We start from the raw sequence: 52376 nt of genomic DNA, 5'->3' as shown, positions 1-52376 counted from the left end.
TAGAAAACTCATTAGAATTACCAATCAAAGGGTAATTTTTTTGCAGTGCCCCCAAACGTACTAAAACATGGTCATTGGAGTTATTTTTCATCTTTAATGGGGTTTCGTGGCGTTGTTTTTATTGCTAGCACGAAATTTCTTTTTCAAATCGGGACACCACAATACAGTTTTTCCTATTGAATTATCAAATTTTGTAGATTATTATCTCATATCTCATAATGTCTTCGACACACTGACAATGATAAAACACGAAACATCAATTATTTGGTAATTACAAAATTAACCAAAATTATATAAATATTAAATCTGTAATTTTGATTTCAATTATCGTTTCCTTTTTTAGTTGAAAATTAATATTATATGAAAAAAATGTAAAAAAAAATGTAGGACAGTCAGATATTTTGCTTCTAATATTGACACAACTAATTTTTCAACTAGCGAATTAAGCAAGACTTCTTTTAATTACTATCTTAATTGCCCTTAAACCTTGTTATTTCCTCACATTGCATGTCTTCCGAAAATTAAATTAACCAAATTACACCTCACGGTTTTTGCCAATGAAAAACACAAGTACAAACAATCAGATTCAATGTAATCCTATACATGCGTTCGAATATCTCAATAAACGTGTTAATTTCTCGATATTCCGCAAACATTGCGCAAAACTCTGAAAACGTTTATTATTATTCCGCTATTGTTGACGCGCCGTAAGAGAGCAATAATTACATTAAATTTGTAAAAATGTTCGTTTTGGGTTAAGGTCGCCCAAACTGTTAATATTTTCCTCACTTTGAACAACACCGCTCGGAAATTTACTTGTTTTGTTTAACAGATTCTTGAATAGAATTTAATTAAGCTGGAAGTGTGTTTAGCGAGAAGAATAGACCGAAACGCACACGAAAATATGTTTTTTCGTCGTTTTATTTTATTACTTCCTCGAATTTACTTCCTTCCTGCCGTGGCTAGTCAGTGGAATCAAATTTCGTCGAATTTAATAAACTCGAACAATAATAATCAATAACTTTTGTCTAAGTGACTCGGAAGCACAATAGAGCTTAATATAAACGTACATCGAAAAGGCTTCTTCTTCTACGTCAAAAAAAACGCTTAACAATGTTATGAAACTATGAGAGCACTCTTTAAATTGTGTTATTAAAGTCACCATGTCTGTTGCAACTGGGTTACACAAGATCATCGATTAATTATTTTATTGTTCCGATTAGATGCTAATTGTTAATTTAATTTTTTGAAATTAACACAACGTAGTTATTGCAGACATAAGTCATGACTCCACAGCGGGTAATCTCAGTCATTTCCATTCGATGCATGTAATTACAATTGAAACAATGTCGTAAAACTTTTCTTATCTATTAAAATGTAGGTAAGTAAATACTTCACTTGTCGCGTACTCTATTGCAAACTTTAAGGTACAATAAAAGGCAGCGTTGCTTAAGAAATAATGCAATTACTTTGGTGGCCTAAAAATAAAAACTTGCATTTCTTTTGTAACGAAGTAATTATTTTTATACTTCAAATATCGTGACAATTGAGGTTTTCTACTTAATTATTCATTCAATTACCTGCTTAAGCTTTGCGATAGTTCGTGCTCGATTAGGAGGTTTTCAGTGCATGAAGAATTTAATTACGAATTGATTGATAGGTCGATTACCGTTAATAGAGTACAAAAATGCGGATTGTGTTTCTCATGCTAAATTCAACAATTGATTCCGCAGAATTATTGTGAATCGCATCGTGGGTAAGACTACATAACGCAAGTAACGTCAATGTTTGCACAAGACCTGTGTGTATTTTTATATCAAGGTCATAATAATCATCCCTCCAGTTTTTTAGACAAGACAGTGCAAGGCCTTCTTTTGGAACATCTCCCACACATATCAACGAAGATGTGAATACACTTTCACCCGGTGTAGTTGTGGGGATCTATAAATACCTGCGAGCATCTTCATCAACCATCAACTTCGCCGAAGACATCCTTCCGACGTTTACTATTTAGTGTGTGCAAGTGCGAGCAAGCATGAGTTCTTTTAAATTAGTGGTCAGTGATTATTTAAATTTTTCTCTTTAATTTTCGTAGTAATGTATCTGATAAAAAGATAGTGATCCACAGAAATTAATTAGCACGGATATTACGTCTAATTCATTCAAAGATATGCTTTCTTTGTTGTGTTTAGCACTTTTTACGTAATTCGGGATTAACATGTATTGTGCTTTACATAATTTTCGGCTGAATTTTGTTTCAAAATTTTATTGTTGTTATTAATTTAATTAGGGTTTTGTAATGATTATCTAATTTCCAGAGCTGCACACTTGCACTGTGTTGTTTGCTGAATGGATCTCTTGGGGGACAGCTCACTAAGCGTGACGGTAAGTAATCCACTTAATTTAATTTGTTGTTCTTTTGCTGTTTGCATAAATTAATTGTAATTCGGGATTTGTATTGCAAATTTCTACCTCTAAGTTCTGCCTAGGCAAATGTCACATTAACGTAAATTTTGTTAACGTTTTGTTTCACGAAGTAGGAAAAACGGTATGAAAGTTGACAACACGCTATTAAAGTATCGTTAAAGTCTATGGCTTACATATTTTTTGTTTTTGTTTTAAATTTCTTTGCGTTTCTGCACTTTTTTCCAGTTGTGCGTATGTTAGCTAATAAGAAATTTAAACAAACCGCAGTTCCGTTTGATTTACAGTGTGCCCCGAATAATATCGAGGTTACGAATTATTATAAGAATGTCAAACAACGTTCACAATTTTAAATATACCAAAAAGAACGACAACAAATGTAATTTTGGACTACAACTCTCATCTTTCGACAATTTTCCAGTTCATGCGTCATTCTCTTTTGTTTATTTTTTTTTCAAAAACTTCTATTATAGCCCTAGACAGAAAAATCAAATATTAGTTGTTCATAAATTTTCAAAGATTTAGCTGGAAAAAAGTTCCTAAGGACGATTTTCCAAATGAAAATTTAACATTATGTCAAACTCAAAGAAAGGTCATTGGTTGATCAAAGTCTTTATTAATACGAAAAAATAGTTCCCCCGTTCGGTCGACCTGTTCTTTATGGTCTACTGTTGTTTTTATTACTCTGAAACTACTGATTTAACAGTTGTGAAATTTTTGATATTACGTAGATATAAAAATTTGACGACGTCGTTTCATTTTTCGACCACCTTCAAAAATTAGTTAGAGAGTTTCGTATAGATCTCGATCCCTAGAAGCTGTTTTCGGATCCATTTTGTCGGAAAAGGCCTACCACTTTTCCAGAAATGAAGAATCGGAAATGTGGGAAACTTTGGAATTTTTAAAAAATTTTACATTCAGCCGATTATTTCGAAAATTTTGGTCAGGGAGCACGAATACACTAGAGCACGTCGAGATCTATATTCCAGAATTTTTATGGATTTTTAGGCCATTTTTTTTAAAAGCTCAATTTTCAGTACCTACTTTGTAAAATGTTTGATGATTTTTCGACCAAAACCAAGTTACATCAAGACATTTTTTTGAAAATCTTGTCCTAGAATAATAAAATCTTTATATTTTTCGAATTAGCACGTTGAGAATGTTTTCTAAATATTTTGTCAAATTTTCAAAAAGTTCAATTTTTCAATATTTTTAACATTTTTCGCCTTGGAAAATTAGCCTAAAGACATTTTTTGTAGTTTGACTCCTAGAAGTTATTTTCGGCCCCATCTTTTAAAATTATTACAATTTTTTCGAAATCATCAATAATTGAAATATGGCAAAATTGACTTTCAAACCGAATATAAAATTCTAGCAATTTCGTCCTTCTTCTCAAAGTGGCTAATGTTGACCTGGACGCTCTAGACACAAAATTTAATTTTGCTGTTGTTGTTATCCACTTTTGATTTTTCTTACAAGCATCTAAATATCTAGGGTAAAAACTCAACACGGATTCATAAACCACAAGTACAGGAGCATCTCATTTTTTCAAATTTAAATAATGTTTTTTTCGACAAAATTGTAAAATGACTAAAATTTAATTTACGATTGACCATGTTTCTGACTACCTTGAAATGCTTGCAAGATTCCAGAGCATTCGCTTTTGAAATTTCTAAATTAATTTGTAAAGTGTGGGTATAAAATTTTGTTTTTTCGAAAAATCTGGATGTCTCGAGAAAAAATTTAACACGTCATTGATTTTTTGAGCATTTGATTTCGCAGTTTCAATCTCAAACTGCAAAATGCTGTTGTATAATTTTTATTTTTTTTCCAAAAACCTGAATGTCTACGGTAAAAACGCAACACGTATTCATAAACTACAAGTGTGTGAGTATGTTATTCTATGTAAAAAAGATGACATTATCCCATGATTGGTGGGAGCGACAAATTTTGGTGACACAAACACAAAATTGAAAATTTTGCATAATATGCTTGCCATGATTATAAACGTTCAACTGCCAATTTCAAAATTAAGAAAAAAAGACTTTTTTAAGAAAAAAGTAATGAAATCACAATAAAACACTTAAAATGCGTTTTATCAATTAACGATTTATGAAAATTCGAGGTCTATAATATTCAAGTCCGTATTCATAATTATGAATACGTCGGTAAAATATTTTTAAAATAAAAAAAAATTATGAAAGTTATGACCGTCATAATAGTGTAATTTTCTTATAAAAATTCCGTTTTAGTGCGAAGCCAACACATTGACATAAAATACTGATTTCTACACCTTTACTTTACCTCGATTGCGAAGGTGTTTTACAAACTACCTTATTAAAAAAATCTAAATTCTATAACGCGTTTTAAATTACTCTTTAGTATTTATTGATTTCACATAAATGATAAAAACCCAAGTATAAATAGAACAATAAAAATAGTTATTACAATATTGTTTGTTTTCTTTTGTGATGTCATTCTATAATAAAAAATCTCATTCTTTGAGTCGTGCTTTGAGTGTCAAATATATCCGCGTAAACCTAACATTCTGTTTACTTCTAGCACCCATAGCTGGAGGATATCCTTCCGGCCGTCCTTCCGGAAGTTACTTGCCTCCAGGCGGTGGGTCACAACCTTCTGGTAACTACGGTGCTCCTCAACCATCCAACTCTTACGGAGCTCCCTCTGGAGGCTTCGGTGGTTCAGGAGGTTCCTTCCAATCCCACGGCGGCTCCGGTGGTTCAGGAGGTTCCTTCCAATCGCACGGCGGCTCCTCTTTCGGTCGTGGTAGTGGTGGTGGTGGTGCTCCCTCTCAGAGCTATGGAGCCCCATCCGGCGGCGGCGCTCCCTCCCAGAGCTACGGAGCCCCATCCTTCGGTAAATCTTCCGGTGGATTTGGAGGGTCTTCCGGTTCATTCGGCGGATCTTCGTCTGGATCCTACAACGGAGGTTCTTCTGGATCTTTCGGCAAATCATCTGCTCCTTCCCAAAACTATGGCGCTCCTTCACAATCCTACGGTGCTCCATCTGGTGGCAGATCGCAACCTCAAAGCAACTACTTGCCCCCTTCCACTAGCTACGGAACCCCTGTGACTTCTTCTTTCAAGAGCTCGGGATCATCCTTCGGTTCATCTTCCGGACAATACAGTGCTCCTTCTAGCTCGTACGGAGCACCTTCTCAAGGTCGTAACTCCTTCGGCTCTGCTCCCTCCCAAAGCTACGGTGCTCCTTCTCAAGGACACGGTTCCGCTCCTTCCCAAAGCTACGGTGCTCCTTCTCAAGGTCACGGTTCCGCTCCTTCCCAAAGCTACGGTGCTCCTTCTCAAGGTCACGGTTCCGCTCCTTCCCAGAGCTACGGTGCTCCTTCTCAAGGTCACGGTTCCGCTCCTTCCCAGAGCTACGGTGCTCCCTCTCAGGGTCGTACTCCTTCCCAGTCCTACGGTGCCCCCTCCCAAGGTCACGGATCTGCTCCTTCCCAGAGTTACGGCGCTCCCTCTGGTGGCCGTCCCTCTCAGAGCTACGGAGCTCCATCTGGTGGATTCTCTGGTTCCTCTTCGTATTCGAGACAGCAGCCCTCTCAGAGCTACGGCGCTCCCTCCGGCGGAAACGGTCACGCTAGCAGACCTTCTCAAAGTTATGGAGCCCCATCTGGTGGAAACGGGTTCAAGAGTCAGCCTTCGCAATCGTACGGTGCCCCGTCTCAGAGTTATGGAGCTCCGTCTGGCCGCAACAATGGAGGACATGGAGGTTTTGGAGGGTCTGGCGGATTCGGGGGATCTAGCGGCGGACATGGTAGCTTCGGCGGCGGCAGAAGCCAGCCTTCTCAGAGCTATGGTGCTCCTTCTGCTCCATCTCAGAGCTACGGGGCTCCTTCTGCTCCTTCTCAGAGCTACGGGGCTCCATCTTCCGGAGGACAATCGTACGCTAGCAACGGCGGATACACCTACTAAGCAATCGGACCACTTGTACATAAATAGAGTAATTAATTTATTAAGGAATGTGCAGTATTAGTGCTAACCAGAATTTTGTATAAATAAAATGCTTTTTTTATTACTTCGGGTTTTATTGTATATTTTACAACAATCTTCTATTGCTAACGCTCTAGGAGCTTTATGTTATATATACACTGAACATTCTGACTTACGACAAAGGCTGTTATACAGTTTTAACAGTCTATACTTAATGAGTATACACAACATACCAAATATAATTTTCTATTTTTTTTTTATTCTATATATTACAGCAACAACAGTGGTCGTAACAGTTTGCTACAGTTTCAATGTACATTATCATGTGAGATATAACATTTACCACGAATAACATAAGATAGGTTATCCATATAACCGCAAATCAAAACACTCATAAAATTTATGAGAAAAATATACAACTTTTTTTTTAATAAATAAATTACAATGGGATTTATTATTGTTATAATACATTGTCAGGATGATATATTTTGACTTTTAATTTTTAATGGTAAGTCTTTTATCTCTGTTAAATAAAACACTTTAATTATGTTTAAATAATTTGCTAATTATTGTTCCATCACATTTAACACACCGACAAGATTTCAAAAAATCGACAATTAGAAATACATTTATGCAAAATATTTAGAATAAATAAATATTTAGTAATCCAAACATCTCAACAAACGATTACTTACGGCTCTCAGTGAATACTGTTATTTCTAGATATGTACATATATAAAAACATCTCTAAAGAATTACTTAAGGAGCAACAGTGATATGTATTGTTACGTGATAGGACTCAATTCCCCGATATGTATACGTTTCTTCCAACGAGCTTTCAACAAATTCGATGTCACGACGTGAAAATACATTTCGTTGAAGACTAACAAATAAAACAAATAAAACCGTCGGATATACTCTCGAAAGTAAATAACAAAACCGGCCAGCGGTAATATAATGGCTCTTTACACCTATATAGCACCTACTATCTTCTAACACTTTTATTACAACCAGAAGACAAATGTTTACCCCAATCAAAGTGTCGTTTGTATATCCGGATTAGTACCCGACCTAATACCCCCACCGCTGCTAATCGAACCCCTCAGCTTCTCAATATCAGAAGGTAAAACATCGTCATCAGCCTCCAACGCCGGATTTATCCTTCCATTCCTCTCGTCTTTCCCTACAAGGGTAGCCGCACCGTACAGTTTACCCATAGCCCCGGACGCCATCACCGACATCTGCTCGCCCTCTTCAGCTGGCTCTCCAACCCTCTGTATATCCTCCGGAATGTTGACCACGCAGTGGAAAATGTCGTACCCTGGTGCAAGCCTTCCCGTCTCGAAGACCCACTTCGTCCACCACGAAACCCCGATCAGCGTGATCAGAGATATAATCATCGCTAGCGTTCGGAACGGGAAAAGTTGACGCTGGTTCTCTTCGTCCCATCCCGGGAAGTGGATAAGGGCGTCGAGTCCCATCTGTGGTTCGCCGCCGGACAAGCGAACCAAGAAAGCAATGAGGTAGGCTGCGAGACTTCCGTACGTGTTGCAGTAGTTCTTGAAGTGGACCACCATCAACAACTGAGGGAAAAGAATAACGTAAACCAAATCGGAACACATAGACCTGGAAGAAGAAGATTAGAAAGCGTCGTTGAGGGATTGGCTGGAGTACCATAAACCATAAATGGAAGGAATAGTTAAAGCCATGATTGTTGCTAGTACGCCTACTATGAGGATGGAGACGCGCATCACCCATATGATCTCCATTTCAGACGCCTTCTGTCGGAAGATCAGCTTGTAGACGTTCCGTGCGAACATGGAACTGGCGGAGAGGACGCTAGAATCGGCTGAAGACATCACAGCGGCTGAAACGGCACCCAAGCCGAAGAACGAGACGAAGTCGGGTGTCAAGTACTGGAGTACCATTGGTAGGATCATGCTGCTCTCGTCGGTAGTGAGAGGGTACGGCCCTTTGTAGCCCGTCTCGTTCCAAGCTGAAACCGTTCGGGTTAGCTCGGGAAAATTAAAAATGGTGAGGTAGTACCGGTTGCTTTAGCAATCGCGCCGATTAGTACCGGTGGTATCGCCATAAGGATGCACCCGAAAGCCGCGACGTACGACAAGAGTTGAGCCCGGCCTGCCGATTTGCTCGAAAGAACCCGTTGGAAGTAGACCTGCCAAGGGATTCCTCCGAAAATCAACAACAACCCGTAGTCGACGTAGTAGAAGTACTCTTCTTTCTTGATTTCGCCTATCCAGTCGACGTTCATTGATGACAAGGGCGACACGTGCTCGTTGTTCCAAGCGAACGGTATGCACATCCAAAGACCAACAAAAATACAAAACAACTGAATAACGTCGGTGTAAGCTACGGAATATAAACCTCCGAAGAGGGTGTAGAAAACAGCAATGCAAGCGCTGAAGATGACGCTGGTCCTATGGTCCATGTCGATGATGACGCTCAGGGTAGCCCCAAGGGCTGCCAAAATTCCGGCAGCCCAAAAGACTTCTCCACAAAGAGCCGGAAGGAAGAGAAGACCTCCCATTCTCTCCCCGAAGGAGTCTTGAAGAGGGTCCAACATGGTGATGTAACCCTGTTGACGCATTTTATTGGCAAAAAAAATCCCCCCGAACACTAGACTGAGCGCGTAACCAAAGGGTGCTTGGCACCAAACTAAACCCGTCGTGTATATGATTTCAGCCGTACCATTGATATAGCCTCCGCCCACCCATGTAGCTACAACAGGTTAGTGACTTAGGGGAATTTAGATTGGGGGAAGTACCTGTCATGGTGAAAATGCCGACGAACAAGCCGATGTTCCGTCCGGCTAACATCACCTCTTCCTCGGAATCGTTGCCAGCCTCTTTTTTGCGACCCGCCCATATCCCCACACCCAAAATGAGAACGTAAAAGATGATAATAGAGATGACACCCGCTATGTTAATCATTGCTACAAAAGAGGATTAAGAGGCTTTTGTTCGTCACGCTAGTGCGACTTTTCGGGATTGGACCGCCGCAGAATTAAAGAATATTTCGACTTAACTACATTTGAAAGGAAAGTTTTGTTGTGATAATTAGTTTCGTCAGAACGCATTGCACCACAAATACTCAACTCGTCAAAACACCAACTTTACCCTTACGAAAATGGAAAAATTTTCGAAATCCGTTTTTTGTGGGGGTCCAACCCCGTCCGTTGCAGTCCCGTTACCTGGTCAACCCAAGCGTTTTCCTTTGGCAAAAAAGCAGCAAATCGTCGTCTTCAGTGGGTTTCCCTGATGGTCATAGATGCGTGTAGACAACAGTCGCCCCAACGCAGCGAAGTTTTTTGAGAGGGACTGTTCCGTGTTCTAAACGCTAGCCCGCACATGGGCGCTTGTTAACTTCATCAAAGCCACACGCACCACAGACACCCCAAAGACATACAAATTTGACGCGCTCACGGCTACGACTGTCCTGGTCCACAGCAGGTATTGATCCTCCGTGACGTCAACGAGGAAGGCGTCCCATTGGATGGAACTCACCTCGGTGAAGAGTTGGCGCAGCTGCCCCATTGGAGATGGTGAAGGAAACCCACCCTGCCACCCACTCGCTGCTTTCGAACCACTAAGGTCAGCCGAAAGGACAACATTCGCTCGATACTATCTTGTGGAATTCGGCTTTTTGTTCGTTTTATTGATTATTTCGCTTGTAAACGTAAGCTCATCAATAATTCGCTCTGTTTGTGTTGGATTTTAATGGGGGTGTTTACTAATTCGGGAAAAGGTTTGTTAGGTCGGGGCGAAAGGTCCTTTGTAGGAATGATTTAAGGTAATTATTTATTGAGCAGGTGTCTAAGGGTGATGTTCGATTTGGACCGATGAATAGATTATAAGATTTTTAGCGAAGAGGGGCTTAAATTTTATCGGGTTGAATGCGGGACATTTAGGCTTAACAACGTTCGTAGTCGTACACGATTAACAGTTATTTATCTTTTAAGAGGGATAATACCACTATTACCACACGAGGGTAATGAGGCGTTAATCGAGAATCACAACATTGTGCTAGCTAACGTACCAAGGGTTGTCTGCGGCTTTAAAATGTATTTAAATAAACAAAACAAAAAATGATTAGTTGTACAAACATTTGGGGTAGTATTTATTCAATGTTCATGTAAATTATAATAATAAAAATTTAAGGAACAATAAATGTTAAAAACGGCCTCTAAAAACGGCTGAAAATATAGCGTTTTCTCACATATAAATCAATAAAACAATGCGAAAACAGGTCAAAACCTTAACTTGAAGAATGTTCGTGTACAATCATTTCTAGCTGAAAACAAATGGGAAATTAAGAAAATTCTTAGATATTTATTTGTTTTATATTTTTCTTCTGTATTTTATAAATAAATATCAGGCAAACATAAGGACAATAAAAATAAAATTAATTTAAGATATTCTAATCCTTCATACTGAATTTGTATTTGGATTTGTTTGCGAAAATCTGGATGTAAAAAATCAAGGCTATTCATAAATCACAAATATAGGAAATATAAAATAAAGGATACTGTCTGCACGATACTCCTAATATACATATAAAATTTGACAACAATCGCTTCGGTAGTTTCGAAGATTACTGTCTATGAAATTCGACACATACAGACGGAAACAGGGACCTACTTTCTCGTACTCTATTACAATACTTCCTTAGAAGTAGATACAATTCTAAAAACGTTTTAAACTTCTCTAAAATAAACTTTCACATTTTCCTTACTTACTAGAAAAATATTGTGGCATTTTTAAGTTGTTTCGGCTCAAATTGTTTAAAAACATTCTTTATTTATTTATTTTTTTTAACGAATCCATTAAATTTTTAAATGGTTGTGGGTTATTTCTAAAATTTTCTAGATTGTCTGAAGTAAAATCACAAATCCAGTGTTTTAGAAAAAAAATATACAGATAATACCAGTCAACATGTAAGAAAAATAAAGGAGCCAATGGAGGCAACGAATCTGCCAAATGAGCTATACGGCGTTGTTATAATTTTTTTTTACGAAAATATGCCAAAGATAAATAATCAAAGCAGATTCATAAACCACAAGTACAGCCAAGAAGTAACTTCAGAGTGTGCTACATATGTTGGAGACATGTGAAATTCTAAAATTATGTTAAAAGGTTATCTTGAGGCGATTTGCTAATACGAAATAGCTTATATTTTACAGCGATTTTGCTTATTAAAAGTGGAATAAATGTTTGCCACATTCTAAAAGCTCGGACGCTAATCAGACGCGGACAGTGTGAAATACATTTAAAGCAGATATATCACAAAATTTTGTTTTTTTTTCCAAAAACCTACATGGGCAATAATTTTGAGATTGCGTCATCAAATTTTTGGTGGAAATGGACAACAAATTTTGGTTAGCGTTTTAGCCTAATGTAACCCATAATTTCATGGTGATCTGTCTTGTAGATTCAGGGACGACTTACTTGTCGAAAGACATACTCAAACGGAGGACCTTCTTTTTCGCACTCTAGGAGCTACAAAGCGTTAAGAAAACGTGGAATTAGTGTTATGACTTTGCCTACTACTCTATTATTTGCTTGTTCAGCTCATATCGATATCTCAACTAAAAAAGAAACCTGATACATGAAATTTGAGACACTCGGTGGAATAATTATAAAAACCAATGGCAATATTTTATGTTTTTATTTTTCCAGAACATTAAAAGTGCAACCGAATTTAATACTTGGAAGAAATACTTTCACTCTAGGCACTTAGATTATTTATTTTTACATTTCAAGTCTTATCCACCATAACACTCCCCACAAAAAAGTAAAAAATATACTTTTACATGGTTTTCAAATGTCTTTAATTTGCAGTTGCTTTTTACACTTTTCCGAAAACAAGCAAAAAACGAACCAACAAAATATAATTTATTTTCATTTTTTTATTTGAATTTCGGTCCACGTTTTTAAAATTAGAAAATTGCAACCGATTTTAAGATTTAGAAGAAATACTTTCACTTTCTAGACACTCTGGATATTATTTTGGTAAAGAATATAGCTCATTATTTAGTCATTTTTATATTTTTCAATGTTGATCCACCTCTATACTCCCCAATAAAAAGAAAAAAATATTCTTTACATTGTTTTTAAACATTTATAATTTGAAACTTCTTTGTAAACTTTTTGGAAGCAAGCAGAAGAAGCAAACATATGAATAAAATATAATTAAAATCTTTCGAGAAAATTATTTTTTCACTTGAATTTTAGCGCAAGATAGAAAATCGCTACAGAATTCAATATTTGAAGTAGTAATTTCAATTTAGAGACTCCAGTTTTTATTTTGGTGAAAAATATCAGTAATTATTTTCTCATTTTTATCATTTTTAAGCCTGATCCACCACAACACTTCCCACAAAAAAAAAAAACAAAAAATGTGATTTAGTTTTCAAACGTCTTTAATTTGCAATTACTTTGAAAATTCTGCAGAAGAACAAACCAACAAAAAAAAACAATGTCATTTTGGAGACTCGGATTATTATTTTCGTAAAAAATATTGCTCATTATTTGTTCGTTTTTATATTTTTCAAATCTTATCCGACACAACGCTCCCCACAAAAAAAGTAAAAAGTGCGATTTATATCGTTTTGAAGTGTCTTTAATTTGCAATTCCTTTGTACATTTTTCTGGAAACAAGCAAAAGAACAAACCAACAATTTTGCTTTTCCAGAAAATTATTTTTTCAACATTTGAAAGGAGTCGTTTTACGTTAGAAACTGGGGTTATTATTTTGGTGAAAAACATCACTCACTATTGGCTCACTTTTATCATTTTTAAGCCCGATCCATTACAACATTCCCCACAAAAAAGAAAAAAAATAGCTTTACATCGTTTTCAAACGTTTTAATTTGTAATTGCTTTGTAAACTCTGGAAGCAAGCAAAAACAAACCAACAAAATAGAAGTAAAAAACATCTGATAATGATCCAACACATTTCAGCATCAATTGGCTCTGTTTTATCGTTAGTTGTATTTAAAAAAATCTGATAAAAATTAAACCAACTTGGTAGATATAAATATCACAATAGCACAGGAAAACTACTCGGCAACATATCAGTTAATCTGTATCTCCTGAGTGTTTGCTGTGGCAATTACTTTTTGAGTATTAACTAAATAACATCTTTTTTTTTCAATTTGTGTTTTGTACATGATTTGTTATCTGAAGTACCGTTGCTGAACTTTTTCGGTAAAATGATTCATAATGTTGTTAAAAGAGATAATAAATTGTTTTCCAAAAATTTTGATTTTTCAAAATTCTGAAAAAATGATATTGAACAACACATTACCCTTTCGTTCGAAAAGTAATTTATTTAGAACAGCATTCATTAATTCTGTTAATTTAACTAAACAACGTGTCTCTGTAAACACGCAACTAGTAGTCACTAAGCTAGACAATAAATTAAACGGATCCAAATGAAAAATTGATCACATTGTCGCTGACAAACGTAAACTAAAATTATATCGATCAAAACGTATTTGATCAACACACAATATTCCGTTATAAAAAGCGTAACCAATTTATAAACAATCCATTGTGGAACTCAATCAAATATGCTTATGACAACACGAAAGCACCATATTGCGCTCACGAGCCCAATAACAACACCCTGGTTGAATTTCAGGTCACATCTTCTAACATAATTTACCCGAAAATTCTCCACGAATAATTAATACCGTCATCAAATTCCGCATCCATCATAATAACCTTCGCCGCTAAACAAATTTGACAAAATTCCTTATCTCGCGAACCGATCTAACAAATGTCCATTTTGTGTTACATCTGCGTAGAAAATTGCAACCTTTCACCTTTTTCTCTTTAATAGCGGCAATTAACTACGAGATTTTTAAGGAAGCGAGTCATCTCCGATTGCCAATAATCATTTACCTCTAACGTAACAAAAACGTGCTTTCATTTCCAAAGCATTTTATGTAAATCTGTCAACGCAACGACGAAACGTGTAGTTCGGCGAGATCCTTCCATCACGCACTCCACATAAATTACGAACGGTAATGAATGAAGGTGTGCAGAGGATCAATAAGTTCTATACCTGACCTGCAAAGTTAAAAATACGTTTTTTCCGCGCTTACATTTTGTGTTTTTCTTTCTAATTGGTATAAATAACCACTCGCGGTGTAGAGAAGATTTATAGCACAATAAAACGAACTAAACATGTATGCTTTTACTTAGTTAGCGGTGGTTTGTGCGTAAAAATGTCCACTGCAACGATAACTAAAACGGAAAGCTTTGACAAAAATAAATATTTTTTGCTGTGTGTGTGTGGATTACTACGAACGTGCTAAAAATGGAACGATTGATACTGTGTCTAGGTTTTGTTCTTGTTCACTTTCTAGTACAACAGTCACATATATGCTCATCTATTTTATGTTTCGCGGTGAAAATAAATGTGAATGCGAAACGACAAGTTCTGCTCTGAAAACTCGATTTCAGATTATGTAAATCCATCAACTGTAAATCATATATCCCAGCACATTATTCTTGGTTTTGGCGTTTCTCCGATACGGCTGGAAATTACCGAAATGTGATAGAAATTTCTAAGGCAGGAATATTTTATTTTGTTGGGCAGATAAGCTTGTTAATGATCGTCATCACATTTTTGGTGGAAACATCAATTTGATTTGCGTTTTACTTTGTACACAGTATCGTTGAATATATCCAAAATTTTACGATAACATGTCCAGTAATTTCGTATTCTTAGAGTTCTGAGACATTAAAAAATTTCAAATGGTAAGAGATTTGAAGTTATATAAGACTGTGAAAACTTGGAGAAAGATAAAAACCGATTGGATCCAATTTAAGATCAAGGAGATTAGATAATAATGAAGATCGAGATGAAGCTTCCTGTTGAAAACTGAGTGGTTCAAGTAGAAGAAGATACTTATAATATTATTCAAGTAAATACCTACTATAAATGATTAAATGTGTCATTTTCGGAGAATAAAGCATAAAAGTTGGTTGGTTGATCAGCCAGAAGACAGAAATGTAAGTGGAAGGATTTTATTCTTTGGTGGAAACATTATATTATTGAGAAAGAAAAATCCCTTTAAGCAGCCATAAAAATCATTCGGAGGACTGACCAGATATTTTGAAAATTTAAGTTAAGTGCGATAATTCCACAATAGAGTGCCAAAGTTTAAGATAAATACTCAAACAAAAAATTGGTCTAAAGAGTTTAGACAGTACTTCCCTCGCTGTCGGAAACTTGACGACTGCATGCCTATTGTGTTTTTTTTCTCATTACATTTTTGTAGTGGGAATTTAAAAAAAAATTGCGATGACGTCATCAACATTTTTGCAAGGACACGTATATCAGTTGGGATAGATGTAGTGTAATACTAAGAATAAAATTATTATATTCTCAAATTTTCGGGAAAATGAATTGGGTCGTTTGAATATTGATTTGTAATAATCAATAAAATAACGAAACAATTTACTCACGTATACCTAGGTATCAGAGGCAACTGAAAATCGTGTATGTATAAACATTGTTAATTTAAGATGACAGGCGTAACAGCATACGTGAGAGCCAAACACAGAAACTGTAAACAAAACGACCGTCGGTTTTATTGCTTCGACTTCCGCTTATTATATAAAACATTGGGTTTTATTTTAATTCTTGACGGTGAAATTCACAATTGGTTGATTATAAACATGTCTATTTCACATTCGCGGAATCAAGTGAACGCATAAAACAAATGCAGGTCTGTAATGTTAAAGTCGATGTAAATAAGCGTGCTACCCTTATGTTTCAACCGAGTTTTTCCTTTAACAAATTTTGTGTCTACCAAATTGGGTTGGTTGGGGTGTAATACTAATAATAAGTGTTGCCTTTAATTTAATCAATAAAATAAATTGACTTCATTAATTTTTTTGAACCACCTCTTAAGAAAATCTAAAAAATATGAATGGAATGATAAATCACAAGTACAAACTCATCATATTTTTTGCATTTTAGATAGGATTTATTCAGCAAAATTTAAGGGTGACGTCATCAATTTTTTTAGGAGGGATGAACAAATACATTTTGAACAAAAGTTTACCATGCTTATAATAACTTTAAAATATTCCCAAGATTTCAAAGCATTCGGTTTTGTAATTCCTGATTAAATCGATAAAATAAATTCACGCCTTCATTAATTTTTTTGAGTCACCCTGCATATGCAAATCCAAAAATATGAATGGAATGATAAATCACAAGTACAGACTCATCATATTTTGTACATTTTAGATACGATTTATTCGGCAAACTTTTGAGCTGACGTCATCAGTTTTTTGTAGAAGATAACCAAATATATTTTGACTAAAAATTTATTATGCTCTTTATAACCTTAAAACATCTGCAAGATTTCAAAGCATTCGGTTTTGTAGTTCCTGATTAAATCAATAAAATAAATTTACGCATTCATTAATTTTTTTGAGTCACTCTGTATATGCAAATCCAAAAAATATGAATGGAGTGATAAATGACAAGTACAGGCTCATCATATTTTGTACATTTTAGATATGATTTATTCGGCAAACTTTCGAGCTGACGTCATCAAGTTTTTGGAGGGGATAAGCAAATATATTTTGACTAAACATTTATTATGCTCTTTATGACCTTAAAACATCTGCAAGATTTCAGAACATTCGGTTTTGTAGTTCCTGATTAAATCAATAAAATATATTTACGCATTCATTAATTTTTTTGAGTCACCCTGTATATGCAAATCCAAAAAATATTAATGGAGTGATAGTTCACAAGTACAGACTCATCATATTTTGTACATTTTAGATATGATTTATTCCACAAACTTTTGAGCTGACGTCATCAAGTTTTTGGAGGGGATAAGCAAATATTTTTTGACTAAAGATTTATGATGCTCTTTATAGCCTTAAAACATCTGCAACATTTCAAAGCATTCTGGTTAGCAGATTAAAAATTAAATTTCAAAATGTTGTTTTATAATTTTGATTTTTTTTCCAAAAATCTGGACGTTTCGGGTGAAAAGTCGATTCAGAGTTGTAAACTACATGTGTAGGACTATGTTATTTTATACAATTGAAAACCCATTTACTATGTACAATTTTGAAGTGACGTCATCGCTTTAGTGGTGGGGATGATTCGACAAATTTTGGTTAGCGTTTTACCATCTACATGATATTCTTAATATAAGTACAAAATTTCACAACAATCGGTCGAGTACTTTCGGAGATTATCTGTCTAATAAAAATCCGTGACAACAGACGGACAGACGGACAGACGGACAGACGGACGGACAGACGGACAGACGGACGGACAGACGGACGGACAGACGGACAGACAGACGGAAATGGGAGACCTATTTCTTCGTCTTCTAGGGGTCATGAAAGATCGAGAAAACGTAAAAGTAGAGACTCGGCCGACGGACTCGATTACAATACTTCCTTTGCTTACGCTCGGGAAGTAAAAATTGTAAAACTAACCATAAAAAATCAAATCGTGACAAGACAAATTATTAAAGCGTTTACGTTGCAGAATTTTGGGATTGCGTCATCGAATTTTTTATTGGGAATGAACAGAGAAATTTTGCTTAGCGTTTTGGCCTAATGTAACCCATAATTTCATTTCTTGTAGATTCAAGGATTACTTGTCAATATTTAATTTTTTTACTTTTCCAGAAAATTATTTTTTAACTTAAATTTCAGCGTACGATTTGTAAAATTAGAAAACTGCAACTGAATTTAATATTTCGACGAAATAGTTTCACTCTAGAGACTCGGATTATTATTGTGGTATAAAAGATTACATTATTTGATCATTTTTACATATTTCAAGTCTTGTCCACCACAACACTCCCCACAAAAAAGTAAAAAATGTACTTTACATCGTTATCAAATAATGTCTTTAATTTACAGTTACTTTCTACATTTTTCTCAGGTACGCACGGATGGAGTTTTAGCTCTGCGTTGTCAATTTATATAAATTAATTACGTATACGCGGCGAAGTCATTAATTTTCTCTTGAAAAATAATAAAAACCAAAAATATTTTGCATTTGTATTTTTTGACAAAGTTAAATTAAAGTAAATATCCATGTATTATCAATTGTTGTTTATTATAAAATATACTTTTTTATTTAGTTATCATTTAGAAATATCTAATTATTATAATAATAGTGTATAAAAACGTGTTCTATAATAATACGAAAAGAAAGGAGTTAAAATTCCAAAATTGCAACCGAATTTAAGACTTGGATGAAATAATTTCACTTTAGACTCTGGTTATTATTTTAGTATAGAATATTGCTCATTATTTCATCATTTTTATATTTTTCAAGGCTGATCCGCCTCAACACTCCCCACCAAAAAAAAGTATGCGTAAATGAAGGTACTATAGGTGATCTCTAGATTAGTTGAATATGTGCAACGAATAACTCATAGATCGATTTTATTGTCTGAAATAAAATCACTTTCGAAGAATAAAACATAAAAGTTGTTGGTTGATCAGCCAGGAGACAGAAATATGAGTGGAAGGATTTTGTTCTTTGGTGGAAATTATGTTATTGAGAAAAACGAAAAGCCCTTTTGGAAGTTAGGAGAACCATTCGGAGGACTGACTAGATACTTAGAAAATTTAAGTTAAATGCGTTAATTCCACAATATACAGCCAAAGTTTAACTTAAATACTGAAAAAAAAATGTAAAATTAACCATTAAAAATCAGAAAAGGCATACTGGGTCAGGTCGGGTCGGATCAGGTCAGGTTAAAACAGGTCAGAATTTAAACAACTGTTAAAAGTTGACGTCAAGGTAATTGTCAGTATTATCTCAAAATTTACAAAATATTAAATTCAAATTACGGTTCTGGTTTCTGTTACAATGGCAAAAAAATTGCTCCAAAGACAGAACTTCGAAAAATCGAAGAAATGAAAATCAAAAATCAAAAATTGAAATGAATAATCAAATATTTAAAAAATCGAAAATCGAAAATCCGAAAATCGATTAAAGTCAAAAAATCGAAAATTCGGAAAGTCGAAAACTCGGGAAATCGAAAACTGAACATTTAAAAAATGGAAAAGCTAAAAATTGAAGCAGAAAAAATCGGAGAATCGAAAATCGAAAAATCAAAAATAGAAATATATAAATTCTATGAATCAGATATTCGAAAAATCGAAGCTTCGGGGTCGAAAAATTGGAAAATCGAAAATTCAATCAGTTGAAAACTCAAAATCTCGAAAAATCGAAAAATGGAAAATTAGATTAGCCGAATATTCGAAAAATCGAAAGTCAAAAAACCTAAAAATCGAAAACTTGAAACATGGAAAAATCGAAGAAATAAAAATTAAAAATCAAAAATAAAAAAATATAAATTCTATGAATCAAAGATTTAAAAAATCAAAACTTGGGGGTCGAAAAATTGAAAAATCGAAAATTGAAACAGTTGAAAAATCGAAAATCGAAAAATCGAAAACTTGAGATTTTGAAAACTTGGACATTAAAAAAAATGGAAAAATCTAAAAATTGAAGCATTACCTAAAAAATGGAACAATCGATAATCGAAAAATCAAAATTCTATGAATCAAATATTCGAAAAATTGAAAATTCGAAAAACTGAAAACTCGGGAACACGAAATTTTGAAAAGTAAAAAAATAAGTCCTAAAACTGAAACAAGGAAAAATCGGAGAATTGAAAATCGAAAAATCAGAAATAGAAAAATCTGAATTCTAAATATTCCAAAAATAGAAACTTCGGTGTCGAAAAATCGAAAAATTGAAAAATCGAAGATTCGAAATTTCGAAAAATGGAAAATTCGATTAAAGTCAAAAAATCGAGAATTCGGAAAATCAAACCTGAAGTCAATAGTAATAGATATCGGTTAGATGAAACACTTGGCAACACCTTTTTGGAATTATAATTAAAAATCACCGCGGATTCATAAACCACAAGTATAGGAGTATGTTATTTTATAAAATTTAAGTAGTATTCGCTAAGCCAGATACAGGTATACTTACTCTAACAACACTCCATCCGGTAGTTTCAAAGATTATCTCTCTAATAAAAATCGGCGTCGCCAGTAAACAGACACACAAAAGAAAAACCTATTGTTTCGTACTCTAGAGGTCATAAAATGTAGAGAAAATATGAAATTACAATACTTCCTCAGCTTACGCTCAAGAAATAATTAGAATCTCTAAAAACATGTTATCAAGCTAATAAATACTTCATTCAAATCAAAGCATTAGTTTTAAATAGCTACCATTTCAAATATCGCTCATATAGTTACTGTTTCCAGTTGATTCATTGCTTGTCATTGTTAAGAACACTTGAAACATCCGTAACTAAAGGATTATGTGTTGTTTCAAATAAATCCAGAGAATATTGACTGTTGTCGATAGCAGCAGATAATCAACGGGAAAAAATATATTATTCATGCTTAGCTTCGATTGTTTATGTTTATACATCGAAAGAATGCGACGATTAAGCACGTAGCAACTGTCTCCTCAAAACACGTTATAAATACATATTAATAATAACACAACTATTAATTAAGCTACAATGGAGCAAAATATTCTGGAGGTTATTTTGGGTGAGTAGTAGTTATTATTATGCAGATGTTTCTAAAACTCTGAGGCCTAATATTTTGAGAACGAAAAAATATATTGAAATTGTACTTATTTTAGCATATGTTTGAACTGTCATAAAATAGTGGTAGTTTTTTATTTCACCCAAATGTTATTTTTCTATGTTTAAAAATTTTATTTATTTTATCAACTGAAAATGAAAATATATAAATATAAAATATCAAAGTGTTGTACATGTACATTGCAATCTAAAAAAAATAGGTTTGCGTCACAATGTTTCATATTTGCAGTATGCTAAATTAAGCTTCCACCTTCAAACTAAAAATAATGGCGTTTACAGAATTTCAATATCTCTGAAGGTACAAGACCGTGGAATTTTAGCTGAAACACTCTGCATATTTTCGAGAAAATGCCGTTTTGATTTGATCAATAAAAAATTTACGACCCATGAGCCAATCGAACCAGCAACCTTCGCGTCAGTAATTCAACATTTTTACGAGTCAACCTCGGAGGTTTCCACATATCAGAGCTCTTCAACTAGTATAAAATGTGATTATGCAATATTCTGTGAAAATCTAGATATTTTGGATAAAATAATTAAGGCGGATTCATAAACCACAGGTATAGGAATATGTTATTTTAAAAAATTTAAGTACCATTTTCTAAAAAATATTGAGGAACGTCATCAAATTATTATTGGTGGAGACAAATATTCAAACTTTGACAATTATCGGTTGGAAGACCTATTTTTTCGTACTGTAGAGGTCATGAAACGTAAATAAAACATGAAAGCAGCTAATGCTCGAGAAATAAAAACAAGTTAGACTACTTACTTACATTTTTTATATTTGTTAAATATCATTCTATTAATTAATTCACTCAAATGAAAAAATAAGCATTTTTAGATACAAGACAATTTTCAGAGAATTTAAACACTTGTTTAGTTATTACAAAACAGCGATTTTAAACACAGTAATACAATACACCGCAAAAACCTTAAATTTTTAAACATTTTTAACCTTAAACATGTGCTGTTATTGAGTTATTGTAAAGAAAAATCATTATTAGCAGTTGTTAAGTTGATAAAACCAAAAATAGTACCTTTATATGACAATCTTATCATCTAATGGAGTATTCTATTGTGTTTATGATTATCACGCTGATGATCTATAAAGATAGCTAGTTCTTCCAAACAAATCTGGTTTGTTAACAAAACAAAGTTATGTATTGCTTTTGAGGTTAAGTATCGTTTTCCTGTGAAATATATAAAATTAATTAATTACATACAACTGACTAAAACATCTCTACATTATCTTACGGATGGAAAATTTTCTACTTTTATACCTATTTATATTTCTTTATCACTTGTCGAGAAATGGAAAATGACGAGTATGTTTTGAGTTCCCAATTTAACGCATTGTATTTTTCTAATAATTTATAAATTAAAACTAAGTACACCTACTAAATAAACAAGCTTTTGACAAATGTTAAATATAGCTCCGGAAGTTTACTCCGGCATATTTATCCTCACTACAATCGATCGCTTAATAATAATATAAACCATGGAAATAACAACTCTTTAATAATGAAATGAACAGTCACTTCTATATTCTTCTCACATTTTGGGTTTTTTTGGTATCCGCAAAAATACCCGTCCTACTCTTATTAAAAATACTACGCCAAAATAAGAACTTGGATACAAACCGAAAAAAAGTACGTAAATAAAATATGGAGCCACCCGTGGGGATATTTTTAGCAAATCGATTTGAATAACTGAGTATACGTCTTAAAACATTGAAGATTTCGGAGAACGAAAATCAATGCTAAATGTGGTTGGTTACTACTTCGCTTGCTAATTTAGGAAAGTGCTTCTGGAATATACAGTGACATCTGTCCGCAAGCGCGCGGAGTAAAGTTTCAGTGGCGGTTACAGGAAGTTAATTTTTAGCTGTTGATTAGATTAGAGATCTACTTCTCTAGAACTTTAAGTACAATTTTTTAATGACTCATTTATACTGCCATCTAGTAAATACTTTTTTAATTAATAGCTTAAATCGTTTATTTTCATAAACAGACTTAAATAACAACTACAAACTTAAATTAAATTATGTTTATTAAACGTATGCTAAAACGTACACATCTAAGTCTAAATTACAATAAAAGAAAACGAAACTGTTTATAATGAACCTTCCAAATAGTCAATATCGTCGCACCACAATTTGTACTAAAATTTTGTATAAGAAAGAATACATGGACGACTGTTAAATCGATATTAACTATTCATACACTCTTAACTTCATTTGTTGTTTCATAACCTCAACCAATGTTAAACAGCCTTTAAAAAAATACTAAAATCACAATAGGTGTTGTCACGTAAACATCTTAAAATAAATCACAGTATAGCAACAAATAAATATACAATGAAAACGACAACAATGAATCTTGATGCAATTAAATAAGTAGAGTGGGTGACAAATTTGAACTAAATCAAGCCTCATCTAGTACATTCGTGAAAATCTCCATACGTAAAAAGGCTTCTGAGAGTGTTCAACATGTCCGATATTCGCAGGAGGAACAGGATTATGGTGAATCATATTTCTGGCTGACTGTAACCTTCTCATTTTCTTAATTCTCTAAAAACGTTAAACCGTTTGGTCAAAAATCCTAGATTATCGTGAAAATGCAGCTACTAAATACTTGCGTTGCGTAGCAGGTGAACCCCTGAATAGTCGTGCTAAAGTGAAGTGAATATCAACCGTGGCTGGTTAAACTACAAACAACATACTATTTTTTACTCCGCTTTACATACTACACCAGCCATAGTCGCTTCTGTCGACTCTAGAAATGCCAAATGCAAATCAAAACATGCGTGAAATATGACAAAAGCGTTATTGTGATTTGTGGTGCCAATGATTAAAGCCAATGCGCTATTGCACCTTTGCCCTGCGTTTTCTGCACTTGCACTTGTGTTTCCCATGGGTTATCCTATCATGATTTGATGCAAGAGGCTCATTTTTTGGCGATAAAGCTGTTTTGTTAGTTAGTTCTTCCTCAGGGCTACCTACATTCAGACTGTTTCTCTCTTCAGCCGGCGAGGGGGCGCTGTGGTCGGATGGCGCGTTATTGCTGTCTTTTTCGTGTGCTACTTTGCTGGCGTTTTCAGGTGTTCCGTTCAGGAGTTTAGCTATTGGACTAAATTTGGCAGAAATGAGAAAAACGAAGGGAAATTTATGCAAGTAGGTACCTTTTTGCCACTTGACAATAATACTGGACTAAATAGCGACGGGAACACTGAGATCGACAACATTCTTCCACGATTTGTCTGCGGATTCTGTTGCGCCCTGAAAAAACAAAAACTAGAATCGTCGAAAAACAACTTGTGAAAGTGAAATGATCAAATTTTGCACTAAACTATACAAAGAGCTTAGAATGAGGCAATAAAACTTATGATAATACAACAGACCAAAAAATTTATAGTAATTTTGTCATCAAAATAAAAAAAAATGTTTCCTTTAAAGCGATATTCCAAATTAAAAACAGAAGTATAGTGACCTCGATAAGATGAAATCTCTTTTACCATAAAAAACTTAGTTATCGCAACTTCGAGCGCTCAAGGCTGTAAAGATGTAACTAAATTAGACCGAGATTTTTGTACTATAGATTGACGCAAAATTATATTTATTTATTTGCACGAAATTGATTAACAAAAAGCGACACACAGTTCAAGTAAATTTGAATCGGAAATCTCGTATCTGTTAGATTGTTATCAGTTTATTTTAAAAGCGGTAGTAATTTTACATATTTTAATGTTGTTTTAAAATTTATGTAGTATGTTTCTGGTGGCTTTTTACTATTCTTACTTTTGATTATGAACAAATCGTCACTTGTAGCATCATGAATTGGGAAATTCATTCTCTATTATTTAAAATTAGCGAATGCGTCCTTTTCATGAGCAAATTTTTTACAAGTCTTTTTATTTAACGTCAAGATCTATATTTTAGAATTGTTCCAGCATTTCTAGACAACTTTTCAAAAACCTCAAATTTCATTTTCAAACCGATTTTCCATAAGTTTTGATCGTGAACCATTAACACTTTATGCTTTTCAAATTAGCTCGTCGAGATATGTATTCCAGAATTTTTTGAGAATTTTTGGCAATTTTTCAAAAATCGCAATTTTTTAATGAATTTTTTAACATTCTTCGAGATTTCGAGACATTAAAAAAAAACGAATTTTCCGAAAATATTGGAGGATCGTTAACAACTTATGTTTTTCCAGTCAGTTAGTGCAAATCTATTTCCAAGAATTGTTTGAGGATTTTTAGACAACTTTTCAAAATGTTCATTTTCAAACCAAATTTTTCCAAAATCTTGGTCCGGAACCATTAACACTTTATGTTTTACAAGTCACTTAGTCGAAATCTATATACCACAATAGTTTAAGGATTTTAGGCAACTCTCAGTTTTTCAATGAATTTTTTGAGCGTGTTAGCAAATCTCGATTTATTTGAATGATTATAAAAACTGAGAATTCAAATTTTAAATCGAATTATTTGAAATTCTTGCTCGGGGACCACGGACACATTTTTTTTTATTTCAAACCAAATTTTTCGAAATTCTTGGTCCAGCACCATGACCCTTTACGTTTTTCAAATCAGCTCATTGAGATCTATACATCATAGTTTTTTGCGGATTTTATAGCCAACTTTTCCAAAATCTCAATTTTCTAATGAATTTTTTGAACATTTTTCGAAATTTCGAGATACATAGGTATTAAAAACAATCATTTTCAAATCGAATTTTTCGAAAATCTTGGTCAATGAACACTATGTTTTTCGAATCAGCGAGTCCAGACCTATTTCCGAGAATTAGATAATTTTTAGCTGACTTTTCAAAAATTTCATTTTTCAAATTTTTCAAAAATCTTGGTCCGGAACCATTAAGACATTAAGAATTTTTTGACCGTGTCACGAAATTTCGATTTAATTAATAATTAAAAAAAAATCAGAATTTAAATTTCAAATCAAATTATTCGAGATTCTTGCCCCGGGACCATGGACACGTTTTTCGAATTAGCTCGTCAAGATTTTTAGAGATGTTTTAGACAATTATTCAAAATTTTTATTTCAAACCAAATTTTTTCAAATTCTTGGTCCAGAACCTTTTACGTTTTTGGAATCAGCTCGTCGAGATCGGAATCCCAGAAGTTTTTAAGGATTTTATAACCAACTTTCCAAAAATCTCAATTTTTCAATGAAATTTTTCAAGGTTTTTCGAAATCTCGAGATATTTAAAAATTCATTTTCAAACCAAATTTTTCGTAAATTTTGTTCGTGGGCCATTAACACTTTTATATTTTTCAAATTAGTCCTTCGAAATCTATATCCCAGAATTTTTAAGAATTTTTGAGCAATTTTTCAGAAACTTTAGTTTTTCGAGATTTCGAGACATTAAGGAAAAAATCATTTTCAAATCGCATTTTTGAAAATCTTGTTTTTTGTGTTCTTTGAATCAGCTAATCGAGATCTACATTCCAGAATTTTTTGAGGATTTTTTATACAACTTTTCAAAAATCGCAATTTTTCATTGAATTTTTGTACCATTTCCATTTTTCAGTGAATTTTTGCCCTTTTTCGAAATGTGGAGATAATGAAAAAGTGCTTCGTAAATTTTGGTCGTGGAACATTGAACACTCTATGTTTTTCAAATCAGCTCCTCGAAATCTTTCTCTCAGAATTGTTTGAAGATTTTTAGATAACTATCACAACTTTCATTTTTAAACCAAATTTTTCAAAAATTTTGATCTGGCATCATTAACACTATCTTTTTCGAATCAGCTGGGCGAAACCTACATCGTGGTATTTTTTGAAGGTTTTTAAGCAACATTGCAAAAATCTTTGTTTTTCAATGAATTTTTGGACCGTTTTTCAAAATTTCGAAACAAAAATCATTTCAAACGGAATTTTTTGAAATTCTTATTCGAATTTTCTTACATTAACATTTCATGTTTTTGGACTCAGCTCGTCGAGATCTATATCCCAGAATTTGTTGAGGATGTTTAGGCAATTTTTTAAAAATCTCGATTTTTCAATTAATTTTTTGACCCTATTCCGAGATTTCGAGATATTTAATGTATTTTTTTATTACTTTTTGCCGCCTTTCCAGTGAATTTTTTACTTCCTAAATTTGTAATTGTAATCTGTATTTATTTATTTTCAAAATTTTTTGTTTGGTTAACATTTTACGATTTTGCCGACATTTTTAAAATTCATAATTTCATATTGGTGTAATAGATTCAGAAACTGTTTGTCTAAAAATCGTCAACAAACAAACTATCGCAGATGACAACAGAAAACCGACATTTTCGAATTCTACTAACAATTATTTTTATTTAAAAATTAGAACTATAGGGATGTTCTCCATTCGAATAATAATAATTAAAATTACAAAATAATTTAAGATAAATTTTATAACAAAAATTGTACATTGTTGAATATTGTGAATGATAGCATTATTTATTTTTTTATCAGTGCTGGTATGTAAAATAGATAGAGTTTGAAGTTATATTTATTTTTCTGCATAATTCAGGATAGAGTGATGCTTTTTGTTAAAATTAAGAATACAACATAGCCCACTACAACTTTTTTTTTCGTTCACGATTTGCTTTTTATATGCCCTTTTTAGATTTTTAAACTTTATTTTGAGAAAAGCACTTTTGCTAAACATCAATAATCTCGACAATAATATCGGGTGATTTTTTAAATTTCCGCTCTAGTTAGTCATAACGCTTACGTCAGCCGTTTCAATTAGCTCAAAAAGAAATCTGTCGCAATAATCGAAGCTGCAAATTGGCTTGTTATTGTGATTTAAGTACGAGTACGTTAACCTACCACTAATTATTAAGTTTCCACCTAAATTATTTTTAGTGACGTATCGAAGTTTCATCACCGTTTTTATGTACATACTTATTTAAATTTTTCACGGTTACTCACTTCGTGTGTAAACAAATAAACAAAAATAGCTTTATCGAACAGTAAAATTAACGTTCCTTCTCGTAGTACACACCGAGGTCTCGAAAGTCCGTAAATTTCCCCCAACACGCTAGCAGAATATCTATATTTACTTAAGCAGACAATTAATAAGAATGCCACGTCCCACCGACACCCGTAACTGTACTTACCAAAGGTCGGATTGTTGTAAATCGAACATAATTCAGTCAACGTCCTGACCAATTTTTTCCCACAGAAATATTCCTTCGAGTCTATGTTGGCTTGCATCTGGCCAAACAACATCACGAGACACAAAATCTGCATCCATGCTTTTGGCACGTTCATTTTTAAGTCACCTGAAAACAAATAATATTTCCCACTTATTGAGATCCATTTATACCCTGTATTAAATTTCGTATGGGTGTTATGTTACCATGGAACCTATACATTCTGACAAAAGTACCCCCGATTTAAAATTGAAATTGTTAATCTATGCGGGTTATTGAAGACGAACTGTGTTATGAGAACGTGTATTGTGAAAACAGTTGTGCGAGAAAGGGTTGCTGATAGAAAATCGCTATCAATTTGAGTTGGTGGTAATTGAAACAATTCTGCTGCTGGTGAAAATTGAATAATGTTAGAATTACGAATCCTACGAATTAGTAGGAGTGATTTAAATAGATGCGAATTGTCGTGATAAATCTTCTAGTCCATTTGCATGTAATTTTAAGTGAGATTTATTTTAAAGAGTGCACGCTATAGTTTTAACTTTTTCAATATGTTACGATAATGACCAAGCCCACTCACGAATTGGGCAAAAGTTTTGCCGACGACCAATTAAAATCCTGGTATACAATTGAAGTGCGATATCACAACTTTGCTTATTTTTGCGACAAAGATAACACCTCATCAATTATCAAATTTCCTAAGACTATAATATTATCAAAATTGCTTACCGATCTTCCTAGCTTTTTTCGGCACACATTAGATTTAAATCAATTGTTACACAGAGATTACTCTGACCACGTTCTCGAGTAACGCACTGACCATCACTGACAAAGAACCCAGAGAAGACAGTTGTCGCTTAAAATTTTGCATGCAGCTACTTTCGAAAAGAGGGATGAATGCTAACTCTGCCACATTTATAATCACTCGGGTTATAAATAGCTTTGCGGTCTTAGGATGATACAAATTTAGTATAGCATTTTACATGAATGATTAGGAACTGAAGATACAGCGTTTATCTACGAGATTTATGAAATAGTGTCGTATTTACTTAACCTCTTAAGTGAGTACTCGTTTCTTGGGTGATACCTGCAGAGATTGTTCTTTTTCGATCCCAAAAACTTTATTTGTTTTATTATTATCATGCCAAACCTCCTCGTCTCATTCTCTTGAGCCGCTACCCAGGAAGCTATAAAAGTCAAATTAGCAACATCGTCGTAAAACGAACTGAAATAGATTAAGCTGATAAGTCGTTGCGCTAAAAGTGTTGCCACCAATAGTGATAAAGCAAAAAACAAGAACAACACACCACTTCTGCAATAATATTTTGATTTTTGTTTTTTTATTCGTCACTCTTTTAATAACACTCTCCTATTTTGACACAGTTTTCAATTTGATAAGTGATTATCAATTTCGACATCGATCAAATAATCTTGTTTCTTCCGGAGTTCGCGCATTTTTTATCTCTTGCGTTAGATTCTTGAAAATACACCACTGTGCAGTTGACAGTATCTTAATAGGTCAAATTAGGTCAGGGGCAGTATTCAGAACCTAATATTACAGCGAGTCGGAGGGTCACACAAAGTGCAATTTTCGTACTCCAACGCGAGAGGCGGACTCTATTATTGTCAAAAGGCCAGACAAGTCGACCTGAAAAGGCAGACGGTTGATAAAAGTCGTTTTAAAAACACGTTCTCGTGATCAGTATCTTTATGGGTTTATGTAAAGTGAGGTAGGCAATTTGGGCTTGGCAGGGAAAAATGAGTGTTCACGAAAATCGCGTTCCTCCGACAAGTTGGGCAGTGCTTGTCGAGAAAATATCGTTTGATAATAGTGTTAAAAATAGGAGGGTATTAGCTGTCACGGCCTTTGCAAAAAAAACAGTCTGAGTTAGAATATTTTTAAAAAGAACTTTGACACTGCATATCCACCAGATCTTCAGATTTGTTGCCATGTGACCTTTTTGTCTGGCATATAAGTTATCTTGTTACCACTAAGTGGTACTTTATAACTAACGTTGAAAATATTTTTGATAAGTTTCGCAAGCTCATTATTTTTTCAAATCTAGGGTCAGTGAAAAGAAATGCAAAAAGCACCAAAAATGACTCCTCTGAAACTCTTAAATACAGGGTGTTTAAAAAAAACATTGACTTAGTCTATTAACTTAACAAATGTTAAAACTATATCATAAAAAACCGGATTTCCTCATAGATCCTGTTTAGGCCCATTATTATTTTTCATTAACGATTTTGTAAGCAATAATGAAGGCAAACGTCCTTTACAAAAAAAATCAATCCACTAACTACTTGGTCCTATTTAATTAGCTTAGAATCAATCGGGATAAATGTTGCGTCATATCGTATCTGAAACGTAAAGAACCGTAAAGGATCCTTTGTAATTTTGACAGAAAATTAACTATTGCGAACTATTTTGGTAGACATGACATGCACTTTTGCCACCAGATTACTCAGCTTTGGAATGAGAACTCGTAAAATATTCAGACTGACTAAAATAGGTTTATTCTTAGTAAAATGAAATATGCTTCCGTGTTTACGATAAGCGTCAATTAACGAAAATAGTTACAAATAGTTAAAATGTATCTAATTTTTGACGAAATCACCAAAATTTTTGTCTATACGAATAAGAAGATTGATATTCACTGTTTTTAGCAATATTTATTTACGTTTTCACGGATATCTTAACTAATTTGTGTTATTGTCCTATAAATGGAATAATCTGTTCAGCAATAAATTTGTTATTAAACAAAAATAAAACGTCAAAATTTTGAAAAATTAACTATTTTTTGTAGTTTTTTGTCATTGTATCAAATTTCTGTTCTGCTCTGGTGTTGATGTTATATCTAACTGTTTGTGTGACTAAAAGAAATAAATAATAGTGTCTACTTGATGGTAAGCAAGCAATGTCCATAACAATAACTGACTTTACAAAACGAAAAAATTCTAATCTAGGTTTGTTCTGGAGCATATGTAACAATCTATGATTTTTATGTGTGTTAGTAAACTTAAACAACGCGTCTATAAATTTTTCTAGTATCAAAGGAAGCTTTAAAATGTCAAAAAATATGCCTCTCTGTGAAAACAAGACGGTAAAATAGCGAACAAAAAGATTCCAAAGGCATCTTGATACCAGAAACGTCTATGAACACGTTTATTGCAAAGATATTCTTCTTTTGTATTTCTTTTCGTTTAATTTATTAATTCTTTTAGATACCACACTAAAGAATTGCTCCAAATTCCGCTTCTTTAAAAAATTATAGAAAATTTATGTTTTCTGATAACCTTTACATAGCAAAAACAAGTGGTGCAAATTCCAAGGAGATGCCGTCCGCAGATATGCAGACAATATGAAATGTATTCAAAGCAAATAACCAACGGAAAAGAGTGTATTATTATCAGTGTACATGCTTAACTTCGATTGTTTATGTTTATTCATCGAAAGAATGTCCCGTAGATTTTCATTTTGTGATAACCCCTTCAAAGTAAAAAACAAGGCATAAATAACACCCCTTGTCCTCCAACACTAGGTAATAGCAATCTGACGCTCAAGTGTTTGTTTATGTTTATACATCGAAAGAATGTCACGTAGAAATTAAGTCACAGCGTTATACCAAGAAAAAAAAAAGAAAGGGCCAACCGTGTCGGGAATAAAACATTATTATATCTTGCAAATGTTTTTGGGAAAATTTGAACGTTTAGCGAAAAAACTGAAAGCGGATTCGTACACTACAAGTATATGAGTATATTTTTGTGTAACATTCAAATCATTTTAAAATACTATTCATTGAAATGACGTCATCAAATTGTTGGTGGGGATGAATAGCAAAATTTTGGATAGCATTTAACCATCTACATGTTATTTGTATAATACACATACAAAATTTGACAACAATCGATCCAGTTTCAGAGATTACGTGTCTAATAAAAATGGATACAGACACCAGAAAGACAGACAGACAGACAGATGGAAACGGGAGACTGCTTTTTTCATACTGTAGCGGTCATGAAAGGTCGAGGAAACATAAAAGTGGTTATATGGAAAGTAATAATAATTTACTTAAAGATAATTCTAACGTTTTCTGTAGATATTTGTTCTAAATACGTTTCTATGCATAACAAATTAATGATAATAATAATATCGATTCAGATATTTTCAGTTGTTGAAATAATACTTTTGAATTTGAATCTGTCAGATCTAAAAATAAAATTGTGTCATAAAAGTCATATTTTTACTTCCTAAGCGTAAGCTAAGTATTGTAATCGAGTCCACTGGACGACTGGCTACTTTTATGTTGTCTCGACGTTTTGTGATCCCTAAAGCGCGTCTATCCGTCCATCTGTTTGTTTGTCGTCTACCGTCTTAGGCAGATAATCTTCGAAACTACTGGACCGATTGTTGTGTAATTTTATGTGAGAAGTCGAAAGTCGAAAATGAAAAGCCGAAAAGTAAAAAACTGAAAAAACGAATTTCGAAAAATCGGAAATGCCAAAAATCGAAAATCGAAAATTGAGAAAATGAAACTTCGAGGAATCGAAAATCGAGTGATTGAAATTTCGAAAAAACGAATATCCAAAGAACCGAAACTAGGCAAATCTAAAAATTGAAAATCGAAAAACTGAAAAATCAAAAATTCGAAACTCGAGATTAAGAAAAATCGAAAAATCCAAGCATCGAAATATAGAAAATGCGAAATATTGAAAGTCTAAATCGAACAGTCGAAAAATGTAAAAATTCAAAAAATTAAAAAATCGAGAAATTGAAAAAGCAAAAATTAAAAAAAATTGAAAATTCGAATTTCGAAAACTGATCAATTTGAAAGTCGAAAATTCGATAAGTAGAAAGTCGAAAAATTGAAAATTCGATGAAACAAATATTCGAAAAATCGAAAAGCCGGAAAAAATGAAAAATGGAGAAAATGAAAAAGCGAATTGTAAACAATTGGAAAATAGAATTTCGAAAATAAATATGGAAAAATCAAATATTGAAAAATCGAAAAACTGAGAATAGAACTGAAAAATTGAGTATGGAAAATCGAAAATGGAGAAATTGAAAAATCGAAAAACTGAAGAATGAAAAAACTGAAAAATTGCAAATTCGAAAAATAAAATATTAAGGAGTAGAAAGATTGCAAACTCGAGAAATCAAAAAACCGGGAAGTAAAAAAAATTGAAAAATCTAAAAACTGAGAATGCTAACCAAAAAAAATTTGTAAATATAACTTTGCAACTGCAAAACCGAATCCTCTGAAATTTTGCAAACATTTTAAAGTTATAGAAACCATAATAAATCGTTAATGAAAATTTATTCGTTTATGGCCTCCCAAAAAACTGATGATATCATCTTACGCCCAGGTTTTTGAAAAGAAAAAAAACAAATTTTGTAATAATATTTTACAATAATTTAACTTTGAAATTGCAAAATACCTGTGTTAAGGAGACAAATCAATAAAATTTCTTTTTCTTTTAACGCCTGATGCTTGTCATCTGAACGTGCTTATAATTTGGGCCACTGACTTTTACAATCTATAGGTTTAAAAAAAAAACCAAAATCGAAATTTTATAATTTTTTGAAGGAGCAGGATTTGTCGGAATAAATTTCTAGGCCGAGGAAAGTTCTGTTAAAATAACCTTCAACCAATTTTTTTAACTTATATTTTTAAGTGAATTTTGTCCTTGGTAAAAATCGATTACGTATTAGACAAGAACATTTGTCTTCTCCACTTTTTCTTCGACTCAGTACGTCTTTAACTCTGAGGTCTATGGATCTCTTCGTGAACCTTCGGCGAACTTTGTGCTGGCTTCGACTTCGCATTCGGCTCTGAACTGGTTTTGCCAAACTTTGTCCCTGGACTAATTTTGCTAAGTTTCACCAAAATACGGGGCCAATTTTAAGTTAATTTAGCGACGTCGCAAAACTTACGTGACAAAAATAAAAAAAATGTAGATATTCAAGTGAATTAAAAGAGAAATTAATGTAAGAATTTATAAAATTCAGCTCAAAAACATACTTTTAGAAATATGATAAGACAGTGTTTATAAAATTAAAAAAAAAACTGTAGTACATAAAAAAATGAGTTTAGGCATGTTGTTTATTTTGTTTCAAATTCTGCACGATTTACCTTGAGCCAAAACTTACAATAACATACCTATTTTGTATTTTATTATGCAAATATAAGTCTTAAAAATTTGCCAACAATTACATGCAAACAAAAAAAATTTAAACAGTTCGACCAAAATAAAAACATCTTTAATTACATTCGCTGTGTTTACTATACTTCCTGTGCGTAATTATTAATTATATCAAAATAGCGTCTAATTTGAAGCAAATGTGATAGTTGATAGATTATCTCTTTCTCAAATTTTGTCTTTTATTAGTTAAACTGTATTTTATTTTATTAACACTACAGTTATCATCAATTAATTAGTACATGTATAATTTATGGATAATATGTTTTTTGTTTAATTACTTAGTTATTTTTTAATACTTTGGAATGCTCTATTAATGTTATCAAAATTATGTTTTCACGAATATCTTTTGACAGATGTATTTTTTTAATTACTTAAAGGAGGTTATTAGTCTGGGAGTCGGCAACGTATAATTGGATACAGTGCACTCTGTGGGCTTTACACAGTTTTCATGAAGTTTTTAAGTGGTCAAAACACTATTCATTTGTAATTTTTAATGGTCTTTTTATTTCGTAAATATTTGTTTCTTTAATTTTGTTATGACAGATGTTTTACATACTTGTAATTATTAGAAATGAATCTAATCTAACACAATATATCGATTACACAAAAAACAATTCACAGTTTTAACCACCAAAGCACAGCACTAATGCACCACCGGACGCATTTCGTTAACAATGGAGGCATCACGGCTAAACTAACTAATACCAATAACGTGAAAACTAACTGACAACGCGTCAATACTATTTGCTCTTTGGAATCGCATTTACGTAAATTTGCTAGACGTCATATGTAGAGAAATCCTGCAATCATGATAATAATCAACAGTTCAGTAGAACCTGAATCGGAAAAATACAAAGCAGTGAACACGTTCACAAATTCAAGTAAATATTATTCAAGAAACTCAAATTTACAGCCATAGGGGTGATAGGTGTCTGTTTATAATGTTATTTACGTTCACATAATGCACTTTTGATAATAACCAACAAAATAAGTTTCTAATGAAAAAATCCAGATAACAACATATTGTGATTTTGTTGGAGCCACTTATGATAAATATTATTTCTAACGCTTATCGCTTGTTGGAGATATCAACTCATTGTTTGTTTTATTATAATTACAACTAAAGTTGAAAAAAAAATTCATGGAGCTACTTATTTCAAGAATGCATTCACGCTCCTACCACCTGAACACCTTTGGGATCATTCGCATGTAAATCCAAATTCGTTGAAAAGATCCTGATTTTGTTAAAGTAATCAATCATTCATTGTTTTATTAAACTCTGCTCGCATGAGCCCATGCTATAAATAAACCACTGATAGGTGAAAACTCAATAAAATTAAAATGTTAGTGATAAATAAATAAAATTGTTGAAAAGGTAAATATGTTGTGAATCGACTGTTGAAACACAATTTCATAATGAGATAAATTATGTAAAAAATATTTATTAGATACACTATCAAGTTCGACACCAAACAAAAGGATAATTTTTCCAAGTGGGAGGTTAAAATCACGCACTTTATTTAAAAATTGTGGATTCACCACAACTAAAATGAAAAATCAAGGTTCATCAAAAGTTATATAAAAATCACGACTTGAATTTATTCGCCGTGCCAAAAACACGATAAACCTAATTATTTATACCGCGCAGTGATATTTATAAACTAATTAATTTACTGCTATGTCTGGTACAAAATCAGCAATGACCGATCAAATAGTAAATTAATTTACAATTAGAATAAGGATTTAAATTGGCTTTATTTTTAGTCGCAGTTTTTCTTTCACGCGATGTACACGGATTTAGAATTTTTAACTCACTCGAACCAGATATGAGGTGCCCGAAGATTAAGTTTGTGTAAACAAAGAACTGGGGTGATTGATGGATATTGTTATTATATAATCAATTTTTAACAAATAACTCATTAATAATTAATATAAGTCTTTGTACAGTTGATCATCTTGAATAATTAGTGATATCCGGTTGTTAACGTTAAGTTATCTTTTTCTTGACTCATTGCAAAAAAGACTACAAATATCAGCATCCGTGTCGAAAGTCTTGATTTGTAGATACATATTTCTTAACCGAAGTTGGGCGAAATCAGCAAAATCCTGAAAAGAAATTAGTGATGTAATAGTGTAGAAAGTGAAGTACTGTTTACAGAATAAGAACAACTTGAATGTTTAAATAAATAAAACAAGTACAATGAACACCTTTGTAATAGCATAAAATAAATTATAAAGATTTTATAACCGAACGGATTAATATTCCGTTGGGCAATTTGGTACTTTCATATTTTCTCGATATTTCATAACCCCTAGACAAGGTCGTATATAGGGGGAGGCTAGGGGATGCTTTCCTCTAGATCTAGGCAAGTTATAATTAACTAAATTTGTGTTACGACATGGAAAATCTAATAAAATGTAGTGTTTTATTCAATAAGTAGAAGTCAAAGCAATAAAAAAGTCTGGACCGTCGGCATTGTGTAGTTTAGTTTGTTTTACTCTCACTTCTACAGGTTGATAAGTTGTCTTAAATTACGAGTTGTCTTAAATGACAAGTCAAAGTTGTAAAACCACTGTATCTCTTGTCCTAGTATACAGCAAATTGCATGTTAAAACTGTAGATTATTGACAAACAATAGCAATTTTCTAGTAGTGCGGCAACACGTTATACACTGATGTATTATATAGTGCATAACCATCAAAGCGTGAATACAAACATTGCATGAAGTTGAACGGATTGGCGGTATTACTCGGCCTGGTTTGGGACAGTTTTCATCTCATTTGAAATGTCCTGTAAAAACGAGAAAAATTGACTTAGGACGATAGTTTTTCTTCTTAATAATCCTTATTAGACATATTTTGTCCCTCTTGTATTAAAATTTGATTTTCAGTTCTGTTTTCTGTGTAAAAAAAAAAGTAAAAACATGCAAAAATTACGACATTCACATTGGTGTTACAACGTACACTTTGTAGTGCGAAAAAAAAATAAAAAAAGAGGTATCTACAACGAACCTTTCTTACCAGATTGCATCAATATGTTTTTTAATACGTGTTACACAATTCATAAAATACCTACCCTGACAAAAGGGGCTTCAAATTTTACTCGTTTTGTATAACTCTCCAAGTGTCGATTCTTTCGTCATTTTGTCAAAATAGAAAATATTGGTGGAAAAAAAAATAAGCACAACACAAAATTATTCGAAAGCTATCGGTGTTTTATTTTTTAAACTCAATGTAAATTGTTGAATTATAAAAATTGGTCTAAAGTTATTTAGACAGCACTTTCCTCGCTCTTGAAGTCCGGTATAACATATTCAGTTTTGTCAGATAATTGTAAAATTCGATTTAGAGATTTTTTTGCTGATAACGCAATAAAGAGATCCATCTGGCGAATAACTAATTTTATGTTTTCTCGACGTTTCTCCATTTTAACTATAACACAATTTTTGGTTTCTTTATTTCCTTTATTTTTTTGTTGTTTCTTTCGATTTACAATTCTTTATTTATTCAATTTTTCAAATTTTCAGGCTTTCATTTTTCAATTCCATGATTTTTCACGTTTAAAATTTTTCAATTTCCAATTTTTCAGTTACATATTTCTTTTTTTTTATTTTTCACTTTTTCGAATTTTAAGTTTTTCAATTTTTAATCTTTCGGTTTTTCAAATTTTCGTTTCTTCAAATTTTCATGTTTGATTTTCACTGTTGACATTTTTCAAGTTTTTATAATAAACTTTTTGTTTTTTTATTTTTGATTTTTCAATTTTACAGTTTCTTGACTTCTAAATTTTTCAATTTTTCGATTTGCAATCTTTTAATTTTGCAATTTTTCAATATTACAGATTTTCATTTTTCGATTTTTCAGTTTCTCAATTTTTCATTTTTCTCTTTTCCAATTTTTTTGTTTCCGATTTTTATTTTTCATTTTCTCGATTTTTTAATTTTCAGACTTTGAATTTTCAATTTTTCTTAGTTTTAATTTTTCACTTTTTCGATTCTTAAGATTTTTCAATTTTATTTAGTAATTTTTCGTTTTTTATTTTTGATTTTTCAATTTTACAATTACTCTACTTATAAAATTTTCAATTTTTCGTTCCGCCAATTTTTCGGTTTGCATCAGTTTTTCAATTTGGCAATTTTTCAATATTACAGATTTTCATTTTTCGATTTTTCAGTTTCTCAATTTTTCATTTTTCCCTTTTCCAATTTTTTTGTTTCCGATTTTTATTTTTCATTTTCTCGATTTTTTAATTTTCAGACTTTGAATTTTCAATTTTTCTTAGTTTTAATTTTTCACTTTTTCGATTCTTAAGATTTTTCAATTTTATTTTGTAATTTTTCGTTTTTTATTTTTGATTTTTCAATTTTACAATTACTCTACTTATAAATAAAATTTTCAATTTTTCGTTCCGCCAATTTTTCGGTTTGCATCAGTTTTTCAATTTGGCAATTTTTCAATATTACAGATTTTCATTTTTCGATTTTTCAGTTTTTCAATTTTTTATTTTTCCCTTTTTTTGTTTCCGATTTTTATTTTTTATTTTCCCGATTTTTTAATTTTCACTTTTTCGATTTTATATCACAATTTTCCTTTTTTGTTTCTTTCGATTTCACAATTTTTCCTTTATTAAATTTTTCAAATTTTCAGGTTTTTAGCAATTTTTCTTCAAATTTTCAAGTTTTATATTGTACATTATTTCGTTTTTTTATTTTTGATTTTTCAATTTTACAATTTGTGGACTTCCAAATTTTCCAATTTTTCAATAATATTACAATTTCTCATTTTTCCATTTTTCACATTCTCGATTTTTAATTGTGCCCTTTTTCAATTTTTCATCCCCTCAATTTTTTAACTCCCCGATTTTTATTTTGCATTTTCCTGATTTTTTATTTTTCATTTTCTCGATTTTATATCACAATTTTTTGTTTTTTCATTTCCTTAATTTTTGTTGTTTCTTTCGATTTTCCAATTTTTCGTTTATTCAATTTTTCAAATTTTCAGACCAATCTATTCCAATTCGTCGATTTTCCAATTTTTAAATTTTTCAGATTGCAGTTTTTGGGTTTCCACCCCTTTTTTATTTTTTGGATTTTCAATTTTTCGTTAAATTTTTTTTTATTTCTCGATTTATCGAATTCAGATGTTTAGATGTTTTGATTACTGAATTTCTCAAATTATCAATTTCTCAATTTTTTCTATTTCTTGATGGTTCAATTTTTGGATTTCTCGGCTTTTCGTTTTTCCAATTTTTCGATGTTTCGATTTTTCAGTTATCCGATTTTTCAATTTTTTTAAATTCTGTAGTTTCGGTTTGTCGATTTTTCAGTTTTTCGACTTTAAAGTTTTTAGATTTTCGAATTTTTCTTTTTTGATTCTTTGATGTTTGGATTTCTCCATTTTTCAATTTTGTGATATTTCAATTGTTCAATGTTTTAAATTTTAGATTTTTCGATTTCTGGATTCTTTGATTTTTCAGTTCATCCGTACTTTAATTTTACAATTTTTCAAATTTTGACGTTGCTAAATTTTCAGTTTTCCGATTTTTCGATTAATATATATATTTTTTTTATTTTACCGTTTCTCGAATTCGCAGTTTCGATTTTTCAGTTCTTCAATTCTTCAGTTTTTCGTTTTTTAAACTTTAAATTTTTAAAATTTTGACTGTTTTATATATATTTCGATTTGTGAATTTTTCGATGTTTCGATTTTTCGATTTATCGGTTTTTTCGTTTTTTTACTTTTCGTCTTTTCGATTTTTGAATTTTCAGATTTTTCAATTTTTCAGTTTTTTAAATTTTCAAGTTTCGACGTTTCTGAATTTTCAGTTTTCCGATTTCTCAATTAATCTATTTTTTGGTTTTCCCATTTTCGACTTGCGAAGGTTTCGATTTTTCAGTTTTTCAGCTCCTCAATTTTTCGATTTTTCAGGCTCCAGGTTTTTCAATTTTTCGATTCTTTAGGTTTGCAATTTTTCGGCTTTTCGAATTTTTTAATTTCCCAATTTTTGATATTTCGTTCAATTTTGTGAGTTTTCTCAGTTTTTCGATTCTTCAATTTTTCAATTTTAGTATTTCGACTTTTGGATTTTTCACGTTCTGGATTTTCAATTTTTAGTTTTTTGAACTTTCGGTTTTCACAATCTTTCAACTTTTCGATATTTTAAGTTTTCTATTTTTAAAATTTTAAGTTTTTCGATTTCTCGAGTTTTCAGTTTTTCTATATTTGACTTTTTCTATTTTCGAAATTTAAAGTTAATTATAAGTTACTTTTTTAAAAGACATTAGAAGAACACGAACAAAAACAGAGTAAGATACGGTACTAATAAAAATACAGGGTGAGTGAGAATTTAAAAATTTGGCGATTGAAATTCCATTTATCATGATATTGTTTTTGCCTCAAATTTACGTCTCATTATCTTTCCACACAATTATCAATTCGTAATAATAAACACTAATTAAAGAATGGAACATTAACTGATATACAAAAATTTCCTCCAAAAAAATAATTACGTGATCAAATTCTCGGTAAACAAATCTGTGTTGAAAAGTGTACACACACAAGATCTTTATTTATGATGATTTTAATTAATATTCATACTTTTTAAATTTTCCAATTCTACGAACACACATTTCATCAGCACGACAAACCAAAGAAAAACACACATGAATTGTAAAAGTTTAATAACGCATAGAAAAAATACTGGAATGAACAAGATGTCTGACATTAAAGTATACTAATAAAAAATTTTACTTATTATCACAGATGTTAATTTTCATCAAACGCAAAAGCTTGGTATCCTTTGGTAGTTTTCTTAATAATTACTCCGACTTTCTGAGCTTTAGACCCAACTGAACTATCGTTCTGGTGACTAGCTGAACCAAAAATTCGAAAAAGTTAAAAAATATTTTGAACTACACATTTTCAAACTTACCATCTGTAGCACCCATGGAAGAACTACTTTTTCTGAAATCAGAGGCATGCTCTAGAGTGATGTTTATTATTGCTAGATCTGTTTCTAGAGCGCTATAAAAGAAATTAATAGCGATTTGTCGTAAGCATCCTAGGTCCGACCGGGTTTCAACTTCTTTATTGTAGCATTTTGATACTTCCAAAAGAGCTACTGCTTTGTCAAGTTTATTTCTGGACATAGTTAAAGCAGCTCTGGCTTGGTACTTTTTTAAACCGGGGAACCTGTTTATTAAAGCTTCTATATTCTCATTTCTTTTCAGCATTGAAACATGGTTAATAACCTGAAATACCACCACAAGTGTAACTACAAACAATTGCTACTTTCATATGACAAAAATGTAAAATGCAGTGTCGCCGCCACTGGTAACTACAGTCCTACGCATATAACTACACAGTAATAATTTTTTACTGTTACTTAAAATTGATAGTTTTATTATAAAATTGTACATAAACTACTTAAAAAGCGTACTTACCTTTGGAGTCTTTGATTTGGTTTTCAACCCAAACGAAACAGTACCACCTTTCTCGTAGTTTTGATTCTGAATGGTCCATGGTAGAGCCAATAACGGGTTTAGGAACGAAGTCTCTAGATAAGAGTCCATTTCTGCTTAGCACTAATTATTTTGTTTATTAGTCCCAGACACTACAAAACTTTTCTTTATACTTCCGCCAGACCTACCCGGTGCGAAATACAGACAAAACTCCACTCATCTCCAGATTTCTTCCAACATTGTTGCCTAGTTGTCTCGAAGGGTAGGGTAGGGGTAAGAAAATGTCGTTTTATATTTGAAATTTAAACGTGATAGTGATAGTGATTTTAAAACATAACATAAGGTTAAGACTTCAGTATATGTAAATTAATTTATTTTTTGAACCATGAAAAATTACATACAATTGAATATCACTGAGTAACTTTTAACGTATCTTCGGATTTCTTAACGGTTGTTAAGTCCTCGGGTTTTTCTACGAACGAAGTAATCACGAGGGACTCGTTTGAAGCGCCTTGATGCAAGCTGACTCCGAAAGTCGAATCTAAAAAATGTCTGCATGAGTTGTGTTTGAAATGAAAAAAAAAAAAAATAAAACTTATGAGTAATAATAAACGTGGCGACCAACTAGAGCAGAAAATTAAAAAATCACCCGTTTCCAAACAAGGACAGTTCTGAGCAAATAATAGAATTTTAATTTTGGTTGCAGATGTGACCATCAAATATGGTAATTAAAAACGATTAAGGCTAACTAATTTTTGTTTATATTATATATTTCAATTTTTCAGCATATTTTAGCAAAGACTACATATCTGAAACTAATTTTCATATGTTCGGCCTATTATTTACATAAACATAGTTTCTTTTGACAAAAAGACGGAAGTCCTCAGAAAAATATATTTACATGTTGAAGGATTAGGTAAACTGTGTCCATTTTATTTACAAACTGTTAGTTTTTCAAGTTTTCTGCTTCGAACCAAAAGTTTCAACGTGATGTGGAGTTCACGTGAAAAATATTATTATCGTAATATAAATATTGGACTGAAGTTCGTTTAACCACACTAAACAAACGAAATATTGAACAAAAATGTTTGTAAAGTAATTGTGATAAACATCAAGGCGGATTCATAAACCACAAGTCCTGAAGTAAATTGAGTTTACGCCATTTCGTTTAAATTTTATAAAATAACGTGCTTCTTCACTTGTGGTTTATGAAACTGTGTTGAGTTTTTTCCCTAGGCATTCAGTTTCGAGAAAAAAAATTGTATAATATTTAACAATTTAACTTTGAAATTATAAAATCGATCGCTTTGAAATCTTACAAATGTTTTAAGGTTATCGGAAGCATGGGACACCGTTAACCAGAATTTATCCGTAAGATAGGCAGTCCTGCACTTTCGAATCCGTGTTGAATTTGTTTGTTCTAGAAATCGAGATTTTTGGAAAAACGTCAAAATTGTATCATAATTTTTCGATATTTCAATTTTAGGATTGTTGAGTTTTTTATTCAATTTCTCCATTTTTCAATTTTTCATTTTCTCGTTTTTCAATTTTTCGATTTTCCAAATTTTCGATTTCTCGATTTTGCAATATATCAGTTTTACGATTTTTTTTTGATTCATTAATTTTTCAATTCTTCAATTTGTCCAATCTTTAATTTTTCGATTTTTAAATTTTACTGTTTTTCAAATTTTCAATTTTTGACGATTCTAAGATTTCGATTTGTTAATTTTTCGAATTTTCGATTAATCGATTTTTCGATTAATCGATTTTTCGATTTTTGACTTCTAGATTTTTTGATTGTCTGATATCACGATTTCTCGACTTTCCAATAGTTCAGTTTCGCGATTTTTCGATTTTTCAGTTATTCAGTTTTTCGATTTTTCAGGTTTTTGATTTTTCAATTTTTTGATTTTTTAAATTTTGCGATTTTTGGGTTTGTCGTTTTTTCCATTTCTCGATTAATCGATTTTTCGACTTTTCCATTTTTCGATTTTTTGAGTTCCCCTTTCACAAGTTCTCAACTTTTCCATGTTTCGATTTCTCGATTTTTCAAATTTTCGATTCTCAATTTGTCGATGTATTTTCAGTTTTGGGATATTCCAATTTTTCCATTTTTTGATTTATCGATGTATAAACGACATTATTTTCGGTTTTGGTATTTTTCAATATTTGAATTGTTCAATTTTTTGACTTTCAAATTTTTTGATTTTCTCATATCTCGATTTCTCGACTATCCAATGTTTCAGTTTCTCGATTTTTTGATTTTTCAGTAATTCAATTCTTCAATTTTTCGGTTTTTCGATTTTCTATTTTTCGATTAATTGAATTTTCGACTTTTCGATTCTTCGATTTTTAGACTTTTCCATTTTTTGATTTTTTGGTTTTCCCTTTCACGATTTCTGGACTTGTTAGTTTTTCGATCCCTCGATTTTTGGATTTTTCAGTTTTTTAAATTCTTCTATTTTTCGATTTCCCGATTTTTCAATGTTTTGATTCCTCAATTTTTTTATCTTTTTTCAGTTTTGGGATTTTTTAATCTTTTGATTTATCGATTTATACATTTTTTGATATTTCAATTTTGGTATTTCTTGAATTCTCGACTTTTCGATTTTTCAATTTCTCAATTCTTCAATTTTTCAATAATTTGGGATTTTTCAATTCTTCAATTTCTTTTTTTTTTAATTTGCAATTTCTCATTTTTTTCTGTTTTCCGCCGTCTTGACTTTATGGTATTTCAGTTTTGCGATTTTTTCTTTTGATACTTCAATTTACGATTTTCAAATTTTTCCTTTTTTGGCGTTTCTAAGTTTTCAATTTGTCGATTTCTGGATTAGCGATTTATTGATTTTTCGGCTTTCGAATTCTCGGTTTTTAGACTTTTCGATTATTAAGATATTTGTTATAGTTTTTAGGGTTTTGATTTTTTTTTGATTTTTAAAACTTTCGATTTTTCGATATTTCAACTTGTCGATATTTCGACTTTCCGTTTTCTCGACTTTTCAAATCCTCAATTTTTCGATGTTTCAGTTTTGGGATTTTTACATTTTTCGATTTCAGTTTATCAATTTTTTAATATTTCAGTTTTGGGATTTTTCAATTTTTCCATTTTTTGATTTATCGATTTCTAAATTTTTTGATGTTTCAACTTTGGTATTTTTCAATATTTCGATTCTTTAATTTTTCGAGTTATCAATTTTGATGTCCCTATTTTTTGAATTCTCGACTTTTCCATATTTCGATTTTTCGATTGCTCAGTTTCTCAATTCTTCAATTTTTCGATATTTTGGGATCTCAATTCTTCAATTTCATTTTCTTACATTTGCAAATTCTCATTTTTTTTCGCTTTCTCGACTTTGCGATATTTCAGTTTTACGATTTTTTTGATTCTTCAAATTTTCGATTTTTAAATTTTTCCATTTTTCAAATTTTCAATTTTTGGCGTTTCTAACTTTTCAATTTATCGATTTCTAGATTAATAGATTTTTCAATTTATTGGCTATTTGGTTTCTCGATTTTTCTACTTGCTGTTCTTCAATTTCTCGACTTTTTAGGTTTTTGATTTTTAAATTTTCGATTTTTCGATATTTCAACTTATCGACATCTCGACTTTCCGTTTTCTCGATTTTTCAATTTCTCAATTTTTCGATGTTTCTGTTTTGCGATTTTTCATTTTCCGATTTCTCACTTTATCAATTTTTTGATATTTCATATTTTTGGAATTTTTCAATATTTCGATGCTTGAATTTTCGATTTTTCGGTTTCTTGATTCTTTAGTTTTTCGATATTTTAATTTTTAGGTTTTTTAAATTTTAGACTTTTCGAGTTCTTAATTTTTTTGTTCTTTGATTTCTCAATTTTTCGAATTTTTAAATTTTCGATTTTCGATTTTTCGATTTCTCGATTTTTCAACTTTTCGATTTCTCAATTTTTCGATCCTTTTTCAGTTTTGACATTTTTGAATTTTTTTCATTTTTTGATTTATCGATTTATAAATTTTTGATATTTCAATTTTGGTATTTTTATTTTTCAATATTTCAATTCTTCAATTTTTCGGCTTTTCCATTTTTTAATTTTCCTATTTCTTGAATTCTCGCCTTTTCGATACATATATCGATTTTGCGATATATCAGTTTTACGATTTTTTTTGATTCTTTAATTTTTCACTCTTCAATTTTTCCATTTTTCCAATTTTCAATTTTTGGCGTCTTTAAGTTTTCAATTTGTCGATTTTTTCTATTTCTCGATTTCTCGATTTATCGATTGATCGATGTTTCGTTTTTTTTAGCTTTTCGATTTCTCGATTTTTCGACTGTTTGATCCATTAACTTTTTGATTTTCCTATTTCTGGATGTCGTGATTTTTTGATGATTCGATTTCTCTATTTTTGAAATTTTCAGTTATTCAATTCTTCAATTTCTCGACTTTTTAGGTTTTTGATTTTTAAATTTTCGATTTTTCGATATTTCAATTTATGGACATTTCGACTTTTCGTTTTCTCGATTTTTCAATTTCTCAATTTTTCGATGTTTCTGTTTTGCGATTTTTCATTTTGCGATTTCTCACTTTATCAATTTTTTGATATTTCATATTTTTGGAATTTTTCAATATTTCGATGCTTGAATTTTCGATTTTTCGGTTTTTTGATTCTTTAGTTTTTCGATATTTTAATTTTTGGGTTTTTTAAATTTTAGATTTTTCGAGTTCTTAATTTTTTTGTTCTTCGATTTCTCAATTTTTCGAATTTTTAAATTTTCGACTTTCGATTTTTCGGTTTCTCGATTTTTCAACTTTTCGATTTCTCAATTTTTCGATCTTTTTTCAGTTTTGAGATTTTTCATTTTTTTTCATTTTTTGATTTATGGATTTATAAATTTTTTGATATTTCAATTTTGGTATTTTTATTTTTCAATATTTCGATTCTTCAATTTTTCGGTTTTTCGATTTTTTAATTTTCCTATTTCTTGAATTCTCGCCTTTTCGATACATATTTCGATTTTGCGATATATCAGTTTTACGATTTTTTTTGATTCTTTAATTTTTCAACTCTTCAATTTTTCCATTTTTCAAATTTTCAATTTTTGGCGTCTCTAAGTTTTCAATTTGTCGATTTTTTCTATTTCTCGATTTCTCGATTTCTCGATTGATCGATGTTTCGTTTTTTTGGCTTTTCGATTTCTCGATTTTTCGACTGTTTGATCCTTTAACTTTTTGATTTTCCTATTTCTGGATTTCTTGACTTTTCGATGATTCGATTTCTCTATTTTCAAATTTTCAGATATTCAATTCTTCAATTTTTCGATTTTTTACTTTTTGATTTTTTTTTTGATTTTTAAAAAATTTGATTTTCATATTTCAAGTGTTCGATTTTTCGACCTTTCAATTTTTCGATTTTTCAATTTTTAGGTTTTTCCATTTTTTCGTGTTTAAACTTTTTCAGTTTTTCCGTGCTTCAATTTTGGCATTTTTCTATTTTTCGATTTTTCTATTTTTCTATCTTTCGATCTCACATCTAATGGATTTTTCGACTTTTCTTTTCTTTGATTTTTCGACTACGTTTTCTGGATTTGTCAATTTCCCAATTTTTCGATGTTTCAGCTGTGGGATTTTTACACTTTTCGATTTTTCGATTTTCAGTTTTTTGATTTTTCGATTTTTCGGTTTATCGTTTTATCAGTTTTTCGATTCTTCAATTTTTCGATTACTCGATTTTTAATTTCTTCGATTTTTCTACTTTTTAATTTTTCTAATTTTGAAATTTTCGGCTTTCGATTTTTCGATTCACCAGTTGTTCGATATTTTAATTTTTAGATATTTTAGATTTTAGATTTTTCGAAAAGCATCTTGCCCCGTTGCCGCGTCTCCTTAAAATTTGCGCCACTGATTTTTACTTTATTGATGTTAACAGAAAACAAAAGTCGCAAACAATTTTTTTTATTTTTCAATGAATCGGGATAAGGAGGGCACTTCAGAGGCGAGGGAAGTTCTGTCGAAATAGCTTTCGAGCATTTTTTTTTAATCTTTAATGTAATCTAAAATGTTTGGAGCTTAGTAACCAATCCTTGATTATTGTAATTTTAAGCAAATTTATATAACCAAATTTTAACACGACTAACCTCAAACTGCAAATTTCAAAATTAAAGAAAAAAATTATAATTATCGTTCAGTAAAAAATGCATAACCACGGAATTAGTATAAACGTAAATTTTTCTGTGGCTATTTCTGTCTTTGGCAATATTTTTTCGCATATCACCATTACGCATACGTCATAAATAACAATTAAATTAACTCTGGTTTAGTATACCTTCACGTTTCTTCTCTGCATTGCTGACACTCGACGACGCTTTATTCACAAAATTCGTTTGTTTAGGAAATTCGCTTTTGTTATTTGCCCTCATTCCTACAGTGTCATTCCCGGCATAACTCCTACTTCCGCGTTGACTCTTCTGAAGTATATTCTTCTTATAACACAACAGCTTACACCTCTTCGCATACAACATCTTATCCACAGCGCAAAAGAAATCGTTTTTGCATAACACTAAAACCGTGTGCAGTGTGGCAGGGTGGGTGTCAGGAAAAAGTTGCATTAACCGAAGAAAATAGAAGAATTGGCTAGACGACTGCTGAATCGAGGGCAACGGTTTATCCTGCGATCGCGGCATTCCAAGAGGCATCTGTCTGTTGATCTGAAAATAATGGATGCAGTTGGAAGTTAATTTTAAAACAAGTAGTTTCACCCAAGGATTATTTAAAAAACGATTCGCTAACGACGGATCACTCGGGTTTGAAGATCTATTTTTACTCCAGAGCGATGAGTGATAAGGCTGGGAGGTAATCCAAGGGCACAATATTGGTTGCATCCGAAATATTTTCTGGGTTTTTTGATCTTGCATCACAACGCGGCTTTAAAACGTACGGGTCAGCGCGAGGGGGCGGCTTGGGGGCCGAGGGGCAACAATTTTTATGGGTAAACAATATTTTGTTTTTTCTCTGTTGTTAGTTATTGTTGATTTTTAAATATTTTGACGTTTATTTTACAAAGAAACTGTGATTATTAGATGTTTCAAATGTAAAAATGAGCTAATTGAGGTAGCCATAGATACGGGTTGGGAATTGGTCGAGTGGGTGCCAGGAGATATTTAAAGTAATTTTTGGGAAAGTTTCACGGTTATTGTCATTTCTGAGAAATACTCCTGTTAGCATTTTTTTCAGGTGGAGATTTGTCAATGGGATTTCCACTAACTTCTGCTATTTAAAATGCGTCCAAACACCGAAATCCAGTGTACACATTTACTTAGTTTTCAACTTTAAATAGAGTGTTAAGGGTAGAATTCTGCTTCAGAGGCGAGAAAAGTTCCGTTTGACTAATTGTCGCCTTTTTTTAGTCGTCTCTTTTTTTTGACACTTTTTAGTGTTTTTCAGCTACTTTTTTGTTAACCTTCTCTGCCGTCTCTTTCTTTTGTAGCTTTTTTCTTTTTTTTTCAATGTTACTTAAGTCGCTTTTTTGCCTTTTTGTCGTCTCTTTTTTCACCCAGCGTTTTTTTTGTGTTTTTTTTTTAAATTTATACAATTCTTTTTTCGCTTTTTATTGCAATTTTTTGTCCTCCTTTTATGTCATTTTTTTGTTCTATTCTCTTTTTGACTGATTTTTTAGTCAACTTTTCCATCGTTTCTTTTTTTTTGTCGCTTTTTTGTAGATATTTAGTGTTTTTATGTCCCTATTTTGCGATATTTTTTCTTTGTGCCCTTTTTTTAATGCCAATTCTTTTATCGCTTTTTTTTCGCATTTTTTTGTTCAATTTTTTTGTCGTAATTTTTCCACATTTTTTTCTTTTCTTTTTTTGTTACCACATTTTTGTCTTTTGTTGAGTAATTTTTTATCACGGTTTTATTGTCTTTTTTATTGTTCTTTTTTTCTCGTCGTGTTTTGTAACATTTTCAAAAATTCTTATTGTCGCCCTCTTTTGCCATCTCTTTCTCTTATGGCTTTTTCGTGCTTTTGATATTTTTAAGTCGTTTTTTTATCGTCTTTTTGCCGCAGTCTTTTTTTTGGCTTCTTTCGCATTATTGGTTAATTCGTTTTTTGTCGCAATTCTTTGTCCACATTTTATGTCGTTTTTTGACGAGTTCTTTGTCACCGTTCTTCGTTCCTTTTTTCCTGTCTTATTTTGATAATTTTTTCTCTAGCCTTTTTATTAGTTCTCGCTTCTTGTCTTTTTTCACTTTTTTTTAGTGCTTTCTCCCCCCTTTTTGGTAGCTTTTTTGTTGTTTTTTTGTCACCTTTTTTATCGCCCCTTTTTAATTTTTTTTTGTAATTTTCATATTTTTTGTCGAGTTATTTTTATAATTTTTTTGGGCCCGTTTTCTGTGTCTTTTCCCTCTTTTTTTTTTGGCACGTTTTTATCATCTTTTTGTCTTTGTTTTTTTGTTGCCACTTTTTCGTCTGTTTTTGTATAATTTTTTTTAGTCTCGGTTTTATTGCATTTTTTTTGTTCCTTTTTTTCTCATCGTCTTTTGTAGCTTTTTTGGGAGTTCTTTTTGTCGTCTTTTTTGTAATCTCTTTTTTGTCACTTTTTAGTGTTTTTTAGTTACTTTATAATAGTTTTTTTGTGTCCTATCATCTTTTTTTGTAGTTTTTTATAGCCTAATTTTTACCGTCTCTTTTCAAGTATGTAGCTCGTTTTTAGTGTTTTAAAATTGCGTTTTTCGTCACCCTTTCTTCCGGCACCTTTGTTGATTTTTTGTCGTCTTTTCTTTTTCATGTCGTCTTTTTTTGTGGCTTTTTTGTTGTTTCCTTTTTAACCGTTTTTTCTCGCGTTTTTTCCGTTGTCCGTTTTTAAGACGATTTTTTGGTGGGGATAAACATATTAACTTTGATATGCGCAATCTAACACTAGTTATACCAGCATCATTGTAAAATGGTAATAAATATCTTGCCCAGAATTTACATGTTATTTGAATCTGTCAACTAAAAATTGTGAAATTTTGTTATTGCCTTCTTTTTATAAATAAAGCTGAAAATACTAGAACGTTTACTAGAACAAAAACAAACTTTGCTCGACCTTTAAAACCAAAATAAAATTTACTTCTCATTTTATATTCATAAATGTGTCATGATCTGACTTCATAATTAGCCACAAGATTCAAAAGGAAACTTGAATCGTCTTCCAAAAATTATTAAACCACCAAAAGCTATATTGAAAGAGTTCTTGAACTCTGTTTTCATTTATGAGTACTGGAATTATTAAAAAAATGTTTTGTTTTGTCTTCTCCAGTTTAGTAGACAACGGTTTTAGCACAACTGGTGTAAACACATAATTAAACTCTCAGCAGCGGAAGCGGTAAAACTTTAGGGGCCGGTGATTTCTTATTTCCAAGAAATGTTCCAGACACCTTTACCGCTTGACGCTAATAGTACACTACTTTACGTTTTATAACACTCCCGAATAAAGCAAAAACAACCGGGATTTCGATTCCAGTTAAAAGGCACTCAAGTTACTCGTATGTTAATTATCTGTTATTCTAAAGTTGAATTCATACATTTTCATTAACAATAATGATTGTACGATTCGAGGAGGCATCTTGTGATGGCCACAACGGCCAACTAGTTTGCATATTTTCCTCATCTTTCTTGGCAGAGGCTTTAATTTGACCTGACCTTTTATCTGAACTGACCTTTTTTTTCTTTTCTTTGCGTTTCATGACTCAGCCGGTACTTGTCCTGCTTTCATTTTGGCACAAGCTATTAGCAGCTCGGCCTCCGAAAATGTCGCCCTGCAGCTTTGTTTGTTTTTTCCACTTTTCGTTTCTCCTAGGGAAAAAATTTTGCATAATTTCCGATACTTGCTCTTCGTAGAACTTACGGTCTGTACAGGGAGACATCTAATTTTTTTTCTATCAATGTTAGACCCATCGTCATCATTTTTCACCTTGACTCAGTTCCCACCATTTTTGTTTCTTGGTCTTCCAAATCTGTTGTTTTATCTCCAGATCCAATATTTTGGCTTTAATTACTGTTTTTGGTTATCCATGACCCAATAGTTTTGAGTGTGGGATCCTTTTATTGGTTTATTCTTTTTTTTTGTATTCATTCTTGCTTAGCTGCCAAATATACCGTATCCACTTCTCATTTGTGTGAAATAACAGTTTGTCACTCCTTGTTTGGTTGCTTGCCATCGCTATAGTTACTGTGTCCATCGAACTGCTAGGCGTTTTTTGCTTATGTTGTAGTAGTGAATTTCTTTTAGCTCTTGGGTTGTTAAATCTATGGATCGAAGCCCAGTATTAACAAGGTCCACTTCAGTGCTATTGTTTTACTATGCCACTATCATTCTCACTGCCATAAGCCTGTTTACTTTTTCCAAATCGACCCTGTACTATTAGTAGCGTAGAGCACTTTTACAACATCAACACCCGAAGTTTTTTTGCGATAGATCCTCCGATGTTTGGAGTAAACCTCTGTAGAGTTATGTTTTTTGTTGGTGCTTTGTACATGTTTCCCTCACGT

General features: G+C 31.9%; 4 protein-coding genes across 6 annotated transcripts; 1 reads left to right on the top strand and 3 right to left on the bottom strand.

Annotated features, from left to right (window-relative positions):
* The first annotated feature begins 1913 nt into the window (after positions 1-1913).
* On the top strand, positions 1914-6477 carry LOC135127096 (pro-resilin-like). The gene is made up of 3 exons (XM_064053422.1): positions 1914-2056; positions 2319-2385; positions 4987-6477. The coding sequence occupies exons 1-3, from the start codon at positions 2036-2038 to the stop codon at positions 6372-6374; spliced, it is 1476 nt and encodes a 491-aa protein (XP_063909492.1). The 5' UTR covers positions 1914-2035; the 3' UTR covers positions 6375-6477.
* On the bottom strand, positions 6473-9844 carry LOC135127095 (high-affinity choline transporter 1). Its single transcript, XM_064053421.1, has 5 exons — positions 9604-9844; positions 9178-9345; positions 8439-9131; positions 8067-8388; positions 6473-8018 (listed from the first exon to the last, which is right to left on the bottom strand). The coding sequence occupies exons 2-5, from the start codon at positions 9341-9343 to the stop codon at positions 7427-7429; spliced, it is 1773 nt and encodes a 590-aa protein (XP_063909491.1). The 5' UTR covers positions 9344-9345; positions 9604-9844; the 3' UTR covers positions 6473-7426.
* A 13294-nt stretch (positions 9845-23138) lies between these two features.
* Positions 23139-35024, bottom strand: LOC135126541 (uncharacterized). 3 transcript variants are annotated; one of them, XM_064052572.1, is made up of 5 exons: positions 34969-35024; positions 28173-28337; positions 24238-24334; positions 24059-24185; positions 23139-23626 (listed from the first exon to the last, which is right to left on the bottom strand). In XM_064052572.1, exons 2-5 carry the CDS (start codon positions 28324-28326, stop codon positions 23492-23494), a joined length of 513 nt encoding a protein of 170 aa, XP_063908642.1. In that variant the 5' UTR covers positions 28327-28337; positions 34969-35024; the 3' UTR covers positions 23139-23491. The 3 variants fall into 3 exon arrangements, with proteins under 3 accessions (XP_063908642.1, XP_063908641.1, XP_063908640.1); XM_064052571.1 differs by lacking the exon at positions 34969-35024 and adding an exon at positions 28938-29021; XM_064052570.1 differs by lacking the exon at positions 34969-35024 and adding an exon at positions 28415-28499.
* Positions 35025-42282: 7258 nt separating this feature from the next.
* On the bottom strand, positions 42283-48887 carry LOC135127355 (uncharacterized). Its single transcript, XM_064053801.1, has 3 exons — positions 48607-48887; positions 48174-48555; positions 42283-42413 (listed from the first exon to the last, which is right to left on the bottom strand). The coding sequence occupies exons 1-3, from the start codon at positions 48760-48762 to the stop codon at positions 42283-42285; spliced, it is 669 nt and encodes a 222-aa protein (XP_063909871.1). The 5' UTR covers positions 48763-48887.
* Between the last annotated feature and the right edge of the window lie 3489 nt (positions 48888-52376).

This window comes from Zophobas morio, unplaced genomic scaffold, assembly GCF_036711695.1.
Source record: "Zophobas morio isolate AGI-343-1 ecotype UQ-CSIRO unplaced genomic scaffold, CSIRO_AGI_Zmor_V1 ptg000011l, whole genome shotgun sequence".
NCBI lineage: Eukaryota > Metazoa > Arthropoda > Insecta > Coleoptera > Tenebrionidae > Zophobas > Zophobas morio.
This window is presented reverse-complemented; position numbering and strand designations above follow the sequence as displayed.

Bases quoted from the DNA above. Each gene is read 5' to 3' on its own strand.
- LOC135127096 (XM_064053422.1), top strand. From the start codon at position 2,036: ATGAGTTCTTTTAAATTAGTG. The intron at 2,057-2,318 runs GTCAGTGATTAT...TCTAATTTCCAG, and splicing joins TGAGTTCTTTTAAATTAGTG to AGCTGCACACTTGCACTGTG. The intron at 2,386-4,986 runs GTAAGTAATCCA...GTTTACTTCTAG, and splicing joins ACAGCTCACTAAGCGTGACG to CACCCATAGCTGGAGGATAT.
- LOC135127095 (XM_064053421.1), bottom strand. From the start codon at position 9,343: ATGATTAACATAGCGGGTGTCATCTCTATTATCATCTTTTACGTTCTC. The intron at 9,132-9,177 runs GTACTTCCCCCA...AACCTGTTGTAG, and splicing joins CGGCATTTTCACCATGACAG to CTACATGGGTGGGCGGAGGC. The intron at 8,019-8,066 runs GTACTCCAGCCA...TTCTTCTTCCAG, and splicing joins CCTTCCATTTATGGTTTATG to GTCTATGTGTTCCGATTTGG.
- LOC135126541 (XM_064052570.1), bottom strand. The intron at 24,335-28,172 runs GTAAGTACAGTT...TTGTTTTTTCAG, and splicing joins TTACAACAATCCGACCTTTG to GGCGCAACAGAATCCGCAGA. The intron at 23,627-24,058 runs GTAGGTAGCCCT...TAACGTTTTTAG, and splicing joins AAGAGAGAAACAGTCTGAAT to AGAATTAAGAAAATGAGAAG.
- LOC135127355 (XM_064053801.1), bottom strand. From the start codon at position 48,762: ATGCAAGATCAAAAAACCCAGAAAATATTTCGGATGCAACCAATATTG. The intron at 48,556-48,606 runs GTGAAACTACTT...CATTATTTTCAG, and splicing joins GTTTTTTAAATAATCCTTGG to ATCAACAGACAGATGCCTCT. The intron at 42,414-48,173 runs GTATACTAAACC...GACATTTTTTAG, and splicing joins TGCAGAGAAGAAACGTGAAG to ATTCGACTTTCGGAGTCAGC.